Source organism: Chelonoidis abingdonii, chromosome 4 (genome assembly GCF_003597395.2).
Source record: "Chelonoidis abingdonii isolate Lonesome George chromosome 4, CheloAbing_2.0, whole genome shotgun sequence".
NCBI lineage: Eukaryota > Metazoa > Chordata > Testudines > Testudinidae > Chelonoidis > Chelonoidis abingdonii.
Genome location: NC_133772.1, coordinates 118,599,149 through 118,671,237, shown reverse-complemented (window position 1 = coordinate 118,671,237; position 72,089 = coordinate 118,599,149). Strand labels below are relative to the sequence as shown.

The following is a 72,089-nucleotide window of genomic DNA, read 5'->3' as shown; positions in this document are numbered from 1 at the left end:
AAGACCACTCCAACACTGTCATACCATAGTCTGACATCGCATACTGATACTCTGCCCTAAGACATTTTTAATGTGCCTATCTCAGCAATATATTACTCTAGGTGCAACCATTGTATCTAATGTTACAAGCTGTTACAAAAAAATAATGAATTGAACCACAGAGAGGTGCAAAACAGCACAACAAACTTCAGCAGTAGATCATTTATCTCACTGGCCTCAGGAGAATTGCAGGTGGTCTTATTTCCACAAGAGCACACTGCTCTTAAAGAGTATTTCTGTGTCATTAGCCTTATGCAAGCTTCCTCTCCTGTTAGATATTCAAGTGGATTATAGTTCTGTAAGCCTTCTGCCCCTCTGAGTTGGCAGCAACAAGGACCAGGTTCAGTATCCAGGGGTTCCATTTCAGTAACACAATGCATAACCGGCTCGAGCCCCCAACCAGTGACCTGGGACACTTACATACCACACCCTCCTGGGCGCCTCTAGGAGGCAATACTTCCCCTCTCGCAAGCACGGAGTCTGAGTGTAGCAAAATTTTTTCAATAAAGGAAGGAATCAATGAGGCATCCCACTGGAGAAACACCACAAACAGAGTTATAACACAAACCATAAACAAAAACTCACCCCCAAGTACATTTGGCAATGTCCTTTTCCCCTTAGGGTCTTGAGTCCAATCACTCCGAAGTCCAACAACCCAAAAGACTCTCGTCAATGCCACCCCAGAATTCAAGAGTCTATCTGTAGAGGTCCCTCCCCCCAGCCTGGGTGAAAGGGGCACCTTACGTGGTCCAGGGCCAACTGCCCTACCTCTCCGTGGGTTCTGCTTCCGCCTTTTCCACAAACTGCTCCGCCTTACCAACCGCTCCACTCTGCTCCTCCAGCCGTCCTCACAACGCTCACTCGCACCAGCGCCCCGTGAGCTGCTCCAGTTATCCTGCAAACTGCTCGGCTCCGCTCGCTCTGTGGGCCGCTCCACCGTCCCACCTACTCTGCTCTGCCAGCCGCTCCGCTCACCAGCTGTCCCATGGTCGCTCCAGCCATCCTCAAACTGCTCCATTCCGCCACTGCTCTGTTCCACAGTATAGCTTTAGGCTCCCCACTAGTTAGCCACAGCACTCAGTGCTCCCAGCTCAGTAATTCAGTCTTTTGTGATTTCAGCTCTTAGTGGTCCAGCACATAGTAGGGAGCCCCAGTGCTAGTGCCATTAGTCCGAAGTGAGTTCAGCTCAGCAACCTGCATCTAGTATCTTAAGGGAATAAACATCAATTCTGACATTCCACAGTGGAAGAGGAGGAGTGAGAATTGGTGCTTTCTGGCTCCACAAGGAGACTGCACCACCAGGCACAGATACCTGTCCCCAACCTCTCTCATTTCACTGGGTTTTGGAACCCATGTCCCTTGTCTAGCAAGTGTCATTTAATTTATATTGAGACATTTCTGTTATAAAGCAGTCTCGTAGTTCCTCATTCACATAATCAGGTGGCAACATTTTATTTATCCTGCTCCAATAATGAAGAAATTGAGGATCCCAGAAATGTCAAAATAACCATTCCCAGGCTCCTTGCCGGCTCCTTGCTGGGTGTGTCTATGCAAATATTTGAGATTTCACATTCCGGACATTCTTTTCACACTTCCCATAATTCACCACCAGACGTCAGGGTACAGCTCATCCTGACTCTGCTTACAGTTCCTTTCATCCCTCTTTCACAAAACAGAATTATTACCATATTGTCCAAACCAGGCAGAAAATCTTCCCATTCCCCATTCCTATTTGTGTTTTCTTTCATTTTCTTAAGATAAGTACCTGGCAATGGGTCCTGTTCTGTGCTTATCTCACTTTCTTTTATGCTGAGGGAGGGGAATAGATAGAAAACAAACGGTAGAGCAACCGGTAGTACTTAGTGCTTTTCTCTACCATAGAACACCTTATAAGAGACTGGGGCTACTACAAGACATTCTTAGCATTCCTCTTTAACTTTCCAGGAACACAGTGAATGGCAGAACATGTCTGATATTCTTTGGGTCTCTACAGAGAATCCAATTTGTATGACCACTGGCAGATTTGGGCAGAATCTACCCAATGCACTACCCTCATTGTTTAAAAAAATATATATCTGTGCAGTCCTGGAGAGCAGAAAAACAGACCTCTAGAATAGGGTTTAAAGAGGTCAGCTAAGACCAGAACAAAGGAGCAAACATTGTTTCAAAGGCTATGTCTATCGGAGATCAATTCATCAGGTCTAGTGCAGACAAGATAAATTGATCCCCGATCGCTCTGCCATCGACTCCTGTACTCCACTGTGGCGAGAGGCGGAAGTGGAGTCGACAGGGGAGCAGCGGCAGTTGACCCGTGCCCTGAGGACATGTGGTAATTCGACCTAAGATACATCGACTTCAGCTACGCTATTCTCATAGCTGAAGTTGCTTATCTTAGGCTGATCCCTCCCCCCTCAGTGTAGACTAGGCCAAATGGTGTGGGGGGGGGGGGATTTAGTCTGATTTGAATTTAAACAAAGAAAAGAGAGCACTGAGCTGAGCTTTTCCACCAACAGTTTACAACCACTGCATCTTTCCTGCTTTCTAGCAGCAACTAGGTTAAGTAATGAATATTCTCTTAGCTGTTCTATTCTATTCCTGTCAACAAGCTCTCCCCCACAGCATATTGCTAGATCAAAAGAGAAGTTTCCTCTGTTTCTCACTATCTCCTTTTATGTGGTCAGGACACCTGGTGGACAGTTGCTAATCAAACATATTCAGCTTTCAGTTGTTACTCTTTACATTTTCACTTGTCCTGCTTGCAAATATTGGGAATGTCCATTTAATCATCTGTCTGTAGCAGAATAGGGAAACAGAGCTTATATTGTGGGATTAGAGCCAGATCCACAAGGGTACATAGGTGATGCAATGCTGAGGATCTTGGTAACTAACTTTTAGATGCCTTTGAAAATTACAGGAATGCCACCATGATCCACAAAGCCTGAATTAGGTGCCTAGACTCCTTGTACAATGAATTGAGTGCTGTCTAAGCTAGCAAATGGGAGATGCAGATGACAGCGGTGTGTGCTAAGCCCCACCCCTCTTATGGAGATAGGGCCTAAGTATGGGTTGCAAGGAGGTGCCTACCTCTGCTTACTAATTTGTGAATGGTAACCCATTGCCTAGAGTCAGACAGCTTAGATGCCTATGGTATTTCTTGTTGGAATGAATTGGCACATGCATCACTCCACACAACAGCCAGAGGAGGGGGGAGAAAGAGAAAATGCCCACTGATAACTTTCAGCCCAGCAGTTAGAACACTTCCCTGGGATGTGGGAAACCCACACTGAAGCCCTCCTTCTCCAGAGAAGGAGAAGAGATTGGAACAGGGATCTATTAGGAGTGTGGTCTAATCACTGAGTACATGTGATGTGTGGGTCCCCTCAGTCTCTTCCTATTCAAATCCTCCCCCACCTCTGACCAGATTTTAAAAGGGACCCTTTGAGCATGTCCACTGGACTGGGTTCTGCACATGACTTAAGTGGCCAAATGCCTATTTTTCCCAGGCAGTGCACATATTCAGAAGCAGAAACATAGGCCCTGCCAGAACTTTTACCTTGAAAATTTAGGCGCCAAGTGAGTTTAGGCACCTACAGTTTTTGGCAGGAGTTTTGTACATCACTCTGGAACCTAAAACTGGGATTTAGGCACCTATACCTGAGATTCAGGTGCCTCAATCTGGGTTTTAGGTGTTTAAATACAGTTGTGGATCTGGAACTTACCAATTTATCTACCATACTTTCACTGTCTCATATTATCACTGAACTAATCATTCTCACTGTAACTGCGATGTCACAGGATTAATGTATTTCATTAATGAGGCTATTAGATGTTGGCACCGGTTACTTACAGAAACTCCACACACTGTTAAAGGGATATGACATACTTCTGATATCATTATTTTTGTTTCCCAACTGCAGAATAGGTGTGACAACTAGTCCTACAAATTTACCCAAATTTAGCGCTCAACTGTAAAAAGTATGTCCATGTTCATAAGATGTTATAATAAACAATAACAAAAATGTTGATGGGAAAAGATGTGAAGGGAAGACAGAATAATAGAATTAGTCTAAAAAGCAAGGCAAGTTGATATGATTCAAAGACTGTTGAAATTATGTTTGTTAATGACCCAAAACTGATATGTTGGATATTAGGCCTAATTGGTGGACCATATAATGAGGGGATGGGCTATTCCCACCCATCACTCCCTTTCTGCGTCATTCAAAGAGATTTTTGTGAGGAAAGTAAGGAACAAAACAGAACAGAAGGAAAGAACACAGAGCAGCTACTAGAACGACAGTCACCATCATGGCTGCCACCTCCACCAGCTCCTGGGACCCACGGCCTTTCATATTCTGATCCTGAGAGGTGTCCTAATCATACAGGGCTAAAGAAAGGGATCCAGATGACATTGCCACCCCTACCGGCTCCAGCTGAATCCCACACACCATCTGGGATGAAATGGGATCAGACTTTAACAACAGCAGCAGCAACAGCTCCAGCTCATCTCAACTAACTTCTTTACTTTTTCCCAAAAGCACAGTTATTGTCATCTTTGATACATCTAGGAAACTGTCAAACAACAGGGATTTTTTTCTTCTAAAAACCTCTCTACAGCTAAAGGAAAAGGGAACAAAAGATGTTAAAATAAAAGCCTTATTTAATACTTTACATTTCAAATACTTTAACTGTTTTCCCTTCTTTTCTGTATCTCTAATAAAAGGATTTTAATGGTATGTTTGCCATGGTGCTAAGTAGACTGATATATTTGTATTCCATGCCTCAAACCTTGTTTAACATTGTTTAATGTTGGATAGTGACTATATTAACTCATATATTCCATATAACTTAATACAACACCCCTACACTTTGTCACCCACCCACATCTTCCCCCAAACCTTCCTGCATCCTGATCACCTGGCTGCATTTGTATACAGGTCTAGCTTTAGCTGTGGCAAGAGCAGAGAAGTGCAACAGTGACCTTACTCTCCCCACTTTCCTCTGTGAGAACTTCTTGCTCCTGACCTGCTACTGCCAGAATGCTGTCCTGGGAACTTCCATGGCTGCTGTGGAAGCAATATGACTTCCTATCTGACCCCAGGAAACCCACCACTGTTCTCAGTCTGGACCAGAACTTGGCCTCGTTTTACCTGCTTTGGACCAGTGGAAACCTGGCATAAAGTTAGCTTAACTGGCTGGTACAGGAGTCCTCCAACAGAGGAATCCCTGTTTGGTGCATAGCCAATCTATCTGGATCTACAGCATGTTGCAGCTTTGGTGTATTTGGGTGGGAGACGTTACTGGGAGATAATGTAACATGTTATAGGCTATTAAGGCCTAGTGTGAATGAAGTATGCTTGACATAAGTGCATGCATTGCATGTTGGCAACTGAAGCAAAAACGTAAGGTTTCAAGCAGTCAAGGTTTCAAGCAGTCAAGGACTTTTGTATAAAACAAATCTGTTATGTCCCTGGAAAATATATGAAGAATCAGTATTTAAAAAAACAACAGCTGGACTGCTATAAAAAAGTATAAGAATTGAAGAAAATGAAATGCCTTGGATCATGGTGGCTTCCTGGAACTGAGTCACGGGTGAAAGGTCCAAACAAAAAAAACAACAAAAAAAACCTAATAACATCACAAAGTGAATTATAAATGGAGACTTCAAACATTTGCGATCTGAAATCGTTTATTAATCCAAAGCCCTGTTTGAATATGGTATGGTATTTGTGGAGTCACCGCACCTTGTAATTAAAATAAACCTCACCTGCCCATCTGGACTTCTAACTCTGAACTCTGGTGTAGTATGCTTGGGGAATAAATGTGGAGTAAGCAGGGTTTAATTTGTAAGCAATAAAAAGTTCTTAGAGTATCATATACCAACACCGTGTCTGGTATTTGCCTGCCACGCCATCCTGTAGGGAGGATCCTGCGGCAGTCTAACACTATGGCATGCAACTCCTTGGGGACTGTTGCAGGTGATTCAACTAAGGGCAAACTGAGTCTGCTTTAAGTTGCTCCTTGGGACTGAATTAGTGCCCAACTGCTCTGGGAGAAGATCCCCAGAATCTAACCCTCAGTGTAAATGTCTGCCTTGTATTGCATGAGATCAGAAAAGGCAGAGTGGAAATTGTTCTGATCTCACGCTGACCACTAATGAAATATCACCAGGAATAACTGCACTGAAGTCAATAGTTACACAGGTGCAAAACTGGTGTGACAAACTGAAGTAGCAGATTTCAGCCACACCATCGGGGGCTTGTTCACCTGCACATCTACCAATGTGATACACGCCATCATGTGCCAGCAATGCCCCTCTGCCATGGACATTGGTCAAACTGGACAGTCTCTACACAAAAGAATAAATGGACACAAATCTGACATCAGGAATCATAACATTCAAAAACCAGTAGGAGAACATGTCAGACTCTCTGGTCACTCAATAATAGACCTCAAAGTGGCAATTCTTCAACAAAAAAACTTGAAAAACAGATTCCAATGTGAAGCTGCAGAATTAGAATTAATTTGCAAACTAGATACCATCAGATTAGACCTGAATAAAGACTAGGAGTGGTTCGGTCATTACAAAACCTAAACTTAATTTCCTCAATACTAAGTTGTCCCTACTGTTACTCACATCTTCTTGTCAACTGTTTGTAATGGGCCACTCTCTAACCATTTCAAAAGTTATTTCTCCTAACTTGGTATCCTGCTGCTAATTAATTTATCTCATTAGTCTGACTTAACACTTGGTAAAGTACTCCACATCCTTTCATGTATTTATACCCGCTCCTGTATCTTTTATTTCATACATCTGATGCAGTGGGTTCTAGCTCATGAAAGCTTATGCACAAATAAATTTGTTAGTCTCTAAGGTGCCACAAGGACTCCTCATTTTTTTTTTAAAGTAGCAGAGAAAGAGTTGGATGGCCACATATCTTGGGGCTTGGAAAGGCCCCTGTCTCTCACCAGTTTTAATGGAGTTAAAACTGAGGGGAAGAAGAGACTTTGGTGTCCAACGAGCCCCTTTGACTACACTACCGATTTCCAATTCTCTGCTCCCTATTGGTCTTAGGTCTTGGGTAAGATGGTGAGATATAGAAAGTAGCTACTTCTACCTTTTCAGCTTCCATGGTAAGGGGAAGCCCTGCTGGTAGGCTTTCCTCAGAAACGGTTTCCATTTCTCCCCAACTAGCTCTTTATGGAAGCCATTGGGGCTGGGTGAAATCAGGAGTGGGCTCTGCAAAGCTGGGTGGTGGAAGGATGGCTTTGTGATTAAGGCACTAGACCAAGCCTTAGAAGCCCTGCATTCAATTCCCTGCTCTGATACTCCACAGAATTATTTGGTGGCCTTGGGTAAGTCACCTCAGTTCTCATTTGAGAAATGAGGATAATACTCTTCTCAGGCTGTTGTGAGGATAGCTGACAAACACTAATGAAATTATACTATGGTGATGAGGTCCATAGACATAGTTGGATTTGCAAGTTGCTGGAAAGTCTTATGTATATATCTGCAGCCAGGAGCCCCTGAAGAGTCCAATTCATTCTGCATCTCTCCTCACCACCCTTCAAATTTTAAAAGTATTTTCTGCCTGTTCAGTAACTAATTGGAGGGAATACAGAGGAGGGTGGAGAGAAAAGGAATAGAGGGGTAGCTAGATATGTCCTTACTTGGTGGCATGGAGAAAGTCTGTATAAAGTTTTCAAAGCCAGGAGGTTTCCAAACTTTGCAAAAAGAAGTAAATTACACTTCTGCATTGCAATTATACCAATTATATGTATGACAGGATTTTTTTTTTTTTTACCAGACAGTATTTTTATAATGCCCACCTAGCTATAGTTACATAGGTGTGAGTACTGCAAGCAGAGGGGTGTAGCATCAACACAGATGTGCAGTAATGAATTAGTCATGTTTGAAGCCACCTATGGATAAATGAAATTACCGACTGGCAGTGGTTGCCTGACTTGCATCCATCAAAATGTCAAATACGATATTGGTAGACAGCAGGTAGGCACTCTAGAAAGAATGAGGCACACATTAATCTCTGACACTACTCCATGCTGTTTCAGGTAATTGTGACATAGTATGACTTACAGGTCTATACATGTGACCAGAAAAAAGGAGCAATAGATGGAAAAGAGCGCCCTCTCTTTGTTTGTTTTTAGAGCTAATATTCTACTTGCTGCAAATGAACCATCCTGATTTTGTATTGTATGAGTTCAGGCTAATCCAGTACATTTTTATAAAAGACTTCTTACTATGAAATGTTACTAAATATCCCTTATGAAAAAGTCCTATAGAATTTAATTGACAACAGTAAGGTTTTATATAGAATTTTTAGTCAGCCTATGGAATTGAGAGGGAATTATATCCCTTCTATAAAATTATAAAGGCATGTTTGGAAATCTACTGAAACAATCTTATTCTGTAAATACATTCTATAGGATTTTTCAGTAATTTATACTGTACACTATTACATTTTAGAGTATTATATTGGTTTAATCCCTATCATATTATGAAGGATTTTTCCTATATGATTATTACTAATAGGAAATATTAATATTTCTGTGCAAGCAAATCTACCTCTCCCCCTACTCTGAAAAGAATATTCACACACCTTATACAGTCCAATTTAACCACTTTCTAGAGTTTCTCTTTTTTGGTAATTCAAATATCAACCATTAGACATGACATTTAGCTTCAGCTTTCTCCCCAAGTATAACAACAATAATACCAGTTGTTATATAGCTCTTTTCATCAGTAGATCTCCCAGTGCTTTTTTCACAAAGGAGATTAGTATTACTATTTCCAGTTTACAGCTAGGAAAATTAAAACACAGAGAGGTGAAGTGACTTGCCCAAGTAAACTCAACAGGCTAATAGCAGAAGTGAGAATAGAACCTAAGGGTTCTGAAGCCGAACACAGAACTCTATCCAGTAGACCACACTACCTCCTTGTTGGAATGGTTTTCCCCAAGGACTTGTTTGTTCTACATCCCTGTTCCATTTATCCTTTGAAATAATATAACATTCACAAGGTTCTTTCATCCCTAGTTTTAACATCTGAATTCTCAAACCAGCTGGGTTTAATTATTGGTGCTGAAGTTCTAGTTTCCAAGTTACCAATTTAGCATCAGTGAGTCAATGCTCATGGAAATCATCAAGAATCATTCTATCTACTTCAATGGGCACTGGAGCAGTGCCCCAAACCCTTATCCTCTTCGGTCCCATTCCTGAGAACACCCTCTTAGGTCCCATTCCTGAGAACATGAATAACTATGTGAGAAGGACAAAGGATTATTCACATATTTAAAAGTTATTCATTGGTTAAGGGTTTGCAGGAACAGGGACTTAAATGGTATTTTGGAGCATGAGGTTTACAGAGGTGAGAGAATAACATTCATACCTTTGCATCTGCATATCTTTATTTATGAGACAACATGGCTGAAGTTATATCTTTTATTGGATTGACTTCTGCTGGTGAGAGAGACAAGTTTGAAACGCATAAAGTTTTAAAGGAGTGCTGTAGAAATCATTGAAAAATCCTATAGAATGTATTTACAGAATAAAATCCTTTCAACAGGTTTTTGAACCATCCTATATAATTTTATAGCAGAGATATAATTCCTTCCTCAATTCTATAGGATGGCTAAAACATTATATATAAAGCTTTACTGTGACCAATTAAATTTTGTAGGACTTTTCCAGAAAGAATATTTAGTAACATATCATAGTATGAAGCCTATTTTAAAAAAAAAACAACAAAAAAACACTGGATGAGTCCAAAATAAATTCTAGTTCCATAGGAAATCGGAATGGTTCATTTGGCAGCAAGCTTGGAAGTCTGTCTCTCTGACCAACAGAAGTTGTTCCAATGAAAGATATTACCTCACCCACATTGTCTTTCTAATATCCTGGAACCAACACGGCTATAACACTACATATATCTTTATTTATGGCATGTCCGTCTTTTTTATCTTAGAAGGTCTTCAAATTTAGCTCCCTTTAAAGTGGATTGTAAAAGCTTTCCACTTCTGAAAGCTTTCTGCATGGCATATTGGTTTGATTTTATGCTTCTATGTTTTATTGTGTTTTATATAACAGAGCCAAGAACATGGCTGATGAATAGGCACCTAAGAAATAAAATTAATATTAGTTCAACCAAGCCTTTTATGATTAATTCTTGTTTAAAAATACATCCTCCATAAAAATAAATCTTTAGTAAATGTAGCTCAATAAAGGTATCATATACTAGACAAACTATTTTATAAATGTTATTCTACAACATTTTCTAAACACTGTTCATTCTGTGTCAGCAATTTTCAGGGACAAATAGCCATGGACATAAGTTAGGTCATTTAAAAGGTGAGCAAACAGTAAATTAAAAAAAAGTTATTTGCAAATATTTTTGTGAGTATAGTTTGCTGTAATTTGGAGTGGAGAATTATTTATTTTTTTAAATATTCATGAATAAGTTTGTGAATCCCAAAAGTTTCATGAATTTTAGCATTACTCATGCTTCATCTGAAAGTTTGTACCTGATGTTCATTAGTCACTATTGATTATTCTCCTTTGCTTAAGAAGTTTAGGCATCTATTCAGTGAGGAGAAGCAATACCATCAGACTTAGGTGATTTACTATATGCTGTGAATACCAAATAGCAAACAATGCATAGATGAAGCAAGCAGTTTACAAATAAGTCATTGTGAAAAGTATTCTTTCATACTACTGGGTGAATCCCTATGAATGTCAAAAAATGTAGGAAAAAAGTCAAAACCAGTCCACGAAAGATTCACTAACCAGAGGGCAGTCTAAATTCATAATGGATAGTATACATAATAAATAGTTCAAGAACTTCTAGTTATTTTTGACTCCAAGTACCTGATCTGTAGGTATAGTTAGATGCATAGACATCATAGTTCAAGGCAACCTGTGGCTCTCACTGGACACTTACAGAAGTTACTAAATTTACTGCTTCCAAACAGACAGAGCACATGTCAGCTTGTAAGGTTAGCTGAAGACTCACACTTCATTTCAACTAACAGCACTGAGATGGTATTATAATAAAATAAAATAAGTTTATTACCAAAGAACATAGGTTTAAGAGATTTCTAACAAGAGCGAAAGAGGTATAAAGGTTACACACAAAACAAGGGCAGCACATTTTCTATAACTAAAACTTAACTTCAGCAAGTGATAATCTTTGTCTAAGCAGGTTTCTCACCTATAGTCAGTTCCCAGAGACTTTAATCCCATCTTAGATTCAAGAGGTCTAGCCTTTTGTGGCCCTCAGGTGATGGATGCCAAATGGCTTTCTGTTCCTGCTTATGTGTCCCAACATCCGTTGTCTGTTTCAAGAGCCAGGAAGGTTTCCTGAGGGTGCAGACTCCATCCCCTGTCATGATCGTTAAGTGATCATGTACCCCTTTTCCAAGTTTGGTTGTTTGTTTACCTTTTATGTAAATATAAATCCACTGTTTTTGGTCTTGCATTGCTTTAATTTACACTGAAGACACAGTCAATCAGGCAAAACAACATTCCGTGTCTAGGAGAGGCTGGGCTTATACACTGCTTGTTAAACACATCTTAAGAACATTTTTCCAGAACATATCTATAATTCTTTTTATACCTCCCACACATACATCACACAATAGTATTAACGACCAGCATGTTGTCAGTTTGCATATGATATCTTACATGACACCTTTTAAATATAGATTGTGACAACAGTTTATTGGAGCAATGAGTGTATCAGTCCTGAAGTGAATTATAGAATTGTGTGCTCTCTGCAAGTGGGCATTGAGGACCTCCCTGGGTCACAATTACATGGGAGAAAGACCATCAAAATCCTAGCACCTCTTGATGGTTTATTTGGATAAGCTTTTATTACTCTTCCCATTGACTTTTCAAAGACACTGGACAGTGCTATCTCCTCCTTGCTCAGGGCTGATAAAGTACTCTAGAGCAGCCTTAAACTACCTATCACACATTAAAAACAAACTCATTATCTGGCATTCTTTTAATGAAATGAGCCTGTGAAAGTTACATTTTGTCTCCAGCAAGGTTATGCATCTAACGAGTCTCTGCTGCATTCACTTCTGTTGAGAATAAGTACTTTTCATAGATCAATATTTCTGCCCATTTGCCTTGTTGAACAGATACCAGAGCATGTGTAAAATCAACCCAGCAGATATGACTTTCCAGCCTACCAAACCATTACATGAGCTGAGAAACATCTAATTGGGCCAACCATCCATATAGCTCCAAGGCGTTCCATTAAATTCTGTACTTCAGCTTGCTCACCAGGGGTTTATGATACCCCAGGCTGCAGACTGGTAACGTGTGTTGTGGTTTTTCCAATTTATGTTGATACTGTGAAAGATGGGGATACTTCAGCTATTGGATTTTAATCCCCTTGTCCATTATGGTGTATTAATCTAGCTGAGAATGACCGAGTTATACCTTGCTCATTGAATTCTATTGGCAGCTCCCAGCCATCCTGCAGAGAGACCCCTAATGTACACTAAACCTTCGCTGCTGTTTGGCACCTTTGTGTCCTTGTCTGGCCTGCTTCCTTATGTAGATGTTGCTGTCAGCTTTCCTGATGGAGTCAGAGAGGCTATTTAATTTCCCTGTGTAAGGGAGAGAGAATTCTATTAGTGTTCGTAGCCTGTCAGTGAAGATTGTGTCACTATCTAGTGTGAACTACAAGTGTGCCAGATTGCTAAGCAGAACTTGAGGCAGTCAAGAGACTGCAGGTAGATGGGGTTATGTGTCTCTTATAGACCTCATTGCTTACAGAAAGCTTTCTTTGTTCGGGAAAATAAAAAACCCAAAACCTGATACTACTTCAGGGAAATCCTCAGACTTGTTGGAAAAGTTTATGGTGAGATATAGCACAAATACAGACCTACTGTTTTAAAATTCCCCCGGTCCAGTAGGGAGATTTTCTATTCTATTGAGTTACTGTATAAATCAGACTCTCTTCTTCCATATGCGGAATTTCACACTTCAGAACAATACCTAATTGTGGGATATATTCTGATAGCCTTACTCCATTAGTGGTTCCCCATTCATTTCAAAGGGAGTACTCCCAAAATAAAGTATTATTCAGTGGAATTAAGATATGCAGAATCTTTTCATATGTAAGGCAGGAATTAGTCTCTGTTGTATTAGTTTCAGTGGAATAAATGGGCCCAGAGAGTTAAATATGTTAACATGACCCTGCCACAGTATAGCATTAATAGTTTAAAACAAGGTTTAGGGTTCCAAGTACAGAGACCTCGGTCTGCTTAGTTCCATGGCAAACACAGCATTAAAAATTATTTTAATCTTTTATTAAAGATACAGAAAAAGAAGGGAAAATAGCAGCGCCAGGGTATATTCTGGGGTCCCAGGAGATGTTAGGGGTCGCAGCCATAAGGATGAAGCTTGCTTCTTTCAGTTCACTCATCTCTCATTCAGTGACTGTTGTCAAAAAACTTAACACCCTTCCCCTGCCCTCCTCCCAAGTCTTTTCTTTTAAGAACCCCAAAAGTGATGGGTGGAATAGACTATCCCCTCATCAGTTTGTCTATCAGTTTGGCCTAATTTTTAACATACCAATTTTGGTGAATTAATTTCTGGTCCCACACTTTTCTTGTTTACCAGGCATAATTTTAATACTATCTTTAAGTTATATTAGTAGGCCATTCAATTTTTATTTTATTTTCTCCCGCTTTTGCACCTTTTTCCATTGACATTTATTGTTATAGGTTATTGTGATATTTCATGGACTTCCAGTCACTTCTTACAGTTAAGCTTAAAATTTATGCTGAATTATCACAACATATATGATAGATGCAACAACTGTATTTCTATATTGATCCAGATTTTCAAACTCTATGTGTTTATGGAGTGGAATGCTGATGCCTAAGGCAAAAAGGGCTTTCATAAACTGCACATGCACTAACTGTACCTAAAACACCTACATTTGCATATGCAAACTGATATTTGGGCATGTAAAATAGATAGCTGCCCCTGCCAGTGGACCCTTAGACATTGTTTAAACTAGGATTTGAAGGTACTAGCTAATACATGTTAACTAAAGTGTTAATAGCCTAGTGTACACAAGATAATATGTCTTTGATATGTGCTAAAGTAGAGTTAAAGCTTGGGGTCTTTTACGACATTACACCAGACAGTTAACTCATTAGCTAACACCTTCCAAATCCTAATCTAGACATGGTTTTACGCAAACAATTACCCATTTTACACATACACCCACACAAAGTTTTGCAGCCAGACTAGATGCAAGCATATTTCTACATTATGGATGGCATTGGACTAATGCAACTGAGCAACTGCATGATATATTTTACTGAAAAAACAAGACTATGGCACAATGTGCACTTCTTTTGATACTTCATTCCGGAGTAAATTCTCATGATGGAAACACTCTGGCTAAATCTATTTTCAGAAACTATTCAACAGAACATTTTTGTTCAACAAAAGAAGCTCCTTTATGATGGTCCAAATTTGCCTAACAGCAGGTGTTTCAATTTAGTGTCAATACATAACTTAATGCACACAAGATTCCTTTTCAGTGTTTTTCTTTACTCACATTTCTCATTTGGCTATTCATTTTCTTATTGTTCAGACAAGTTGTTCATCTTCTCCCACATCCAAGTCATAGGTTTACCAAGGTTAATTGCTTCAGTCTTTTCCATGGCTTCAGAAATGTTCAGTTCAGTCACAAAAATATGTATTTTCCAACAAAAACAAGACTAGCTTCTCCAGCCTCTCTTTGAATCTAAACCTTCATTATCTCCTTGCTCCTATTACTCAAAGGGGGATTACATTCTTATGTTATAGTAATCTCTACTTAAAACACTGTATGGAGTTTGACAATCAGTATGCTATAGAGTAAGGGCATGTCTACACTAGAAACATTACAGTGGCACAGCTACAGATTTAGTGCTACAGTGTACACATTTACCACAGCAATGGAAGGGGGGTTTCCATTACTGTAATAAATCCACTTCTCTGAGAGACAGTAACTAGGTTGACGGAAGAATTCTTCCATTGACCTAGCAGTGTCTATAAGGGGGCTTAGATTGGCTTAATTACATCACAGAGGGCATGAAATTTTTCACTGCTCTGAACAATGTAGTTAAGCCGACCTACCTTTCTAGTGCAGACCAGCCCAAAGTGAGGTGAAGTCTAACCATTGTTATGCTTGTTAATCACCTAGTCCTTGTAATTTTGTGGAGTATTGTTCTAGCAATATGTCACCAAAACACTGCTACCTCAGACAAATCTCCTTGTTTTTCAATCATTTCAGCATTCAGTTCAAAATTGCTCATATTTTTGAAGAGTTATCCCAGACAACCTCATGGACCTTAACTTTTTCTACTCCTTTTCCAGCTTCTTCTGCTCACCTAGTGTTAGCATCCTGTCTCTTCCCACAGTTTCACCACTATTACTATGACAACCTTCTGCTTTGCCACCTGAAGCAGTTGTTCTGTTTCTCTCCATTTCACTGATTCTCTCATTATTTAAGATGACATACTAACATGTATTAAGTTTACATATACAATGTTACCATCCATATAATGTTTTCAATCATATAATGATAATGATTGTGTTGGTGTAAGAAAAACAAAATCAAGAAACCAAGAACCAAAGTTAAGCGTCCATGAGAGAGCCTAGTGTGTGGTCCTCCTCCATTAAAGTCTGCTGCAATATTCAGAACAAAAATAGCTTCTGCACAGCACTCTGTACACAGGAAAGGGTCTTAGAAATTTAAAGAGACAGCACATAGAAAGCCAAAGACATCGCAACAACAACAACAAGGAGTCTGGTGGCACCTTAAAGACTAAAATATTTATTTGGGCATAAGGTTTTGTGGGTAAAAAACCCACTTCTTCAGATGCATCCAAAGAAACCTGTTAGTCTTTAAGGTGGCACCAGATTCCTTGTTGTTTTTGTGCATACAGACTAACACGACTGCCCCCGATACAAGATATCAGTTATATTCACCAAAATATACACAGTAAAAACAATGGTCCTTTTATAGGAGTGTAATACAGTGGTCTAGATGCATTTAGGTGTTCCTAAATTAATTAATTATAGTGGCAAATTTGGCGTCCTCTATGCTAAAGAAGAAAAGAAACAGGATATGTGTTTTGATAGATTTCACCTCGCTTATATGGGATGCTGAGAAATTAAAAAGGAATGGATAGAAATAAGAATCCCAGTATACTGAATATATTATAAAGAGCAGCACTGATACTATTTTTTCTGTCAGACAAATTACAGTCTACTCCTGCAGACCACTTAGTCCCTTTTTTTTTGTTAATGGGGAGGGTAAAAGTGGGGGTGACTTTTAGCCTTCAATCTTTCTGAATAATTTCCTTTTTACTCTTCGGTGCTCAACATCAGTGCAGTACAATTATGAAAATGTAACCATCACAAGGACACACAGCACAAGGGCTGTCACAATGAGTTAAACCTGAGTGCCCGATTCCCGAGCAACCACAGAGACAGAGAAAGAGAGAGAGAGAGAGATTTCATCAGGAATTCATCTGTGTCAATTTAGTGTGCGGGGGGGGGGGCAAGGATCAGAGGGATGGGAGATGTGGATCCATCAAGTTCAGACACGACCCTGGCCAACCTTCCACTTTCATTCAGGAGATAGAATCAAATCATAAATGGGCCTGTCAAGCTCATAATCTAATAGCCTCACCTAACAGCGAACCCAGAACATACTTCAATTGGTCTCTATAGTTTGTTAAAACTAATCCTAAGAGTTCTTCCCCCACCTGTCCCCCCCAGTGCAAATGGTATAATTTACTTGTTCGAAAAGGCTATCAATCAAAGGAGGAGTAAGTCCTCTGGAGAATGGAACAGTTAATAATTTTGTTTTCAGACCATTAGCAAATTTGAGGTGAGGCACACTGCAAGACTGCTGTAGCATCAGACTATATTCATTCCTACTCCTTCATTGGTACATTTACCTGCTTATCCTTCCTTCCTTTTAGCAACAGGAGAGACCACCTTCCTAACTGCTAGAGCCTTTTAAAAGATGGGAGAGGGATTATGGGCTGCTGTCTAGTCAAAGGGACTGGGGTTGTTACATTTAATTGTTACTCATTTTTATAGTACACAGGAATACGCTAGGCCCTTCACAGTACAAATAGAAATACACTGTCCCTGCACAAAAAGCTTAAGGCTAGATCCACAAATGGGACATAGCACCTAATTATAGAAATACTAAGTCTGCAGCAAGCTGAAGTGTAAATCGACCCTGCGCTAGCCTGCAGCACACAAAGTATCTGTGTGGATGGTGCTACCGTGCATTAAAAGTTCAGCAGTGTGCTCTGATTTACCCTGCTTTGAAACAGGAGTAGAGTAAAGCACATTAGGCAACTTCTAATGCATGCCAGCAGGTTCCACTTGGGAAGTTAGTGCGCAGTAAGCTACTCTAGGGTAGATTTACATCCTAGCTTGCTGCAAAATAAGTGTAGATAAGCCCTTAGCTCAGTGTTGCAATGCCCAATTTTGGGGCAGCCTGCCGCTTAGTGGAATCCATAGCCCTGAATTAGGTGCCCAGGCTTCTTATACAAAGCATGTGGAGAGTTAGGTACCTAAGAATGGGATTCACAAAAGCCAGCAAGTTCAATGGGGAGCTGCCTAAGCCAACAGAAAATGCCAAGGAGAGGGACCTAAGCCCTGCCCCTCAAAGGGACAAAGACGCCTCACTCCATTCCAGAGGGAAGTGCCTATCTCCACTCAGGATTCACAGCTGTGAACCCTCTCATGAAGTTAGGCACCTATGCTCTCTTTCTAGCAGAAATCTGAGATGGAAGAGTCCCTTCCCAGGTTCAACTCCCCATCCTACCTGACAGAAGCATGAACTCGAACTCAAGTTTCCTATATGAGAGCCCCTGTGCTAGAGAATGGATTTATTTTCTCAATCACTCCAGTTGAAAGTGTTCCACTTTGCTTGAAATATTAAAATATCTTGGTCCAGAAACAGAGTCAGAATGACTTTATAGACCACTGGTTGAGGAACTACCCTGGGATGTAGAAGAATTATGTTTAAGTCCCTTTTTTAATGAGTATTTAATATTACACCAGAGTAATTTCACTGATTTTGGAGGAGGCCAAAAGTGACTAGAAGGCTAACAAAAGAGCATGGTCTGTTGGCAGCACTTTCATCACTCTGCCTTTTCTTTTGTTTGCAAACTGTCTTCATATAGTTCATAATTTCCCTAAATGTATCCATTATTCAAATTTATGGGACAAACATTTTCTGCAAATTAATTCCTAAAAATCAATATCTGATCACAGAAATTAAAAAAGGGGCCTAAGCTAATGTAATCAATGATTCACTGCAAATAGTTTGCCAAGTCCTGGTTATTTCAGCAGAGACCATATTTACACTGGCAATCTATAGGTTAAAGGATCCATATTCCCTTATGAATTCTTTGAGCTATCCAGCGCCCAAAACAAAAATAAATCTTTTATAAACATGCCATTAAAAAAAGTAGTCATATGGTAAGCATCTTAGTAAAGCAAACTGAAATTTTATGTACTGTCTACTATTACAATTACGCTTACAATATTTATCTTGACCTATACTGTAAAGAAACTTTATTTTACCTATAACAATTAAAATTCAGCCATAACTTTTGGATAAATGGTTACTAACTTCCTTAGTTTAATAATTCTCAGAATATCCCACTGTTACTTGAAGATATTTAAGAGGTGACAAAATGTCACATCAAAGCTTCTCAAAATAACAAGTAATCATGTTTAAGAAAGCCACAATTCCCCATAAATTAACAGGGTTGGGTTTATTGAATTTTGCATTACCTTCTGAAACTAAAGTCTGCATCTGTTCCAAGACTGCAAAAGCAAATGGCACAAGTAAGGGTGAAAATGGAAGGCAATAAAAGGTGGAAGGGGGGAGGGGAGAGGCGAGGGAAAGAAAAAACACATTTCTCAACAAGTAAGCACATTATTATAAGAAAATAATGAGCTGTCAATGAATAGAAATCAACTGATCCAATAATTCTGCTGAGATTCCAACCTACTGACCTGGTATTTGGTTATTTTGTAAAGAATGTGCCATTATGGTGGTTCATGAAAATGCCTGGTAACTCACCATCACTGTTATAAGTATTTATTTGGTTTGGTTGTAATATGTTTGTCTTCCTCTATTAAACCCCTATCAAGACAGGCAGATGGAAAGGAACAGAAAAAATCTTCAGTTATTTTCCAGCCAGTTACCACTGTTCAGAGAGATGCACAAACAGCTAGGGTACATTGGCTAGAGAAGTTGGGTGTGAAATATGCTTTCATAGAAAAATGAGATGCTTACAAGTATGTATGAATTATCATTACATGTTGAGTACTAGTTTGGTGCATTTGTTGCAGCAGACACAGTGATAATTAAATAGAGAACAAACCAAACCTTTAGTCTCTGCATTTCCTGACTGCCAAATGTAACTTCTACCAGATATGGTGTGCTAACACTACCCATTTTTGTGAATTGTTACTTTCATGTTATTCTTCTAGAACCTCTCTTTCAGGACAGATCAGTCCAACAGACATACACTGTTGATGAATAGACGAGCCCCGTAGGGGTCTCCCAAATAAGACAAACACAGACAGTTGTTACTTCGCCATTTTACTTGGCTCACTGGACTTATATTCTTCTGAAGTTGAAACACAGTACACACACACAACCAGAACTAACTGCATTTGTAGGTGACCTCTCCTGGATTTGGAAAGCCACAGGTTTTAAAGAAAAGAAACTCATGCAGGAGTCTTCTCAGAATGGCTGCCAGTTCAAGACTCCTCACTGTCCCAGAATGTACTGCTTTCTTACCAGTAGAGGCAGCTATAGGAAAACCACGTGTTTTAAAGAAACAGCATGAATACATCTACACTTGAGTTTTTAGATGTGTTTTAACATGTGCTAATTACCCACATAAATAGCTTGATTATAAATGCTAGTGGGCTCCACACAAATACTTGTTTTTAGTCATGTTTAACTCTATGCTGCACTGCCACTAGGGACAGCATCCTCTCTACATCAGACTTTACAATCATGCTAGCTAACATGCTAAATAACGTGTTAAAACAACTAAAAACTGATACTGTATTTGACAACCTGTGATCATTGCAAGTTTTAAAATGAAGAAGTGAACAATAATGCTTCCCAGAGATACCATGGTGATGGACACAATATAAATCCCAAGTAGAAAAAGATAAAGCATAAACCTCCATTTACACACTCAATCAGTCACAGGGGAAGAAGTCAACATCTGTAGCAACAACAGTCAAATCAGCCAGGTCAGCGCAATGCATTTTGTAAATGTAAATCAGCTGTAATCTGATGACCTCTACGATCAATTAACTGACTACTTGGAAAAAAGAAGTTCATGCATTTTATACTGAGTAAGATAGTTAGTGATTTATAGGGATTTAAAGGTGATTTGTCCTTAAATTGTGTAATGTATCATTCAGTAACATATATGCAATTTTGTACAAAATTTTCTTTTCACACACATAAAACAAGCTAAGAATTTAATCTTCCAGTGTGCTTATTACTATGAAAGAAAATGAAAATCTGACTGGTTTACACAGCCTTGCACGCTGAGGATGAAATACAGCTGTGGTGTAAGCTGGTGCAGATGGACTGAAATAAACGGAGCTCTGCCAGGCTGAATTTTGCCTTCAGAAAGCCACAGTTAACATTGCTGTGAGAATCACATGAAGCCTTAAACTGTGATTCAGAACACATTCTACATCCTTTTTTAATAAAACAACATTTTGGGTTTTTAATTTATGGAACAGGGGAACAGAGAAGTGATGAGGTCATCTTTTATGCTATATTTAAGTCCAAATAAATGTCAGTTTAAGTGGTTCATAGTTGCACAGTTGTGGAGGACCAGACACAAGGCATGTGCCCTTTATGTCTGGAACACTTTGATGCTATCCTCACTATATTTTAACTGTTAATATTTGTTTAAACTTTTTTTTTTGTGCCAGAAGGGGGCAAAAATACCATTAGGGCATAGAAGTCCCACAAAAAACACAGCCAGTCTTGGCATGGTCTACAAAAAAATCTCTCCTGACCCCCAAAAGGGCAGTTCCTAAGCCAAAAAGTAATAATACATTTAACATACTTAATGCAGAATACTGTAGTCATCCCATTTTTTGTTTAAATAATGTACACTGCTCAATTCCACTGCCTCTTTCGGAAATCCATTACACTTTGCCACTCTGTGAAATAGTGCCTGCTTAAATTCTTATGTGTATGCCTTCTAAACTTAAGCTTTTATCTTCTAGTTCTACTCTATCCAACAAGCTCAAATAAATCATCCAGTTAAACTTTCATAATAATCCTTAGCTAATTTAAATATTTCAATCATGCCATCTCTTAATCACGTAGGGCTTTGCACCTGGCTAAATTATATAGTTAACGGTCAAAAACCAAATATCAGCTAGCACAAAAGTTGTCATCACTGGAAAGCTATATTTCGTGAGAGATGCCAAACCCTCACTGATGATCTCAGAGTTCTGATATATAGCTTACTCCAACAGAGAATAGCTCAAAACCCAGACCTTTTATTTTCAGTGGGTTAGACAGTGACTTGGACTATATGCTCTCACAAGGGAGTGAGGAGGAGTAACAACTCCTCTCACACGGCTGCATAGGCTATATGCACCATAGCATCAGACCATGCCTGCTTATCCTCCATCCAGTGTTGCTGGGTGAGGACAGGAGCGGCTCCAGACCCCAGTACGCCAAGTGAGTGCTTGGGGCGGCATGCCAAGGGGGCGCTCTGCTGGTCGCCAGGAGGGCAGCAGGCGGTTCCGATGGACCTCCCGCAGGCGTGCCTGCTGAGGGTCCGCTGGCGTGCCTGCGGGAGGTCCACCCAAGCCGCAGGACCAGCAGACCCTCCGCAGGCACACCCTCCCGGCGAGCTCCCCCCCTCCCCCCGGCGGCATGTCGCCGTGCTTGGGGGGGCGAAATGTCTAGAGCCGCCCCTGGGTGAGGAGTGAGCAAGAACAGGCAGGGAATACATGGAAACTGATCTACACTACCCCTTTCACTCCCCAGAACAGTGCTGCCAGTTTGTGGGTTATTATAATTTTCTGCTAGTATTGGAGCAAGGCAGAAGTAGGGAAGGTACATTTCTGACACACAATTAATTATTATTATTGTGGTGATGCCTAGGAGGCTGATTCATAGTCCAGGAGCTCATTGTGCAAGGTTCTGTACAAACACAGAGCAAATGAATAGTCCCACACCCCCAAATTGCTTAGCACTACTATTCCTGGAGTTATTTAGCTTATGCACCACCTCTTACTCAGGGCTGTCCCTGAAGTTGTCGTGTAATTAATTTTCCATTTTTCTAAAAGAAATGTTGAGTTTTGTGCAGATATAGATTACCAGATTCCTAGGCCAGATGGGACCATTGTGATCATCTATACTCTGGCCTCCTGTATAACACAAGCCATAGAATTTCCCCAAAACAATTCCTAGAGCTTATCTTTTAGAAATAACTTCCGTATGTATATCCATATGTATATATACCTGCAGTTGCATATACAGACTGAATAAATGTGTGTGCAAATGAGTGATTGGATACGTAACTTCCCATTTATATATTCAATGAATTGTTTCCCAAATGTGTATATGTTCATAGTTATTGTACACACAAAGCAGATGCATATACAATTGTTTTTGCATATGGAAATAGCCTTCTTCCATTTAAAAAAAAGAATATATTTTATAACATTGCACCTTTAAATGTAATGTTCATTCAGCTGTTTTAATGGAACAGCTGTCAATTATTTTGTGTATGGTTCTCAGAATGCATGTGTCCCCAAGATCATTAACTGAGCCTTATGAAATTTATTGATTCTAGAAAATGACAATAAAGTGTTGCACAGAGAGAGATTTTCAGTGAATTCATTTTTTAAAAATGGTCTGTAGTCAAACTATTAGTCACATCTGTTGTCTTCATCATGCATACATATACCAGGTTACTTTAATTTCCCTTGTATATTAACCTATAACACTGCTCTCTCGAATAATGGCAAGACACAGAGAAAACCCTGGTGAAATTAATACATCATCTGTGCCTCCTGGGAATTAAACTCTTCACTTTTGCACTTCTTAGAACTGTTTCCCATGTTGCTCCTCATGCATGAAACACCTTCCACAAATTAGGCTGTAAAAGCCACTACCTTCTCCTCCTTCAAATCTCACTTTTACTGAATTTATTATGGGAAATTGCCAACAGATAGTGGCTAGACTCGTGGCTAGTGGTCACTAGGGACTTCTGATATTTATTTGGCCCATATAAACACAATTTCTTATTACTTTTCCCCCACCCTCCCTTTGCTGTTTCTTCTCCTTGCTTGCTGCACTCATTGTTGCATCTTGTCTTGACTGGATCATAAGCTCTCCAGGTTGGTGCTCTCTTACTCTGTTTATACAGTGCCTAGCACTATAGGACTGTAATTCTGAGTCACTTTTAATCATTTTTTTAAAAGACAAATCAAAGAGAGAAGAGATTGGAGTGTTTGGGGTTAAATTAAAATAAGTCTAATGGCCCTGGGCCCAACCCAGCAAAGTATTTGAAACATGTTTAACTTTAGGACTGTGGGTAACTCTACTGATGGCAATAGCAGGGCTAATGTGCTTACAATTAAGCATCTACTTGAGTGCTTTGCTGGATCAGGGCCATTATGCATTTATATTCCCTAACCAAACTGCTCTATTGATAAAAGACAATTAAATATATGTATGTATGATGAGTTTGGGTTTGCAGGAGTTTGTGGGAATGTGATTTCCACTTCTGCTTTGCCTTCAATCTCTCCCCTTGAGCTTCTTTGCCACTGGTGGGTCACAAAACTCAAAACAAAAGTAGGCTAAAGCCACTGAGTTTCCCCTGATTTCAGGTTGAAGCAATACGAAACAGCCAAGTGTAATGGTTCAAGTTCGCTCAGGGCAGCCTCTCAAAAAGCCTGTTCTCTGATTTGCTGAAAAGTTTATGAAGTTCAGTTTAATGCAGGGTCAATAATGGTAGTCAAAACTCCAGGTTTTTGGCTGTATTATTAAAATTTAGCCTAACTCAAGATACATAGAAAGAAACTGGCACAGTTTTAGGGTTGACCTATCACTGAATAACTTTACCTTAGTATTTGCAGAATTTTCTATCCCCTATAATAAGTACAGAGACATTTAGATAATAATGAAAATATGCAAATACATTTATTTACTAAATGAAAAATTGGCAATTATTTTAAGGATGATCATTGCGTATATATTGCCTCACTTTACCAAAGAATCAAATATTTAGCTTGTGACTCAATTAATAACTTAATTTTCAGATTCTAATATTATACTTAATCCTATTACACTTTTAATTAGAAGGGTATAACATTAACAGATAACTTGAAATATAATTATTTAAGGTTTAACCATGTTCTATCTAGACTTTCACAGTACTTGGGCAAAGTCTCCAAATCACATAGCCAATTTACCATAAGGGCTGTCAGTTTAATATGATCTTTTTTCAGATGATGGGGTGTTGGTGTTAGCTTTTTAATCCTAAACAAAATATTGAAGAAAATAATGACGGCCAAACTCAGCCATGGCATATATTTCATGCCACAAACTAATTTTGCCTATTAGCTGTTTCATCGGTAACTAAATCAAGCCTAATAGCTTGGTCACTATTCTCAGAAATTAGTAACAGTTTAGACATTCCCATTTTCTTTCCTGTTCAAAAATATACCTTTCTCTTTTAATTCCTTAATGATCATTAGCTTGTAACACTTCTAATATTCTTTTTATGCATGAAATGTTTCATTCGTACAATTTTCCCTTCTTTTTTGGAAGGGAGATTTACTCCAACTTTTGTATCCATATATTATTTATTCCCCATTTGTTTTAATTTGACACTAGAAATAATTTGTCTTTGGTTGTGCTTTTCTTAATCTTTAATGTTGTAAAGTGCGTGTTGCTCTTTTAACCTCAGAAATGGTTGATATCCATATTGTGCATGGACTTAGTAGGCAAGCAGTCTGATTTCCTTCCAGTTTTCGATTCAGTGCTTTCAACTCACAGGCCTTGCCATATCATTTTGTTTATATATTCTTCTTGGCTATTTGTCTTTATTGTAATAAAGAATAGCTCTCTTACAGGTTTTACTTTTCAGCAACAAGTGCTTTTCTATTTCTTTGGTGGTAAGTTGCACTCCATTATCTGCTACAAGTTCTTTAGTCAGCATGGCTTTAATATTATTTTGCAAAAGCTATTATCACAATGCAGGTACTGACAGAAGATGAGTACATCACTTCAGTCCATTTACAGTAATAATCCACCTAAAACAAATGCATACTCTGACTTACTGGTAGATGATCAAATGTCCTCATTAAGCCAAATGCTATAGTATCCTTTCCCATGAACATATAAGTTTCTTTACATAACATACAAGGGTAAGCAATATCAAGTTCCATTCCAGACTTGCTTGTCCGTAGGTGGCAGCTTGAATTTTTGTCTTAAAAAACACTTTATGAGACCCATTACAATATCTTCTTCTTGTGCATGTTGAAAAGAAGCTTCCAAGGATGAAACGCTGCCTAAGTATCCATATTCATATACAGGAAGTTCATTCTAGCCATTATGGAATTGATCCGTTAGTGGTCAGTAGGATGCTACATAGTGCATTACTTGGGTACAAGCCACTTTAAGATTTCCTTTCAAGCTGAGTTAGACATGCAATCCCATTTTTAGGTGTTCTATGTGTGTGCAGTTATCAGTCATCACCAAATCTAGTCTTAGAGTAGCAATTCTTATGGCCTGTCAGTTTTGTAATGCCAGTCATGGAAAACAGTCTAAGTGATGCATTGACATGAACTTACCATAAAGTTTTAACTACTACCATTAGCTCCAAGAGTTTTTTTTTCTCATAGGTCAAAACTTAGCACAATAGGCATAATTCAGCATGTGCGGCATTTGTACTGCTCCCATGTTATTCCAGAAATGGAATAATATGGGAGCCTCCTGGAGGAGCACTGAGCAGTTGTTTGTGTAACACAGAATTGCAACAGAAAAGGATACTTGCAGGTCAAGACTAAGAGCTTTGAAGGAACTAGAACTAAAATAAGAGAAAGTGTGGATGGCAGAACTGAACAGGAATAAGGGGTATTGCCACTCTGGACTAAGGTGTCATGGTATAGATGTGTGAGGAGGGCAGCTTTAGCACAGAAGAACTCTCACTTTCCCAGGCATGAAAATTCATCATCCCACGAAGGAAAAAAAACATCCCTTTGCAAATGGTTATATATTCTCAGATATTCTTTTTATCCAGATGTGTACTTAAAGACTTTGATGTCCTGCTTCTGATCATTTCCACATTCTTTCAGATGATTTCTGCTTTTCAGAAGGATAGAAGCCAAAGACAGACATCATTTTTTATGATCTTGTTCTTTCCTTTATACTCATGTTACCCACACTGCCTCTCAGCAGTTCATCCTAATGTATTCAACAATCTTTTCTTAACAAACAACTTATATCAGTCTCCCCTGCCCCTCAAAGGCTTAGGATGATTTTTGTGTTTGTTTTGTTTTATGTAAAATTCATTGTGGACCTTTTTTTTCCTCCTTTTTTATTTGGAAATGTCTCAATGTGGATGAAACACAGATGGTAAAATAATGTCAAATCCAAACCATCCAGAAAAAGGAAGTAAGAAAATTGTTTCTTCTCACATTCTCTTATAAAAAATGGTCCTTTTACTCCATCCAATTATTTTCTTATTATAAAGCAAATGGCTTTTGTTCAAGAAAGTTCGTCTGTTTGTTTTATGTCTCTAAACCAGGGAAAGCCTATTTGAGATGGAACATCAGGATTCTAGAAGCAGCCCAGTAGCTACAGGACAATGAATGACTGAAATCCAGACAACCTTTTTTCAAATGCTGAATTATAGAAATGCAAATGACAGATTAGACTTTCAAATCAGATGAGAAGATGACAAACACAATCACTCACAGTACTCTGAGGTGTGCCAAAATTACCTCTTATTTCCTGTTTGAATGCCATGGCATTATTTGCACACTGAACATTTCAAAGGTTGCATTTCTGAAGCAAGTTATGAGTTAGAAATGGAAAAGGCCTTTAGGTCATCCAGTACATCCTCCTGCCAATGGAGGATTGTTCTCTACAGCATATATACCCTTATGATACTTTTAGACATTTATCTTGCCACCTTGTAATGTTATTTAATCATACCATAAACCAGGGATCAGCAACCTTTGGCACGTGGCCCGCCAGGGTAAGCACCCTGGTGGGCCGGGCCGATTTGTTTCCCTGCTGTGTCCGCAGGTTCGGCGAACCGCGGCCAGTGGGAGCTGCGATCAGCTGAATCTGTGGACGCAGCAAGTAAACAAACCAGGCCGGCCCGCCAGCATGCTTACCCTGGTGGGCCACGTGCCAAAGGTTGCCGATCCCTTCCATAAACTATCCTCAAAAATCAATCCCTCTAGACCCTTAATTATTTGTGTTGCTGTTTTCTGAATAACCTCTAATTTATCAACAGCTTTTTGATATTTAAATATCCAAAATTCAACATAATATTCTCAGGGCAGTTTCACCAAAGCCAAAACACAGTTCAAAATCATATTGTCACCAAATCATGAAGGCTTATCAACCTTTCCCATTAGTAGTGCTTACATCTTAAAAGAGAAACAAAAGTTGTAGATGACCTCTGTTCCCATTCAGGATTGTGTGGCCCGTTTGCTTTCACAGTTGTGAATGCATAGCATCCCCATGACAACTACAGCAATTGCTTGCGGTGGAATTAATAATAGGAAAAATGTTTCATATTTTAGATGCCTTATAATGAAATCTATCAGCTAGATACAAAAAGAAGGAGCCAGCACCACATGATCAGTCAGGTTTTGGTGGACCAAAGAGGGCACTATGGATCACAATTTGGAAAACATTGCCATATTGCATGGCTAGTTCATAACTATTTCGTTACTTAGTATTATTCAAGTTCTCTTTTGACATTACAGCTTTCCAACTTTCTTCTTTCCCAGTGAGTAGTTGCATAGTAGAGATATCTGGATGATTATGCCTTTCACAGGAGAATCACAAAGTGTTTTTTATGTTATTTTAAGTGTATTCGCTCCACAAACTGATCCCTGTTGAAAAGCATATTAATTTTGGAGACCAAAGTGCACATTTTATAGGTATTAGGCACCTAAAGATAAAGACAGGTTCCTAGTGAGAAGTTCAAAAGCTCCTAGGGGGCTGGAGTCCCTGGACATTAATGGGAGTCAAGTGCATAGGTGCTTTTGAAAATCCCAGTAGAGGCCTATCTGCAACCTTAGATGCCTAAATAAATACCTTTAAAAATGTGGCCCTAAGTGCTTTGAACTCTTACACATTTGTAACTGGCAGATTTTCTAAAGGCTTTTTGCTGAAAATGCATTGTAGGAATTAATTATGCTGCCTGTGTCTCAGTTAATCAGTCATTCTTGTTCACTGCAAAATGAAATGCATTTAAATAAAATTAAAAAGTGTTTAAGATCCCAGATCATTAACTGGATATATGATTGTAGAATAATAACTTAGAAATAATTACATTGAAAACAAAATAATTGAAAACCATTTCCTCCCTCACTTGCCTGCCTAGGCTAAGTTCTTAACAGGTAAAAGGCGTTTTAGTTGACATTTAAACCTATACTATATCTTGAGGTTGAAGTTGTGCTATACTTTTTCTCTATATTGAACAAAAGTAGGTCATGTCACTGGAACCAGTACATGTATATAGGAAAGACAAGTGGGTTCAAATGATGGAAGGCTTCCAAAACTCCTCAAGGGGCACTTGCTAGATGTAATATAATGATTAATGAGCTTAGATCAGGGGAGGGGATATGCATAAGACTCACATTCATTCTCTTCTGTACGTAACTCTCCATTTCCACCATTGCTGAGCCACATGTGTCACTCTTTGGAAGGCGACTCCATCATTTTAGATTTGTTTTAAGCAGATATGGGCTTGAACCAACATTGTATGTCCAAACACCTCAAATTTTGGGAAAGCTTAGATCAGGCATCTAGAACTGCATTTAAAATTCATAGCACTGACCTATCTCTGAGATATGCCCAAACCTGAACCAAAATCCTAACACCCCAAATTTTGGAGCATTTGGATACTGATCTATCCCACAATTTATTCAAGAACATGAACATGTGTTTAAGTCTTGTTTAGTCAACGTGACCTAACTACATACTTAAAGTTAAGCACATGCTTAAGGGCTCTGCTAGATAAGGATGTGTCCAAGGGTTTTTGAATCAGGGCATTGAACTGAACTTTGCAGTTCAGCCTTCCTCTAATATAGGGCAATATTACAGTAACTGCCTCTTGCTGTGAAGGACTTTCTCAACAAGATGTTAAAATATCACTCATAATATTTTGAAACCACAATTAATCAAGATGGGATAACCTTGAAACCCTTTTCGTGGTTTTTCTTCTTGTCAGCAAGAATAGTTCTAATAAGCATTTACATTTCCATGTGCTGTCAGCCAGTTTGCATTCCTTTAGGGCATAAAAGGACAGACTAATCTGGTGCTTCTTGCTGGCTTCTAGTCTACATTTTAAAAAAAAGATGCTACATAGACAAGGAATCAGATACTGCCAACAGCAACAAGAACAAGTTCCATGGATAAAGGGGTCTAGTGGCAGAACTAGCAGCTTGGCAGCGGTGAGGGTGCTGGGACAGTCAGAGAGTGCAGTATTTGAGCAGTGGCCATATGCTGAATCAGAAAAAGCTGAAGAGGTGCTCACTGGAAGGGATTAGGAGCTGAGCAGAAAAGGTGCTAATCAGACACAGGGCTGAATAGCAGATATGACCTAGAGAGGGAAGTACAAAGAGAACCTGCCTCACCCAAGTAGGTAGCAGTAAAGACATTGTGTCCCCTATCTCTGCCAAACCATTTAAGACAGAGACCTACATATCACATCCAACTCCCTGGATGAAATAGATTGACTTTGGACTGGAGAGTCCTCCTAGTAAAGGCTGGATCTTTGAGTTACATAGTCTTTGTGGTGTTACATTATTTGCATATATTTCCTCTCAACTATTAGGAAGATTTGAGCCAGCTGAAGTTCCCTGAGTGGTCCAATCTGATGTGTTGGGTTACTAAGCAAAAAAGGGTTTTACTGGAAGTGCCCAGATCCAGTTTCAGCAAAGCTTCCCAGTGGGCAGAACAGTATAGGCTGTATTGTCTACCAAGGTCAGTTATTAGGTGAAAGCATGGTTGTGTTGAATGGTGGCACATGACTCAGCATTAAAAGCCACAGAGAAGCAGCTGCAGAGAACTGACTCCATCATGAAAGAGAGGGCAGGATCTGCTTCTGTGCTAATGAGTCATCAGGAGGCACAAGTGCTGACAGCCGGAGAGAAGGGGCTGCAGATCCGACTAGTGAGAAAGATGGTTGAGCAATCCAAAGACCTTAAAATGAGGGTGCAAGGGAATTCTGCCTGCTCCATATGCTTAGAAGGAAGAAGCCTCTGAGCATGTGGGGGCAATCTCATAGGTTTGGCTGTGTATGTGGCTGGAAATAGTTTGCCACTATCTTCTTAATGACCAGGACTAGGAAGGGAAGATTTGAGACTGGATTCCTCACTGTTGAAGGAAAATTTGAATCATGGAAGTAAATACATGGCTACGTAGGTGGCATCAGCAAGAGGATCTGGTTTCTTCTACAACAAGCTGATATTGCAGGAAAGAGGATTACTGTGTTGGGATGGGATCCATCTATCAAATACTGTGTTAGGGTTACTAATTTTGGTTGGATGTATTCCTGGAGGTTTCATCACATGATATAATCTTTAAGTAAAGGTTGATCTTTAATTCTTGAAGACTCCAGGACAACCTTGGAGAGTTGGCAACTCTAACTGGGAAAAGCATATTTGGACATTGTCTGGCTAACCTGATAAAGAGATTTAAACTAGGTTCTGTGTGGGATGGTGACAAAAATCTGGCCAATGCACATCTAGGTGCAAGTAACGAAGACAAAGGGGAATGGGTTAATTTCTGGAGAAGGGATTAGAACTCATAACTGCATTAAAAAGGCAAGAAGAAAAGCAAGAGGTCAGTCTGCAAAATATCATCAATGGCTATATACAAATGAAAGGTGTATGGGGGACAAGCAAGATGAACAGGAACTCATGGTATATGAAGAAAATTATGATCTAATAGGCATTACAGAGACTTAGTGGGACAACTCTCGTGATTGGAGTACCTGAGGGATATAGCTGCGGGATATAGCTTATTCTAAAAGGATAGGTATGGGAAAAAAGGAGAAGGTGTTGTGCTGTACGTCAAGAATGTGTACACTTGCTCCGAGGTCCAAGAGGAAGTAAGTAACAGACCTACTGAGAGTCTCTGGGTGAGGATAAAAAGGGAAAAGAACAGTAGTGATGTTATGGTGAGGGTCTATTATAGACCATAAAATGAGGAAGAAGAAGTGGCTGAATCATTCTATAAGCAGGTAAAAAGATTAGTCCTCACACATGAGCTAATATTAATGGGGGATTTTAACTTCCCTGATATCTGTTGGAAGATTATTACAGCAAAATATGATATGCCCTGAAAATTCTTAGCCTGTGTAGAGGACAGCTTGCTCAATCAGAAAGTTGGGGAAACAGCTAGGGGGTTGGATATGATTTTGACCAACAGGGATGAATTAGTTGCAAACATGAAGGTGGTTGGGAACTTGGGAGGAAGTGTTTGTGATCTGATAGAATTCAAGATCCTGTGGAAAGAAGGACACAAGAACAGCAAAACAATGACACCGGACTTCAGAAAGGCAGATTTTAACCAATAAAGAGACATAATAGGCACGGTCCTATGGAAAGACTAATTAGGAAGAAAAGGAGCCGAAGGGGGCTGGTAGTTCCTAAAAGATGTAATACTAGAGGCTCAACATCAAGCTATTCTAATGCAGAGGAAAGATAAGAAGAGCCACAGGGGGATTCCGTGGCTGCACAAGGAGCTTTTTAGTTAACTAAAAGGGAAACATACAGGAAATAAAAGGAGGGCCATGTCAACAGGTATACATGGGAATAGCACAAGTGTGTAGGGACAAAATCAGGAAAGAATGAGAGACAAAGAATGAGTTACAGCTGGCAAGGAATGTTAGAAACAACAAGAAGTGTTTCTTCAAATATGTCAGACAAAAAAGAAAGATCAAGGACGGTGAGGGTCCACTGCTCAATGGAGAAGGGAAGCTAGTAACAGAATATGATAAGAAGGCAGAGCTGCTCAATGTTTACTTTGCTTCAGTCTTCTTGCAAAAAATAAAGTGACTGGATGACTAGCAAAGTTACCATAGACTTCCATAAAGGGGAAGGGATGCAGACTGGGATAAATAAAGAACATATCAAAGATCTTCTGACCAGTTTGAATGAATTCAAATCAGAGGGGCCTGATACTATTCACCCCAGGGTACTGAAGGAATTAGCTGAAGAAATCTCAGAGCCACTGGCAATAATACTTACAAGCTCATGGATGACAGGAGAGGTCCAGGAAGACTAGAAAAAGGCTAACATGATGCCCATCTTTAACAGGGGGAAAAAGGAGGAGCCAAGAGACTATAGACCAGTCAGTCTGACTTTGATACCTAGGAAGTTACTAGAGCAACGTATCAGACATTTAATTTGTGATTACTTGGAGGATGAAGGGGTGATCACTAGCACCCGGCATGGATTTGCAAAGAACAAAATCATGCCAAATCAGCATGACTCCTTCTTTGGCAGGGTAACTGGTTTGATGGATAGAGTGAATGTGGTGGACACAGTATACCTGGACTTCAGTAAGGCTTTTGACACTGTCCCACATGACATTCTGATAAGTAAGCTGGAGAAATGTGGGCTCAGTGGAACTACCACTGAATGGATACACAATTGGTTAAACAACCACAAATAAGGAGTAGCTATTAATGGAATGATGTCAGATTAGAAGGAGCTCTCAAGTGGGGTTCCACAGGGATCTGTTTTGGGCCGGTGTTGTAACATCTTTATTAATGACCTGAATGTAGGAATAGAGAGTATACTGATCAGACTTGCAGATGACACAAAGCTGGGTGAGGAGTTGTCAACACATTGGAGGATAGAGGTAAAATTCAGAGGAACCTTGATAAATTGGAGTACTGGACTATAGTCAATAAACTGAAATTCTACAAAGACAAATGTAAGGTGCTACACTTAGGGAAGAAAAACCAAATGCACACATACAAAATGGGGGATAACTGGGTTGACAGCAACATTGCTGAGAAAGATCTGGGAGTTGTGGAAGATAACAACCTCAATATGAGTCAGTAATGTGATCCTGTTGCAAAAAAAAAAAATAAAAATAAAAATGCAATTTTAGGTTGTGTTAAGAGAGGCATAGCATGCAAGTCATGGTAAAGGGTAATACCTCTCTACTCAGCGCTAGTTAGGCCTCAGCTGGAATACTGTGTCCAATTTTGGTCACCAATGTATAGAAAGGATGTAGAGAAACTGGAAAGGATCCAGAGGTGAGCTACAAAGATGATCAAAGGGATGGAATGCAAGCCACATGAGCAAAGGCTGAAGGAACTGGATATATTTAGTTTGGTAGTTTGGAAAAGAGGAGATTAAAGGAGGACGTGATAACAATCTTCAAACACTTGAAAGGCTTCCATATAAAAGATAGAGAAAAGTTGTTCTCTCTTATCACAAAGGGCAGAACAAGAGGCAATGGATTCAAACTACAGCATAGGAGTTTAAGATTAAATCTCAGGAAAAAACTTCCTAACTGTAAGAACAGTAGGACAGTGGAATAGACTGCCATGGGTGGTTGTGGAAGCTCCTTCACTGAAGGTTTTCAAAAGGAGGCTGGATAGCCATCTGTCTTGGATGGTTTAGACACAGCAAATCTTGTATCTTGGCAAGGGGTAGGCTAGGTGAACCTTGCAGTCCCTTCTAACCCTATGATTCTAGGATGATCAGGGCTCATCACTATTTTTTGAGAATTGCTCAGAAAATACCAGGACTCAAGGTTGCTGGTAGATTGGCAAGACAAGGTGGGTGAGGTAATACCTTTTATTGGACCAGCTTCCGCTGGTTAAAGAGACAACAGACTAGCTTTCAAGATACATAGAGCTCTTTTTCAGGTCTGGGAAAGGTATGCAGAGTGTCACAGTTAAACACAAGGTAGAACAGATTGTTTAGCATAAGTAGATAACATATACTGTATGAGATGCGACCATTCAAAGTGCAGTGGCCTGTTAACATCTCTGCAGCCATAAGACAAAAAAGGGAGGTTAATAGGTTACAGATTGTTGTAATGAGCCATAAATCTTTATTAAGACCCTGATTTTAAGTGTCCAGCAATGTTACAAATTTAAGCTCCCAGGCTCATCTTTTGATATGGTGTTTTTGTCTTTTATAATTTTTCTGTGTGAGTTCATTCAAAAGCATGTCTGGCTTCACCCACATAGTTGTTAATGGGATATATTGGCAAGCATTTTCTTAAGAATTTCCCAAGGCAGAAGCAGAGATGATTTCAAATCCAGCTATCATAGCTCAGTTGTACTGTTTGTTAGCGGATTCTCTGTTTCAAAGAAATGTCAGCATCTGCTTTTGCCTATGGTGCTAGTTAGGGCTGACCTGATTTCCCCCCTCCCCTCCTCCAGTCTGAAAGATTTTTCTTATGAGAGATTTTTGTTTGAAGAAAATTCAAGATTGGGAAGACACACACACAGCTTATTTCTTCAAGAAAAGGCAGGTTTTGATGATACCTACTGATTAATCTTTGACCTAATTAGTTCCACTTCCCTGCCTTTCAACCAAAGCTACCTTTACTGGATGTTCATTTTGGAGCCATTGCAAAATCTAGTAGGTTTAGTTCACGTTTTTTTTAAGCTTCCTGTGGTTTGAGTTTTACATTGAAGTCGTTGATTTGAGTGAAGCCACTAACTCCATTAGTCACTCCAAAGAAATTGGGAAGTTTTGCCTGAGTTTGTATTGAAAATGAACAAAACCCACTGTGACATTCTGAACCTCAAAGTACCCCCATATTCATCAGTGTTCTATAATTTCAACAATTTTTATACAAAATATGTCACATAAGATGTCAAAGTTATGGTTTGCTGAATATGATTATCCTATTTGTATTTGTCTCATTTTTGTATCTAAACTTATGAATATTGACTATGTACCAGTATTTCAAATCTGTTTGCTCCTGGGTAACCCCCACAATGTTTTTTACATCCATTCTAGCCAGCACATTGTAGATGAACCATTCAAGATAATGGCCCATTAAGAAATAAAATAGACCTTAGAAGTAGCTTATCCTCACCTGATGGACTTTCCTGTGGATGTTTCAGCTGGTATATGGGTAATGGCTGCTATGACTCATTGAAGCATGCAAAGGCATGTGACTAGATCACGTGATACTGGACTCCATTTTGTGCCTGTAGTTTTCCACAAATTTTGCTGGGGGCTTCATTTGGGACAACAAAGTTCTTTCAACATGGAAGAAGCTATAAAAGGGGGAAGTAACATCATCACTGGTCCTCACTCCCCTCAAAACACAACATCTGGAAAAACCTCAGACATAAATACTGGGGGCAGGTCTCAGGTGGGAAAGAAGGAAGACCTGCCTGTGTATGGAAGACTGGTAGACTGTACCATCAGTGAGACACTGCTTAATTCAAATCCTGTCTAGTTTATAGAACTTAGGTTGCATTTTGTTTTATTTCTTAGGTAATCTACTTTGATCTGTATGCTCACTACATATAATCACTTCAAATCTATCTTTCTGCAGTTAATAAATCTGTTTTATATTTTACCTAAAAAAAGTGTGGTTTGAGTGAAGTGCATAAAAAATCTTATCTCAACAACAAAAAACCTGTGCATGTTCTCTTCAAATTGAGGGAGGAGCAGACAGGTGTGACAGGGTCAGGCCAGATGGCTACAAGAGAGTGGTCAAAGGTAGATGCATTAGCTCCAGATTAAGCAGGTCCCTTTTCCCTGGGTAAGATAACGGACTATTCCAGAACACTCAGGAACTTTCTAGAACTAACTAAGGCAGGCAGGCTAATTAGGACATCTGTAGCCAGTTGGGAAGTTACTAGAATTAATTAAGGCTAATCAGAACACCTAGTATAAAAAGGCTCTCACTCCAGTTAGTGAGGTGTGTGTAAGGAGCTGGGAATGAGAGTATATACTGCTAGAGGGCTGAGGAGTACAAGTGTTAGCAGACATCAGGAGGAAGGTCCTGTGGTGAGGACTAAAAAGGTGTTGGGAGGAGGCCATGGGGAAGTAACTAGGAAATTGTAGCTGTTGTGTAGCTGTTCCAGAAGGCACTCTAGACAGCTGCAGTCCACAAGGCCCTAGGCTGGAACCCGGGGTAGAGGGCGGGCCTGGGTTCCCCCCAAAACCTCCCAATTCCTGATCCAACACAGGAAGATCTCTGAGGCTAGCAAAATCTGCCAATAAGTGCAGGACCCACCAAGATAGAGGAGGAACTTTATCACACAGGGTAATAAACTTACACTGGTCAGGCTTTTGACTGGGGCAGGATGGTACAGTTCTGGGATCCTAGGCTGGGGAGATTGGCGGGACTGGCTGGAGCCATTCTATCGTTGGTGCATGAGTGGCTAATGAAAGCATTAATGTAACTGCATCTGGGTGTGCCCCTATCTGTGAATGTTTGTGTTAAGGCAAAATCTGGAGGGGTCTGCAGCCTGTCATAGCATCACTGTGTGAGAGAGGGCCCAGGATGGTGAGACAGGGGGCTCAGTGGTATCCCAGTTCCAGGTTGCACCCCCAGGAAGCCCATCACACCCACAAGATACTGCTTGGCTTGTACTATAAATCAATAGTGTGTCCCCTTCTCACTTGAGCTCAGCCTTAGACTTTCTGAAATTCAGCCAGGTTAACCTGAAAATCAGCATAGTTTAGTTGAAAAGTTCATACATCAAAGGCCTTTTTATTGGCCTAGGTTTCTGGTATGGAGATGACATTTGAGGAAGCATGCTAGAAAGGGAATAGTTTTGAAGGAGAATATGCTTATATGACTTTTCTAGCTGTGGTGTTCAAAGATCACACATTGATTAAGGTGTTTGAATAATACCTGCTTTATTCTGTTACCAGTTCCAAATGACTGTGCATAATATGAGCTTCTGTAGCACTCATCCAGACTCATAGCTCAGTCCTTAAAGGCACAGTTCTCACTAGTGATTATTTATGTGCTAGCTACTGAAGGACAATCTGTTGCAAGTGTACAGCATGATGTGTTTGACATTTCTGCAGATTCTCCCTGAATTTTGTGATGTGTTACCAGTTTAAGGATAATTCTGGATTTTCTCCTTACTGTCTTGTCTTGGAGTGTATTACTATACAATAAATTCAATACATGAGAGTAGAAAATAATCTCAGATAAATTATAGGAAAAAAAGACTACTTTGTTCTAGAGTTTCAGAGTAGCAGCCGTGTTAGTCTGTATCCACAAAAAGAACAGGAGCACTTGTGGCACATTTATTTCAGCATGAACTTTCGTGAGCCAGAGCTCACTTCTTCGGATGCATAGAATGGAACACACGTTTTCAATATTTGAGTGCTCACTGACCTGTGCACAAACCTCCCAAAATCATAAACATAGGTAACTGTGCATACACTAAGCATCTATGTGTGCAGTTAACTGGTTTGCAGGGCCAATAGCTTCACATGCAAACTTGCAGATTATACAACCAGTCTGAATATCTGATCCACAAGATTTGAATCTGTTATTAACAGAACATACTTTCTTGAAATCAAATCATAACGTGTTTTAAATGATAATTTTATGTGGTGTTTAAAATGCCATTTCAATCCAATAATTTGTTATTTTGATTGGTGTACTGACACTGTTGGAGTGAGTGCCACATATTTCAGAAGATCCTTGGTTGTTCTCTGATCTGAGATGTTTTACTTGACGATGTGGGGAGCAGGGGGAGAGACTGGTGACTAGGGAGACTCTAATGTCTTGATTCTAGCTGTGTAAAAGAGTTAGATTTAAACAAGACAGCCTTCTTTTAAAAACTGCCAAAAAATTCAGCACCAAACCCTGAAATCCCTTGCACCGCAGTTCTGACAAGTTTCTTGTGGCTTCTTAGTTTCCAGAAATGTGAGTATTTTCAAAAGATGACTGCATTTGTTCCACCTATTAGCAGTGATATTGCCTCATAGAGTAACAAGGATAATTAACTCAGTGGGAAAAGTAAAGCCGAAAGAAAAAGTGCCTGTGTATTTGCCTGTGTCTTATTCTCTGAGGATGGAGTTCAGTTACACATACATCAATATGTCCATCTGCGTACAGTAGAATAATCAGAAAGACTTAGCCAAGAAAAATAATGTTCCAAGCAGGAAGGAAACATGAAATTCCAGAAGAAATACTTTCCCTCTATCTCTCTGTCCTTCTTGGCACTGACCACACTTATTTATAGCCCTTTGGGCCATACTATTCCTGTATTAGGACCATATGAAAGCCTTGTACTCTGTGTTGTTTCATATCAGTATTTGATGTGGCTAATATGATGTAAAAGCCTCTGTAATGATTTAGCACTTTGAGAGAGATTATCGAGACAAATTATGGAAAACAGATAGCCTGACAGACAGGAAGCAAATATGAATTTACTCCCCTTTTATGCCTCTCCCCCAACTTCCCACAAATGTCCTTTTAGAAAAGCTGCTGTAACTTTTCCTGCATTTGAAGGAGGTCATTTTAAACTCCGGTTACATGTTAAATAAGGCAAACATCCCCTGTGAGGAACAATGGTCTTTCTTGGTGGAATCTCTTATTGCATAGAAGCCAGGTGGGGCTCCATATCTTACTTCGTACTGACCCAACACTATGTCTAAATCAGGGAACTGGTTACACAGTTACAGGTTATAGCTGAGACTGGACATAATTACATCCCCATAACTCAGCTAAAGCCTGAGACTATCCCTGGCTTTAACATGATTATGAAGACATTATGAGATCCCAGCAGTACAATGAACCGGAAAATGAGGCCCCCAGTCTGGGAATCTTGCACCACTCAGGTGGCACAAAGTGGTTAGATTCTGGCCATAAATGGCCAGCACAGGATTAACTTTCTGGAATGGAACTTTCCCCTGGTGCAGACAGCTCTTGCACCAGTCACTAAACCTGTCCGTCGTACAGGGGGCATGCTGAAGGAGGGAGAGAGTATGTGGGGGGCTGGTGGTGGTTGTGTCAGAGGTGGGGCACCAAAGATGCCATGGTAGAGAACTGCTATGATGATCCTCCACTGACAAAAATTAGAACTGGCATGTGACTAACTTTTAAAAAGATGGTGCTAGCATAGGTTTGGGCAGCCATAACCAGCTCCCAGACAACACTCCTGCCTTGTGCTGAATAAAGCTTGGATGCAGGAAAAAACTGAGCTCTAACTGGGTCTTTTGACCCAATTATAGTTGTAGTGTACACCTTTTCCATCTAGGGTCCAAAGTCCCTTTGCTGCTTCAGTTTTTTCTGTCTGTCATATTTATGTGGCCAAACCATAAAACCCCTATACAGAATTACCATATGAAATGAGTTGGCATCAACAATGTTGAAATGAACAGTTTTTCACAAGAAAGGGCAGAGAATACATACTGACTAAGATTTTAAGATTTACTAAAAGTGAATTGTATTAATAGTAACCAAAATATATGGCCTGCATTTGTGAGTATCATTTTAAGGTAAGTAGGCAGAAAGCTGCAATCTCCATCTTCAACTACTTTGCTCTGTGTAGTGCTCAGACATTCTGCAACGCAGATACTGAAGTGTTGGAGATAACTGACATTTTGTCATTTTGCTTCACAAACTTACCGTTTAAAAAAAAAAAGCAAGCAAGAAATCAAGCAGCACTGAATCCTTTTGAAAGCAAATTTTTCTGCCCTAGAAAAAGGATGAGTAGAATCAGCTGTCAAGAAGAGGCTTTAGAATGTTTCCTGGAATTTTTAAAATATGTTCAATGTTCATTTCTAAACATTGTAGATGACAACTTCCTAACTGAAAAAGTTAGGAAAACTTAACAGATAAAGAGGGACTGATCAAAGAACTAAAACATTAATGATAGCGTAGATATAAATGATCATGACTTGATCACATTTATAATGTGCAAATAGAAAAAAATCCAGACCAGTAATATTTATATTTGGTGCTTTAATAGGCCTGTTTCACAAAGCTGAAACAATTATGAGCCAAATCATCTGGGAGGAAGAATTTAATCAGAAAAACGTCAACAATAATTGGGAATCATTTAAGAACACCTTACTAGATGCCTAAAAAGTCAGAATCAAGGACGAAGGCCATACTGGTTTTAAAAAAACATTTTTTAAAGGAGAAATGAAATTAAGGTAGCTATAAAAAATTATAACAAAAACAAGAAAAGGAAAGTTGATGGTAATATAAATCAAAAGTTAAGAATTGTAGACAATTGATAAGCAAAGCAAAGGGACATAAGGAGAAATCTATGGCCTGCAGAATTAAGGACAATATGGAGCAGGGTTTTTTGTTGTTGTTGTTTTTTTAAACAATTATTAGGATTAGTATTATTCATTACTAGATGAAAATGGTAGCACAAACAATAATAATGCAGAAAAAGGAAAGAAAAAAACCCAGATGATATAGTCTTTTCATATGGTGACAATACTCTCTGTATTCTGTACTCTTTTTTTGTTCCCCTAGAGTATTTGGAGGATGTTATACACAAACTACTAAAGTCAGACATTTTAAAATCAGCAGGTCAAGATCATTTTCATTCAAGAATTTTAAAAGAGCTGGCTGAGGACTTCACAGGACGATTGGCATTGATTGTCAATAAGTCTTGGAGCACTGGGAGAGCTCCAGACTACTAGAAGAAAGTTAATGTGTCCATTTTTTAAAAGGGAAATGGATGATCCAGGTAATTACAGCCCTGAAAGCCTTGATCCCGAGCAAGATAATGACATATCTGATACAGGATTTGATTAATAAAGAATAAAAGGAGGGTAATATAAGTAATAAAATAAACAGGGTTTATGGAAAATAGATCCTGTGAAACTAACTTCATTTGTTTAATGAGATTACAAGTTTGGTTGATTAAAATAATAATGTTGATGTAATACACTTAGACTTCTGTAAAGTGTTTGACTTGGTACTACACATTTTGATTAAAAAATTAGAATATAAATTAACATGAAACACACTAAATGGATTAAAAAATGGTTAATTGATAGGTCACAAAATGTAATTGCAAATGGTGAATTATCATCATGCAGGTGTGTTTCCAGTGAGATCTCAAAGGGATTGTTTCTTGGCCTTATTCTATTTTACATTTTCATCAATGATGTGGAAGAAAACAAAATCATCACTGACAAGTTTGAAGATGACACAAAAACTTGTGATAAATCTTGGCAAGGACAGGTCACAAATATAGAGTGCTCTGGATCTCTTCTTAAAATGGCACCAGCAAATAATAAGTGTGCATTTTTTTAATGCAGCTAACTTTAAAATATGCATTTAGGAACAAAGAATATAGGCCACACACACAGGATTAGGGACTCTATCCTGGGAAGCAGTGACTCTGAAAAATATTTGTGGGTAATGGTGGATAATCAGCTGAACATGAGCTCCCAATGTAACACTGTGGCCAAAAGTATTAATGCAATCCTTGGAATATCCAGTAGGAATACATAGTTTATTTTATCTCTGTAGTTGGCACTGGTGCAACCATTCCTGGAAAACTGTTCAGTTTTGGTGCCCACAATCGAAAAAGGATGTTGACAAATTGGAGAGGGTTTGAAGAAGAGCCAAATGAATCATTAAAGGATCAGAAAACATGCCTTATAATGATAGACTCAAAAAACTCAATCTATTTAGTGTAACTTGATTATAATCCATAAATATCTACATGGAAAACAAATATTTAATAATGACTTCTTCAGTCTAGCAGACAAAGATATTACATGATTCAATGACTGGCAGTTGAAATTGGAGAAATTCAGACTGGAAATATAGCATACATTTGACAGTGAGCATAATTAACCATTGGAACAATTTATCAAGAATCATGGTGGACTCTCCATCATTGACAATTTTTAAATCAAGATTGGATATTTTTCTAAAAGATATGCTCTAGGAATAATTTTAGGGAAAGTTTTATTGCCCGTGTTATATAGGAAGTCAGACCAGATAATCACAATGGTTTCTTCTGTCTTGGTAATCTATGAAGTCTGGTAAGTAGTCAGGCTGAAGATGTGTTAGATAGTCTGACAGCTACAGAGCCAGGGAAAACCAGAGGATCCTGTGTCCTGCAACTGCTTATTCCTTAGAGAAGAGACAGGACTCAGTTGTACTGTACTGCAGTATTGCTACCTTCTGACTGACATGTGGAGTGTACTTGAAGGGTTGTGGAGGGAGTAGCATTTCCAGTCTTTCTCACCAGGCAGGTTGGTTGCCACAGTGACCCTTGATGAAGATGTACTAAATGAGAGGAATGTTGGGGCATCCTGGAGGACACTCTCCAACTCAGAAAATGTATTTGGTTGGTGTCCTCGTCTAAGGCTACCTTTGGAGTTCATGATATATTTATATATGTATCTCAGACTGACTTATAGATAGGGAATGTGGGTTTACTGAATATAAGATCAGTGAGAAACTGCATGCCTTCATGAATGGTGATCTCTAGATTGCATAGCTTATTATATGAACTGGGTTCCATGTGAAAAAAATCTTGCATGTTTATATTCTGCCAGAGAGAGGAAGGGGTCCTGTCTCTCCGCCCCACCCCCTCCACACACACACAGACCTTTCCATTTTGGCATTTTTCCTAAAGGAGCATAACCCTCCCCCCTACCCCTCCCCACCACAAAAAGCATCCAGGAACTCACAAGCACTTGACACCACTTGAATCACAGTGTTACTTTTCCTGATCTAACTTCCAATACAATTATTGGCAAGTTAAACATTTAAAGGCAAACTCACTTACAGGAGAATGCCAATGAGTCAGCTGAAATAAATTATCTGAACTTAACCAGGAAAAAAATTCCAGGCATATTTTGTAACACAGCCATAAAATGACCAGTAGGGAATTAACCAAGAATTTGTACAATTCACCATTTAATAATGTAGCTAGGTAATTTCTCAACTACTTAAATAAACATCTTAATTTTGCGGGGGATGTCAACTGGCACCATCCTCATAAGTTATATTGGGCACATCTTTGGATCCAAGTCAGCTCATGTTTTCTGCCCTGTGTAGTGCCTCGTCCTGCCATGTTTCCCTTCTCCATAACTCCACCCCTGGCATATTCCCTTGCATTAGCCTTATCTCCAAAAATAGTGAATAAGAGCCTTTGAAGATATTAGACAACTGTAATTACCAACAAACATCTGAACAGTGAAGCCTCACTAGTGCTTATGTAACCCAAACATGCTTGGTGTGGCACTCTGGCCCCTCTAGTACTGGCTAGAGCAGGGTTTCTCAAACAGGGCTCACCGCTTCTGTAGGGAAAGCCCCTGGCAGGCCGGGCTGGTGTGTTTACCTGCCCCGTCTGCAGGTTCAGCTGATCGCAGCTCCACTGGCCGCGGATCACTGCTCCAGGCCAATGGGAGACGCTGGAAATGGCGTAGGCCAAGGGACTCATCATAGCAACTGGGGGCTGAGCTTCATCAGCCCCCTCCCTTTCCTGTGTAAAGAAAAGATTCTGTACTGCCTGGACTATCATAGCAGTGGGATACTGTGCTTCTCTCCCCTGCACCGCTTAATGTCCTGCCTGGACTGTCATAGCCCCGGGAGGCTGCCTCCCCCTCATTTTATCTCACTAACAAGTCACTGTTTCTTATTCCTGCATTCTTTATAACTTCATGACACAAATGTGGGGGACACTGCCAAGGTAGCCCAGGAGGGGTAGGGGAGAAGGGAAGCAACGGGTGGGGTTGTTGACAGGGTTACCCCGTGAATGGCATGTAGCTATCATTTCTGCATGAAGGGAGAAAAGGATGGAAGGATAGAAGGAATTCTGACCGCACGTGTCCTCTGATACACTGTTTCAGTAACACTTGCTCCTATATTCTACGCAGGACTGACTCTATGTTTTAGAAACTATAAAGGAAGATGACTCTGGAAGTCATTCCATTTGCCTTTGCGCCCCTGGCCGACCTGCCAGCCAGGGGCACTTATGAAGCAGCAGACAGTCAGACCGACACAGATAACCATCATCTTACTTGCCAATTTAAATGGCAGCAGATGGTTCAGACAAAATGATAACGCGTCTCTCTATATGCAAATAGCAAACGAAGACTGCTGTGTACGCTGCGTAAAGCCTCTGTTAGCGATCCCAGTACACTATTACGATGACAGTAAAAAAAAAAAGCTGAACAAGCTCCATGATTGCCGTGCTATGGCGTCTGCCAAGGCAATCCAGGGAAAAAAGGCATGAAATGATTGTCTGCCGTTGTTTTCCCGGAGGAAGGAATGAGTGACGACATTTACCCAGAACCACCCGCGACAATGATTTTGCCCCATCAGGCACCGGGATCTCAACCCAGAATTCCAAGGGGCGGGGGAGACTGCGGGAACTATGGGATAGCTACAGAATAGCTACCCACAATGCAACACTCTGGAAATCGATGCTAGCCTCGAATCATGGACGCACACCGCCGAATTAATGTGCTTAGTGTGGCCGCGTGCACTCGACTTTACACAATCTGTTTTACAAAACCGGTTTATGTAAAATCGAAATAATCCTGTAGTGTAGACGTACCCTTAGTCTCTTACTAAGATTACCTTTTCCTCTGTTGGTACGGTGCCAAGCACCAAAGAGCCATGATTCCAATTAGGTCCTCTGGGAGCTAACTCTAATACAAATAACGAATGGATGATAAGTACATGATTTAGAAAGAACCTCAAAAGCATAGCGGAGTCAGAAGGGAAGTGGATTTAGTCCTGGTTACTACACTTTTTACATTGAATTTTAGGGCTGTCTGCTCACAAAAGAGGTATCACTTTAACCACAAAGGATGAAATAATCAGAAGTAAAGCCAAACAGTCAAGGCTGCTACAGAACTCACTATTTCTTAAAGTGCTTGCCAGAAAATCCTTTCTGTATATGGATTCTCTTTGTTCCTCTGTGTTACATACTATTGTTCAGTGCCAGTAGAGTACAAGAATCAACTTCTGAGTTTTGGGATGATGAGGAAGGGGATAGGCCTTTTACTTGTAAATACACTTTTTTGGAGGTGAGCGGATAGAAGTGGCATTTGCAGCTTAAAATAGGAAGGAAACTCCTTGGGAAGCACAGCAGAGGGACTAGGACAGTAACAATGACACCAGCAGGAGGTCCAATAAGCAGCAGGAGGCTTACTATGCACCAGAGCTCATACTGATAACTAGCTGTTTAATGAGGCACTTGAGGATCACAATGGCAACTTTCTATAAGATGTAGAGTTTTGTATTTCTTAATTCTATGCCATGTAGCTCTAAGGTGAGGAAGAGTTCTCAATGCATGTATTGAGGAGGATGGGTAGCAGAAATGGAATCACAGAAAAATAAAGTTATCTTGATTGCAAGCAGTATGTCAATTTTGATAGCTGTGAGTTAGGTGCCTTGGGGTTTCACAATTTTCTCAATCAGTAAAGGAGTGTGTTTGTGTGTAAGCATCAGTAAAATAACCAGTGGCATTATATTAGAGGCAAGGCAGGACTTCTCCTACATTCACCAGATCTCTGACCTTTGTTGTATAACAGTCTCTATTGACCAGCAAAATTGTAGACTCTGCAGCAGAATGACAGAAATTGACACTTGTCGCCTTCACCTGCACTTCTTTCTGGGAAATGACAGCAATAGTCTTTAATATAAACCTCTCCACCTCACGATGAACAAACAAAAGGGGGCATGTTTCAAAGTTCCTGAAGTACAAATCATTAAATATTATTTTCAGGCATGCAGCTAGTGAAGGAAAAATGGAGCAGGAACAGGTTTACTGAGTTGAGAAATGAGGAAGGGGTACAGCAGGCAGTAACAGAAAATGAGAGAGCAAGGAAGACAAGAGCAGCTAGTCCTACAAGAAGAGGGGAAGTGTCAGTGAGGATAGCCAGAGCTCAAGCCCCAGGAGTACAGAGGATGACCCACAGAAGATTGCAAGGCAGAAAAAAAAAGAAAAGATAACTTTCAGCCAGAAAGAATGAAAAGAGGAAGGCTGAAGAATCACACCAACACCAGGAAGAGGCAGGTCTACATGACTGGGAACTCCCTTCTAAGAAGAACAGACAAACCTGGTACCAGAGCTGACCCTAAGAACAGAAGGGTGTGCTGTCTGCCAGGAATTAAAATATGGGATGTGGGCCTGAGGCTGAAGAGGATCCTAATGGAAGCAGGAAAGAATCCACTGACTGTCCTTCACATGGGAGCAAATGATAGTGCTAGATTCTCTCTGGAATGCATCAAGGGTGACTAAGCATCTTCCCCAGCCTGTTGTAAAGAAATGAAAGCTCAGGTGATCTTCTGTGGGATTCTACCTGTTCCTAGAGGAGGCGAATGAAGGTGAGACAAGATGATGATGATCAACAGATGGCTCAGGCAGCGGTGCTATAAGCAGGGCTTTGGGACACTTGATTACTGGGAGGCATTCATGGACAGTGTGCTGTTCTCATGGGATGGACTCCACCTGAGCAGAGAAGAAAATAGTCTTCTGGGATGGAGATTGGCACAACTGATCAAAAGAGCTTTAAACTAGGGAGTTAGTGGGGGGAGGGAACTTGGGAGACACTCATGCCCTCTCCACACCTGATTGTAATTTTGAGCAGGAGGAAAATCAAGTAAGAGAGGATACAACAAAGGAGAAAGGAACAGAGAGTAGCAAAATAGACATCAGGAGGAAACATAATGCCAGTAGCAATGACACTAACAGTCAGGTAGGTTATAATAGCAATAGAATGACTATACCTAATCAGATGAGGAATCTGGGTGAAGCCAAGCAGAAGCAACTAAGATGTCTGTGCACCAATGCAAGAAGCTCCATTAACAAAATGGAAGTGAAACCAGATATTATTGGGATAACAGAAATATGGTGGAAGAGTAGTCATGATAGGACTAAAGATATTGAAGGGCATGTGCTGTTCAGAAAAGACAGAAATAAAGGTAAATGTGGTGGAGTAGCATTGTATAGTAATAACAAAGTAGAATGTTCAGAAATTAGAAGTGATGGAGTGGATAAAACAATGTTTGGATCAAAATCACTTTTGGGAGAAAGCGAATAGAGGTTCCACTGGGACAGTGTTTGGGCTGTTCTACAGACACTCAGGATACAATTTGAATATGGATAGAGAAATCTAGTATTTTTAATGAAATAAATACTACTGGTAACTGTGATTATGGGAGACTTTAACTTCCCAGATATAGATTAGAGGACAAGTGATACTAATAATGGTAGGGCCGAGATATCCCTGGATCTGATAACTGATATATTTCTTCACCAAAATAGTCACCAAACCAATAAGAGGTGATGCCATTTTAGACTTAGTATTGGTGGAGAATGAGGACCTCATAGAATAACTGGTTGTAGAGAACTACCTTGGTTTTAGTGACCATGAGCTAATTCAGTTTAAACTAAATGGAAGGATAAACAAATACAGATCTGCAATTAGGGTCTTTGATTTCAAGAAGGCAAACTTAAAAACATTAAGGGAATAAGTTAGGGAAATGGGCTGGACTGAAGAATTCAAGGATCTGAATGTGGAGGAGGCTTGAAATTACTTAAAGTCAAAGCTTCAGAGGCTATATTAAGCCTAGATCCCACGCTAGGGGAAACTTTCATAGGCAAGAGTTGCAGACCAAACTGGATGAAGAGGGATCTCAAAAATGGTTATTTAGAGAAAGCAGAAAAAGTTTACAATGAATAGAATATGGGATGGATCAGCAAGGAAAGCTACCTACTGGAGGTCAGAAGGTGTAAGGGAAATATCAGAGCTGCCATAAGACAAGCAAAGATGAACCATGCAAAAGAAATTAAAAACTAATAGTAAAAAGTTCTATAGCTAGATAAATAAAAAGAAAACAAGGAAAAAAGTGGGGCCACTAAGAACTGAAGATGGAGTGGAGATTAGAGATAATCCAGGTATGTTCAAATGCTTAATTAATACTTTGCCTCAGTTTTTAGTAAGGATGATGAGGAGTTAGTGTTGTGGCAGGGTAGCTAATGGAAAAGATATGGAAGTAGAAATTACCACATCTGAGGTGGAAGAGACTCAAAACTGCTTAATAGGATCAAATCAGGAGGACCAAATAATCTCCATCTAAGAATCTCTCTCCAGAAAGTTTTTGGACAGAGTTGGAGGAACCAACTAGGGGCCATGCTCCTCTTGACCTGCTGCTTACAAACAGGGAAGAACTAGTAGGGGAAGTAGAAGTGGGTGGCAACCTAGGCAGCAGTGACCATGAGATGATTGAGTTCAGGATCCTGAAAAAAGAAAGAAAGGAGAGTAGCAAAATACAGACCCTAGACTTCAGAAAAGCAGACTTAGATTCCTGTAGGGAACTGATGGGCAGGATCCCCTGGGAGGCTAATATGAGGGGGTAAGGAGTCCAGGAGAGATGGCTGTATTTTAAAGAAGCCTTATTGAGGGTGCAGGAACAAACCATCCCGAAGTGCAGAAAGAATATCAAAGATGGCAGGCGACCAGCTTGGCTTAACAGAGAAATCTTCAGTGCACTTAAACTCAAAAAGGAAGCTTACAAGAAGTGGAAATCTGGATAGATGACCAGGGAGAAGTATAAAGATATTGCTAGAGCATGCAGGGCTGTAATCAGGAAGGCCAAGGCACAATTGGAGTTGCAGCTAGCATTGGATGTGAAGGGTAACAAGAAGGGTTTCTACAGGTATGTCAGCAACAAGAAACAGGTCAGGGAAAGTGTGGGACCCTTACTGAATGGGGGAGGCAACATAGTGACAGATGATGTGTAAAAAGCTGAAGTACTCAATGCTTTTTTTGCCTCTGTCTTCACAGATAAGGGCAGCTCCCAGACTACTGCACTGGACAACACAGCACGGGGAGCAGGTGAGCAGCCCTCAGTGGTGAAAGAACAGGTTAAGGACTATTTAGAAAAGCTGGATGAGCACAAGTCCATGGGTCCAGATCTAATGCATCCAAGGGTGCTGAGGGAGTTGGCTGATGTGATTGTAGAACCACTGGACATTATCTTTGAAAATTTGTGGTGATCGGGGGAGGGCCCAGATGATTGGAAAAAGGCAAATATAGTGCCCATATTTAAAAAAGGGGAAAAGAGACCTCAGGGAATTATAGACCAGTCAGCCTCACTTCAGTCCCTGGCAAAATCATGGAGCAATGCTTCAAGGAATCCATTTTGAAGCACTTGGAGGAGAGGAAGGTGATCAAGAACAGTCAACATGGATTCACCAAGGGCAAGTCATGCCTGACCAACCTGATTGCTTTTTATGATGAGATAACTGGCTCTGTGGATATGGGGAAAGTAGTAGATGTGATTTTTCTTGACGTTAGCAAATCTTTTGATATGGTCTCCCACAGTATTCTTGCCAGCAAGTTAAAGAAGTATGGATTGGATGAAGGGACTATAAGGTGGATAGAAAGCTGGCTAGATTGTCGGGCTCAACGGGCAGTGATTAACAGCTAGATGTCCAGTTGGCAGCAGGTATCAACATTTTTATTCATGATCTGGATAATGGGATTAATTATACCCTCAGCAAGTTTGCAGATGACACTAAGCTGGAGGGAGAGGTAGATACAATGGAGGGTAGGGATCGGGTCCAAAGTGACCTACACAAATTAGAGGGTTGGGCCAAAAGAAATCTGATGAGGTTCAACAAGGACAAGTGCAGAGTTCTGCACTTAGGAAGGAAGAATGCCATGCACCACGATACGCTGGGGACCAACTGGCTAAGCAGCAGTTCTGGAGAAAAAGACCTAGAGGTTACAGTGGACGAGAAGCTGGATATGAGTCAGCAGTGTGCCCTTGTTGCCAAGAAGGTCAATGGCATATTGGGCTGTATTAGTAGGATCATTGCCAGCAGATTGAAGAAAGTGATTATTCCCCTCTATTTAGCATTGGTGAGACCATACCTGGAGTACTGCATCCAGTTTTGGTCCCCCCACTACAGAAAGGATGTGGACAAATTGGAGAGTCCAGAGGAGGGCAACTAAAATGATCAGGGGGCTGGGCAACATGACTTGTGAGGAGAGGCTGAGGGAACTGGGGTTATTTAGTCTGCAGAAGAGAAGAGTGAGGGGGAATTTGATATCAACCTTCAACTAACCTGAAGGGCGGTTCCAAAGAGGATGGAGCTAGGCTGTTCTTAGTGGTGGCAGATGACAGAACAAGGAGCAATGGTCTCAAGTTGCAATGGGGGAGGTCTAGGTTGGATATTAGGAAACACTGTTTCACTAGGAGGGTGGTGAAGCACTGGAATGGGTTACCTAGGGAGGTGGTAAACTCTCCATCCTTACAGGTTTTTAAGGCTCAGCTTGACAAAGCTTTGGTTGGGATGATTTAGTTGGTGTTGGTCCTGCTTTGAGCAGGGGATTGGACTAGATGACCTCCTGAGGTCTCTTCCAACCCTAATATTCTATGATTCTATGAATATTAGAAAAGGAACTGGCACAAGAAAATGAAAGCCCACTAGCAGGGATTTTTAATAAATCTGTAAACTTGGGGGTTGTACCCTATAACTGGAGAATTGATAATGTATTACCTATTTTTAAGAAAATGGGGGGAAAGGGATCCAGGAATCTACAGGCCTGTTAATTTGACCTTGATTCTATGCAAGGTTTTGGAACAAATGTTAAAAGAGAAAGTAGTTAAGGACATAGAGGTGAATGGTAATTGAGATAAAATACAACATGGTTTTACAAAAGGCAGATTTTGCCAGACCAACATGGTCTGACAATCTCCCTGGATTTCAGTAAGGCATTTGATACATTTCTATACTGGAGATTAATCTCCATTTTCTCTAATTTAACTAATAATGTGAGAATAGAAAGGAGTATAAGGAATAGGTTAAAGGGAAGGCTACAACTGGTCATACTGAAAGGTGAATTTTCAGGCTGGAAGGAGATTACTAGTAGAGTTCCTCAGGGATCAATCCTAGGACCAATCTTATTTAACATTTTCTTTAATGACTTTTAACAAAAATGAGAGCGTGCTTATAAAATTGTTGGATGACACAAAGTTGGGAGGTATTCCCAATACAGAGGTGGAACAGAATATGACACAAGAAGATCTGGATGACTTTGAAAACTGGAGTAATTGAAATGGGATGAAATTTAATAGTGAAAGTGCAAGGCTATACATTTAGGGATTAACAACATGAATTTTTACTATGAACTGGGGATGTTGGAAGCGACAGAGGAGAAAGGATGAGCATGAGCTGCCCATGTGATGTGGCTGTGAAAAAGAGGCTAATGCAGTCTGAGGATACATCAGGCAAGGTATTTCCAGTAGAGACAGGGAAGTGTTAGTATCATTATACAAGGTACTGGTGAGACCTCATCTGGAATACGGTATTCATTTCTGGTATCCCATGTTTAAGAAAGATTAATTCAAACTGGAACTGGCACAGAGAAGGGCTACTAGGATGATCAGAGGAATGGAAAACCTACCATTTGAGAGAAGACTCATAGAGCTTGACTTATTTAGCCTAACCAAACAAAGACAGAGGAGATATGATTGCTCTCTATAAATACATTAGAAGGATACACAAGGGAGGGAGAGGAGTTAAAGTTAAGTGCCAGTGATGGTGCAAGAACAAATGAATATAAACTGGACATCAACAAGTTTAGGCTTAAAATTAGATGAAGGTGTAATCAGAGGTGTGAAGTTCTGGAACAGTCTTCAAAGGGGTGCAGTGGGGTCAAATAACCTTCCTGGCTTCAAGACTGAGCTTGATAAGATTATGGAGGAGATAGTATGATGGAACTGCTTACAGTGATATGTGACTCATCTGCAACTGCTAGTGCAAATATCCCAATGGCCAGAGATGAGACACTAGAAGGAGAGAGCTCTGTGTTACTACAGAGAGATTTTCCCAGGTGTCTGGCTGCCTTGCTGACATGCTCAGGGTCCAACTTATCACCATACTTGTGATTGGGAAGGAACTTTCCCCCAGGTCGGATTGGCAGAGGCCCTGGAGGTTTTCTGCCTTCCTCTGCAGTATGGGACCTGGGTCACTTGCATGTTTAAACTAGAATAAATGGTGGATTCTCTGTAAGTTTGCATCTTTAAATCCTGATTTGATTTCTTCAGTAACTCAGCCAGAGGTTATGAGTCAATTATAGGAGTGGATGGGTGAGAGTCTGTGGCCTGAGATGTGCAGGAGATCAGACCAGATCATCATGATCCCTTGTGGCCTGAAATTCTGAGTCTACTTTCCTGGAGCTCAATTCTCCCATCATAATGTATTGATTTTTAAAGGGAGTTGCCCATATCCTGCAGTGCATCAACTTTGCTTTAGGAGATGTTGCCCTGGATTTACTTTCTCTCTTACTGCTTCTCAGAGAAAGAAAAATAGCATCACAGGAAGAGAATATGTTCCATCTATAACAACAATGTAAGTCTGACTATAATAAACTGATGTGTTCTGTTTTTGGTTTGCTGCTCTTCTACTGAGAGAGAACAAGGCCCAATGAAATTAAGATTCTTAGGAGCAGTTCTGGAGTTGGTATAAGTCACTAGACTTCCACTCAAGTCAATGAAGCTATGTTGATTTATACCTGCTGAGGATCTAACCCCTTATATTTAGCTAATTAGTTATGGATTACATTGTTAAATTATAGCAAGGGTCCCAGGCAAATATTCACTATAATCATTAACATTTTTAATCTTCCATCTCTCTTCGCTGCTTCCTGACTGTCTGTCTCTCATTTTAGTTTTTCCTTAACATTTTTTAGGTGTATTCATTATTAGCTTTTTCTTTCCCCACCACTACATGGTCTCCGCTGGAGTGAACATCTGCCTGAGTCAGCAATTCTGAACATGTATGGAAAAACGGAATGGTTTCCCTAGGAATAGGAACTACTGTAAACCTCAGAGGACAAATGCTCACACATACACACATTTCCCATCAATTTAGTGGTTGGCACAAACTGTAGTTTCCCATATGGAATCGGAAAGCTCTTTCTGCAGTGAATTACTCAGACAAAATAAAACAGGGAGAGTAACTTTCTCTATTGGGCTCATAAATATGTAGACAATTTCACCATTATTATTTTGAGCTCTCTCAGCATCTCACTATTTTCCCAAAAGAGCTCATCTGAGTTTGAGTCTATAAATTGAAACAGATTGTGCCTAGACCATTGTTTTGCTTCAAAGCACTTTCTACTAGGTGCTCAGTTTATGATCACCAAGCCAGTGCCACCTGCACTTTATTATAAACCTGAAGGAGTGGGGATTGAATGAAAGGATGATGCTAAACTGCTATGGTGATAGGTGAGAGAGATGTGCCTTACCCCTATGAGATCACCTCACAGATTTCTTTAACCAACAAAGGACTGTTCCACTGTAGGGTGCGGCGCCGTGGAGGAGGGGAGCGTCCTGCTGGGAGCAGGCTGCGTGCTCCGTCTGCCCCAGCCGGTGCCAGGTCGGCAGCAAGCCCGGCAGCCCATGTACTTCTCTCCCCGCCGACAGCCGACTTTCAATTCACCTACAGGCGGGAGCGGCGCAGAGCCCTCCTGGCAGGGGGGAGGGGCCGAGTGGCAAGCACCCCAGCTGAAGGAAGCCCTGGTCTCCTCCCTTCTCTCCCTCCCCTCCCCCCGCGCTAGCTGGGGCACTCACTCCACTGCATGTCTGCAGCGCAGGGAGCCCCGCTAGCCAGAGTGCAGCCGCCACCCATCCAGAGACTCACCAGTGCGGCCAGGTGAGGCAGCCCGGAGCCGCCAAGTAAGTGGCACCGAAAGTTTGCACCCTGGGGTTTTTGTTTTTGTTTTTGTTTTTGTTTTTGTTTTTGCTTGGGGCAGAAAAAGAGCCAGAGCCGACCCTGGGCAAGGGTCAAAAGTTGTCAAGGCTCAAACTTTGCATAATTTTTTCTCTGAAATAGTAAAAGAGTTGGGGTGAGAGAAAAGCATTGTTTGAGTAACTTTGCATCAGTGTGGCATTATTTGCGAGTACCTTCTAGCTCAGGCAATCCAGCCCACACAGTAACGTATGTAGATACATACCTCCACTACCTTGAATCCTGTATTGTTAGAAGTACTGAATTTCAGGACTCCTGTCTGCCGGCATAGTGAACAAAGCATCTCCACACCACTTGTGTCAGGGCCGCCCAGAGGGGCGGAGGGCCAGTGGGGCAATTTGTCCCGGGCTCCACAGGGGCCCTGCGAGCCCTGGCCCAGTGGCGTCAGGGTATTCGGCGGTGGGCGCTTCAGCGCTGCCGAAGATGCGGAAAGACTGAAGCCCCCCGTCCCCCCCCGCCGAAATGCCCCGCGAATCCTGGCCCGGCGGCGGTCCAGGTGTTCGGCGGCATTTTGGTGGCGGGGGGCCCTTCAGTCACTCTGGGTCTTCGGCGGCATTTTGGCGGCAAGGGGTTCTTCAGTGCTGCCGAAGACATGGCGTGACTGAAGGGCCCCCCCCAGCACCAAAATGCTGCCGAAGACCCAGACCGCTGCTGTGTGAGTACAAGCACCGCAGCTCCCCCACTTTGCCTCAGGCCCCCTGAATCTTCTGGGCAGCCCTGCTTGTGCCAGGTATTAGAAGCACTTGATCCACATAGATGGCCACTCAGTGGAGGCAGAATACTCTACATTTAGGCTTGTGTAACCAAGAATATTCTTGACTTGGATTTTCCAGACAAATGTTAGTTTAACACAGACTTTTAGTGCTGTTTATGTAACACTATTGTGATCTAACTGAAATGTCAATTCCTAGTGTTCTTTCAACATTAATGCAAGATAAATTATCCACCTACTCCAAGGTAAAATGATTGGTGGAATATTCATAAAAATAGTAGGGCTAGGTGAACATTTGTAGGAAGTCCTTCCCTTTCCCAAAATAAAACCAAGAATTCCTACCCCTTGATTTCATTCCCAGCTGAAACTTTTTGGAGGCACTGTAAAACTTCGGTTAATGTTGCCTCCACTTGTTGCTCAGCTTTGCACACCTCTGCACTTTGGTTTCCAGCTAAGACCACAATATTGAAATATCTCCAGAAAGCTTCTTCTCAAGCTAATTCTGCCTGCCGCTGGCCCCGTCTACATAAATCCTGGAAATCTTGTAAAATAGTTTGTATTTCTGAGATTTACACCCCACTTTGGTAGACATATAAGGTTCAAACCTTTCTGATAATCTTGGGTAAGCATCCAAACTTGTGCCCCTCTCCTTTACATTGCTCCAGACAGGTGGAGCCACATGGAGCATTTTCAAGGATCAGGGACTTGGTTGCTTTTCTGAATTGCACCTCCAAACTTAATATTTGCCCATAACTGTTCAATATATAGTTAACATTCATGGAAAAATCCTCCTCAAACTAATAAAATACCTAGTATGTAAATCAACAAAAAGCACTAACTTGGCTCAATATATGTTTTAGAATGTATAATATATGCACTTTGTTACATGTATTATTTATCAGAGCTCTTAAAGTATCTTTGAAGGACTGTTATAGTCACTTATCTAATGAGTGATTACATATTTTGTTATGTGCCTTAATTTATGAAAAAACATACATTAATTTATTTGCCCAGAGGGAAAAATAATCACAGTATCTACTATAAATCTGACACTTGAGAAATGATTCTCTCAGTAGGATTCAAGCAGGGATGGGGTTCAGAAGATAAGGTTACACTAGAAAGAGTTCTCTCTGGTTATTTTATGTTGAGCCTTCAGAATATTGTACACCAGAGATTGGTTGCTTCAAAGGGCATGGAAATTCCTTACTTCCATAAACCATATTATACTTAAACAGTGCAACAGAATTTTGGAAATAGTTTTGTAAAATATTTTGTAAAAATAAGAAAACAGAGACAGGCCACATGATCTGAACCCTCAGACTCACTGGCCAAAAAAGACAAATGGTTACACAATACTGTCTTTTGATTTTTCTTTGGCTACCCTTGAATCCAGACTTCAGTCCTACACTGTTATAGGCATCATGGACTCATGATTTTAATTAAAAAAATATCCATGGCTTTTCATCTTTTGGCATGTTTGCATTCAGGAATGGATGTGAGAGGAAGGTGATATAAAATATTACTTAGAACAGGGGGCCGGGAGTCAGAAGTTCTATCTCAGACTCCTGTCATACTAAGGAGCATAATATCCCCAAGAGCTGATAAATATGATGCAGGCTGCTCAACAGCAGAAATTATGCTTTGATTGCAGATCAAAATTTGTGGGATGTCAGTATCACACCTAAAAGAGACTTATTTTGAATAATTAATTTGTACCCCCCAACATCAGAAATAAATAATTAAAAATATCTCCTTGCCTTAATGTCCTAAAAATACTACTTTGGGGAGGAAAAAAATAAAAACAAAAATCTACTTTTCATAGCTTACAAAGATCAGCTTGCATAGTTTTGGGCTAAATTATGATTTTGTCACAAGCCCCAGGAGCCAGACTGAAACTCGTTAGTCTCCTGGTTTCCTGTTGCTCCAAAGGCAGTAGCTACCCTGCATTAGGTCTGTGCATAGTTGAAGTGGAGCCAAGGCTCTACTATTCTCCCTACCTCCCACTTACTCTTATAGGCATGAGCAGGGAAAGGGGAAAGTTATACGATGTACGGATGCCATGAAGGCAACTTTTCTTCATACATAGCTCCCCAAAACATCAATAGCCAGTTTATGGGGACAAGGGAATACCAGGTGCCTCCTTATTGTCCTCCATGGCCACAAAAGCCAGGCCACAGTTTGGCCTTGTATAAGCTGTGAAAATGTGACAGAGACCCATTGCTGTCAGCTAGTAAAGGGTTCACTGCTCTGTGTCTACAAATCCTATCAGGCCTGACAAATTCAATATACTGTTTTCATTGTATTTGTCCAAATGATGTCTTGTAAAGTATTGAATAAAAGTTTGTGTCATACAGATCTTCTTAAATCGCTGTGAGAAGTATTCACCACTACCATGGAAAGAGGTATGTATATACTCTGGGAATATTTTCCAATAAGTTTGTATTAAGGCAGAGCTGGCAAACAGATTTCTTCCAGACAAGAGATAAGATGTGTCTCTCTGTGTCAAATGTAAAATTAACCCTCATAAGCCAAATCTGCCCATGGAATAAAAAGTGGCTGGGAAGTCATCGAAGACTAACCTATAGGGGGTTGTCCTGATTCTGGGGTGCAAAGACTGAACTTTGGAGAAGTAATTGGAAGACAAGACAGACATTTTGTTATCCATTTATTGAAGAAATCCCTTATATGGTGGGAAATATTAATGAAAACTTGGAAGCTGGTTATAATTGAAAACCTGCAACACTGGCAAATATTGAATCTTTGAGAGGAACTCTACTCTATCAAATAGAAAAAGTTAAACATTGATAACTTTAGACCTAGGATTGCATTTTATGTTTTGTTTTATTTGTAACCTGTTGTTCCTATTGTTTCTGCTCTGCTGCTCACTTGCTTTTAACATATTAACTTTATTAATAAACCTATTTGTTTTCACTATAAGTGGATTCCAGTGCTGTGGTGTTAATAAAAGACTTTATCTTGAGTTGTGCCAGTCAAACTATGTGTACAGTCTCTTTGAAGACAATGCACCTAGTTATTTCTGTGAGGGTTCAGTGGCAGGGGCTTGATACTACAGAGGGGGATACTGGCAAAGAGGTTGGAGGTTGGTGTGTGATTGTCATTAGCCTGCACAAGAGAAGGAGATGTCTGTGGAAGCTTGGAAGTCAGTACTTGTGGTGCCAGATGCTGTGGGTTTCAGGGAGCTGAATCACAGCAGGCATAGACAAGACTCCTTTCATGCTAAGGGCAGGTAGCGGAAGGTACCTCACAATCCTGAATTTACCTAGGGAGCATCATGGTAGCATAGCTGGAAGGATTTACACATTCTTTGTTGGTTAGGTAAGTATCATACTCCAAGCACTCATCAAATGGATTCTGAGAGATTCACAAACAAGAAGGTTGGGACTAGACAAAGGTTAGTTTTCATTTTCTGTTTGCTTATATAAGATGAGTAAAGCAGTGGAAAAGGCAAGTTGAGCGAAGAAACATACTAAGCTGACCAAGAAACAGTGAGAAGAGCTATTTGCACAGCAAGATCTCTTAGCAGCTGGTCAGAAGAAACTGGAGCTAGTGGCCATGCTGCGCTCACATGCTGAGGCAGGATGGGGCATCTGCTCCCAACTGGGGAGAGGAAGGGTCTCTCTCTCCTACAGGGTATGCAGAAAACCAAGCAGATGATTCCCTGGACAATCCAGCAGAGGCAGCAGCAATAGCAAGAGATCCACAGCCATAGAGACTGAAGTGGAACAGGCTGCTCATGAAGGAGAGATGGATGGAGCTGGAGGCAAGTGGCTGAGTGAGGAGGCAGACAAAACTGACTGACCAAGATAAACACAAATAGCTCAAACAGGAAAAAAGGGTCAAGTGACACCCATGGGATCCAGGAGGCAGGACATAAAGGTGTGCCTGATCAGGGACCAGCAGACAGACAGGTTTGGGTATGATGGAGTCCATCACTCTGCCTGTAGCCTGAGTCATTATGGACACTAAAGAGTATTCTGGGATTCTGACTGTGGGAATGTGGAAAGTTATTTTTCTTGATGTATTATTTTCTGTAATGTCACTGGGTTAAACCCCAGAGCTCAGGTACAAGCCCATCATGGCCAGACTCCATGAGTGAGGGATGAACTCGCCTGTTCACTCTCACCAAAATGAGTTAGTCAGTGCTGAGTATACATGTGGCACAGCTAGAAGCTGCTGTGGCTTGGAATCTGCCAGGACCAGTGAGAGCCTGGTACAGCTAGGAAATTCTGTGGGCCAAAATACCACTGGCAGCAGGGAAACTAGGCATGGCCATAAGATGAGATGTGGCAGAGCTCCACTGGAACATGTGAGGTAGGGTGACCATAGGGACAGTTGTAATATTTGGGCCTTTTTCTTCTATAGGTGCCTATTATACCCCACCCCCTGTCCTGATTTTTCACACTTGCTGTCTGGTCAACCTAATGTGAGGCAAGAGGTCTGGTTTCAGGCATTCAGGATGACAAACCAGAGGGAAACAGTCTGAGTGCCTGGTAATTAAGAACTTGGGGAGGACATGGGAGAGAGGCTCCAGCAACAGGACTGCAGTGCTAAAAATAGTAGTGTAGATGTGGGAGGCACCACTTGAGAGTGTGTGAGTGTGGGTGTGTAAAGAGCTGTGTAAGTTGTATACCCTGGGGGTTCAGGTGAGTAGAGTACTCTACTAACTTAAGCCATGTCTCACCATCTACCTTGCTACTTATACTTTTGCTCGCTGGGCATGCAGTCTCTGTACACTACACGCCACCATAAGTGTAGATGTAGCCTAACAGCAGAGATAATTGTATTTCCTGTTACCAGAGACAGCTCAGTTTTTGCCCCTTCTGGAGACCAAGCAAAATAGAAAAGGGTGAGTTATGCAGAGAAGCAGCAGCCAGCCCCATCCCCCTCCACACCAGCCTGTAGAGTAGGACTAGCACACTAGGGGATGCAATCTACAACATACCAAGGGATGTGTTAGGGTGAACATCCTCCCCATCCCAGGTGCACCTAAAGCTAGGGATTGCCTGTGCCTTCTAAAGTAGAATCTCTCCCAATGCTCCATTAAGGCAAATCAGCTGTGCACCCCCTTTGTGCAGGATTCTGTTCCAATACCACAACTGAGTCTTCAGTTAATGCTTATATACCCCAAGGGGTGGTGAACGGTATTATGTCTTATCTATAGCTATAATATTTTTCTCACAGACTGGTCTATGTTCCCATAATACCTTAGCAATAGGCAGACCTTAAAGAGTATAAATTTCACATGCTGCTTTTTATCTGGACTGTCAAATTTTGAGTCTACAATGTTTGAGTTGTAGATCTCATGAGAAAAGGTTTACTTTGTAGGAGGTACAACACATCCTGTTCCTGCTCTGGAACAGCCATTTTGTCTGTTTTACAGCACTTTTGCCTTGAGGTGTGCATAAACTAATACATCAAATAATTGCGGGGACTGGGAGAAGGGAAGAGAAACCAAACTTTTCAGTTTTCGAAAGAGAATCAGTTAGGTTCAGATCTAGAAATGTAACTAAGCTTGAGAAGTTTTTTGTTTTCTCCAGAATGCCTTTGTTAATCCCTAATATGAATAACAACATTGAATGGGCATTAAGAAAAAACATTCAGCAAAACCATGCAAACAATTTGAATAATTTTTGTAAAGACACCAGCGTCTATGTTTCTCTCAGCTCAGAGAATGCTTTCAAACAACAGACTTGAGTACTGGAGGAATGCTGGGCCACAAGATGCTGTTTTATTTTTTTAAGTTTTTTGCAAGTTGTGACCAAAGAGACTGTAAAGCTGTTTTGCAGTTACGTGCTCACAGATCTCTTTAGTCACTCCCTACTGATTACATGAAAGTGATTTTCTAAAAAAACTCTTAATGTAATTCACAAATCACTTATTGACTTTTCTTCCCTAGACCTCCTAAACCGACCCCTGCTGCACTGATTGCAGCAGCGTTGATCTCCCCATAGCTAAGACCAGCCCCTTGAGTGAGCATTTCTAAATGTGCCTCTCCTTTTGTTACACATGGACATTACCTGGGTTTTGATGCCAATTGTCAACCTCTGCTGAGTGATTTATCAGCATTATTGTAATTCCTGGAATTTTTTATAGGGCAGACACTGCTGAAAGCCATTGAACCAAACTAAGCCCTGCAGCACCCCTACTTACAGTACCTGCCAGCAGGTATAGCTTCTGTGATAGGAAACAAAATGAGGTTGTAAAGGGCCTACTGCAAATGATTCCATTTGAAGAGCAAGTTGAGGGAGGCTAGGCTACATTGGTATGGGCATATCCAGCCGGGACTGGAGAGCTATATTGGTGGGATGGCTCTCACCCTGATTATTAACAGAAGGAGACCAATGATTCAGTACATGGACCAGACCTCAGGGAGACCAATTTGCACAGCAGCCTGGCATATGATCATGAGTTTTGAAAGAAGGCAATAAAAGTTGCCAGCCCTTAAAAAGAAAGTGGCAAGAAGACGAGCAGGTATAATTTTACTGTAATTTGTGGAATTTAGCTTTATGGCACCCACAGGGGCTTGCTGGTTAATTCCAACATACCATATTGAAAAAGTAATGAAATCTTCACATACCACAGCAAAAAAACGTACTCCATAAAATCTGAGAATTTAAATGGTTTCTTTAAAAGAAAGATCACTTACAGCCAGGGCCGCCCGGGGGTGGGGGCAATTTGCCCCAGGCCCTGCAGGGGCCCCCATGATACTTTTTTCAGGGCCCCTGGGGCGGGGTCCTTCACATGCTCTGGGGGCCCCGGAAAACTCTCACAAGGTCCGGGCCCCCGAAGCTTCTTCCACTCCATGTCTTCGGCAGCGGGAGTGTCCTTCCGCTCCAGGACCCAACGCCGAAGTGACCCGAAGACCCATGGCAGGGGGTCCTTCCACCCCGGGACCCGCTGCCAAAGTTCTGGGTCTTCAGCGGCAATTTGGCAGTGGGGGGGCCCCTCACCGCCGAAGTCCCCAGGCCCCCTAAATCCTCTGGGTGGCCCTGCTTACAGCTCTTTCCCTCTGTCAGTTAGCTGAGTGCAGCACACCGAGTGGCCAGTTTTAAACAAAAGATACAAAATAAAACAAATTGGTATTTAGTCAATGTGAGAGACGTGGCAATTTCCTGTGGTATCACTGGAAAACCTTATTGAATCAAGTTTAAGTATCATTGTATTAAATGCAAAGGTTATGCATTATTGTGGGCCTGAATGATCAAAGGACTATACCATGTGGCAGACTTGGAGCAATGTATATGAAGTAGATTTCTTTGGAGATATCTAGGGGGGAGGTGAATGCAAATTCTTTCCACTTCCCAGTTACGCAAAAACTCACCCTTTTGAAGCTACGTCCTGAAGTGGGTGAGCGTCTGAGTGCACACACATAAGGTACATATGTGGGCCTATTTAGACAGTCTGGTTTGCTGGGAGTAACAGTGTAGGCCAGGAACTAGAAAACCCCACATCAAGAGGGAAGAGATGTAGGTCTCCTCTCAAGACATCTGGGAACTGGAAACCTAAAAAGAGGTGCCCTTGCTAAACCATAGAAGGGGAATACAGGTACAGTGGCCCTGAATTGTGAACATCATCTTAAAAAGATATTCAGTGAATTTGGGGGGCCTGCTTTTTAACTGATGCAAAACAGGGTGGGATGCAGAAACAAAGAAAAATGGCCACACAACCGTAGCAAGCATCATCATTTCTCAAAGACGACATATGCCTTATTTACAAAAGAAAGTACTACGGACACACCAGGATGGTTGAAGCAGCACAGAAATTTTCATGCCTCTCCCCTACTGTGTTTTGTTTCCACTTCTGGATTGTGACAGGAAGCACCAGCAAGATGGTGAGATAGAAATTTCATGACAGAGCCTTTCAGAGTGTGAAGACCAAAGACAGAAACTTATTCTAACCATGCTTGAACTCAGAACCTTCTAGCATTATTTCACTGGGATCTTGTGTCTTAGTACCAGAACCATATACAGTATTTTCCTTAATATATAAAAAATAGGACCACTCCTCCCCAAAAATAATAATTCAAACCTTGTTCAATCCAATACTGGACATCACAGCTCTGAGAAGAGAGTGCTTCTCATTTCTTCTGCTCTAATACTTTGAGTGTAACACGGCTGTAAACCAGCAGGCATCCATAAACACTAATAGAAAGAGTTTAAAGCAATATAAAAAGGACAAGGCTCCAACTGCAGGATTTGTAAGCTTTAAAAAAATATTGCTAATGGGGAGAAGAAACCTGTTGTGTTCTCCACACAATTTTATTGGTGTCACAGAAGTTAAGAGTCTCCTGGCCACTCCACTGGGTAAATCCTCTTATGTTTGTGCCAAAACATGCAGTGCCACAGAAGTGACAGACAATAACTTACAATGAGTAATCTAGACAGGATCATCACTTATCAGAAATCATTTCCATTGTTTGGACTCTGCATCTGCAGCACATTTTCCCTCTTTTCCATTTAAATGGCAGAATTCACTTTGTGAATTTTCATGATGTGCATACCAGGAGCTATTTAGGCTACTCGGATATTTCTTAAGGACTCCCACCCTCCTCCTCCCACTCCCACTCCCACCTCCAACCGTTAGTCACTTCAGAATACGAACCCTGGGCCTCAGAAGGTAAAGTCATGTTATCTAACTTCCAATGAACCTGTGATCTTGCAGCTGTCTGGCAAATAGGCTGCAGCTAACCTCACAATCATCATGTCAGGGGAGCTCAGGCTGTATTCTCATTCTTCCCACCTTAAATCTTCCAAGATTTCTGATAAAAAAACAGTCAGCTGAGCTGCATTCTTTTAGGGAAAATATGTTCTCATTCTAAGAACAGTGGGGGTTGTTCTGCTGTCAGTGCACATTTTTGATGTTGGGGTGGAGGGGGAGGTTCAGGAACTCAATTCTGAGCATTCCATGCAATTATTATATGCCTTTAAAATAAAAAGATTTCAGTGCTTTTTTAACAAAAATATTGTCAGCAAATCATCTCCTTTCTACAACCCTGTAATAACAAATTAGTGGACGACTCATACCTCCAGGAAAAGAAAAGTGATACAACTTTCTCACTAGCAGTGCTTTGCATTTGGAACTCTTGTCCTTAGCAGTAAACAGATGCTGATTTTAAAAACATGTTGGGAAGGACAAGTTGGTTATTGGTTATGCTTGTAGTTAATTTTTTCCCATTAGTTAACTCAATAGTGAAATGCTCCATCTCTGGGGTGGATCACAGCAGCTGTTTAAAATGCACAGCCACACTCCCCAACAGTTTTAGCACAGGAAACGAAGAGGAATATAGTATCAAACTGCAACTACAAGAATTTTAGGAAGACAAGAATGTACTTATTCAAAGTGAAACTTGAGTGCAGCACCCCTACTGTTGTAAAAACTATTATGGAATATGTGATTATTAGGAAAGGTCATGACCCAAGTTTTACATCTCATTCAAAAAGTGTCATGTCAGGCAGCACAGTGCCTCCCAAACCTGTACTTTCCTTCAGCTCTCTGAGGCTTTCCTTTGGAGCCTCCCCTCCAAGTATTGAGAGGTGACAGCCATGCTGTTGAGATTTGACAAGTGGTACCATGTACCTGGATTAGCAGTAGCTAATGTTTTGTTTTGAAAAGTCGAAACATTCTATTTCTAGTCTTCAATTAGAAATGGTATTTTGATTGGACATTTGACATATTAAAAAGGGGGGGTTCAAAGTGGCCCTTCAAAACAAATTTTAAAAAAAAGTTTTGAATTAACTCAAAATTAAAAACCTGAAAAAAATTCATTTTGCATCAACCTGAAAATGTTCAGGTCAACTAAAGTTACCGTCCGTCCCCGCCTCCCCAAGTTTTCATTTTTAAGGTTTTAAGTTTGCTCCGAACTGGATTTTTGGCTCATTCCTCCGGCCCAAACCAAAAAATCCACTATTCACTCAGTCCTAATGACCAGAACGCTGAGAATTTGCAAGGGATTTGGAAGATTACCATAAGTGTTGAGGTGCTTTTTGGAAGGTTGAATAAAACTTGGATGACATGTGGGATAAATGCTGGTGTTAACAATGGGAAGAGCATGGAAAGAGGAGCATTGGAAAGAAGGAGAATGAAAACACTAGGATGAGAGAGGAGAGTAGCCAGAGTGTTATCTGTACTTGGAAGCAAAGAATCAAGTCAGAGGAGTTGGGTAAAGGATGAAATGGGCTCAGAAAAGGGAAATGTTTTTGACTGTACCGGAATGAGAGGAAAGACAGATATGAAGAAAGATGTGGGGAGGGACAGATGAATTAAGAAAGTGTCACAGAGCTTCATAAACATCCAAAAGGGGAAGAAACGGTTCTAAGCTTTTGAAACTGAAGATAAGCCACTGAAACAATTCTACAGGCCCCATAACTCTTTTTGAAGAGTGACAAGCAAGTACTACATATTTTCATGGCAGCTATAATGTTGTACCATAATCATAATAAAGGAAATATAAAGTATTTGAAATGACAACTCCCCAATTAAATAACTAAGACCCAGAGCAGTCAAGACTTAGGCAGAGAAAAACATCTTATTCAAAAATAAATGATCGGGCTGTTAAGTAAAATTCCTCACCGTGTCCATTTTTAACACCTGAAAGATTATTCTATAATTTTGTGCTGATGCTGACTAGATAGGGTGTAACTTGTTAACATTAGTCAAGCTTCACTGTAAAGTAAGTGTCTGAGGTTTCCCACCCCCCACAAGAATACACAGTAAATATATTGATTTACACAAAGGGAACCAGGCATGGTGCTTACGCTGGTTCAGTGTAAAAAAGATAACCTCCTTTGAACAGAAAGAGCTGTGAGACATTTTAATTTGCAAAAACAATTATTTGGAAGGTAATGTTGCTTCAGCTAATTGCTATTTACAAAGCTTCACAGATACTATATATTGTACCAACACCATAGTTATTTAGAGTGTATTAAGCTTGTCTCATTATATCATTTTCTTTGTTAAATGAAGATTTAGCTATCAGTTAAGAAATATATGATATTTCTACATAGTATCTATCTTAAGGAGATGCTTACCGCTACCATATTATTTACTAGTAACATTAAAGATAAGCTGGTTGGTTGATTTATTTGTTCTTATGGCATATCTGACTATATTAAACTTATGTGTTACTTAATAATCATTGAAGAACCTCTGCTGATGTCTGCAGATTTATATGCTATTGATAAGTATTTGCTAAATATTTGGACAAACAATTTTCAACTTGTGAGCTGTTCACTTTGAGTACTGTTATTCATTGTTTATGATATGTGTGTGCCTGTGCATGTATGTTTATAGATCAGCCAAGTTATAATTTCTGCTCCTTGGTGGGATGATTGAAACTTTTTAAACAGGAGTAAAACAAAAATAAGATACATCACCTGTAATTTTTATTTCTCATTATAAAAAGTCTTCCACCACTCTGGACAGAAATTTACTAAGATTGTGACTGAAAATTTCAAGGCAAAAAGAGCAAACAACTCCCTAGCAGGTGAAATTTTTGCATGCAAAAAGGTGTTCATTTAATCAAGCATTATGTGAAAAATGCTTGTATTTAATTAGCTTACAGCAATGAATTTTCAAAAGGGATTTTTAAATGCTCTAGTTTCCATGAAATGAAACTGGAAAATGCAATTGCATTCTAGACCAGATCACTCACAATAAGTGATATAAAGAGTTTGTATCGTTAATTTAGTTGAGCTGAATTTAAGTGCAAACTCAACATTTTTCACTTATGATTTCTTATCTGTGATGAGTGAACCTCAAAGTGCACAGAGGTTTGGTTCTGTAAGCACTACAAAGTGCAAATACTTATTTAATCTTATTTGGGTCACTTTTGTGGAACTACTCAAAAAACCTAAACCCTTTCTGCTTCCTGTTAGACAAGAAATAGCATTAAGGAAGCTTTTTTCATGGGCCTGAGCCAAAGTTTAATGACGTCAACAGAAAGACTTCAGTGGGCTTTGGATCAGGACTCTTACCAGTTTGTCACCTTCAGAAAGTAGTGGGGTCTAGTAGAAAAGGTACTGATTTACCACTCTGGAGACCTGAGTTGAATTCCTAGCTCTGGCCTGCCGGGTACCTTGCGCAAGTTACTTCCTTCCCTGTGCCTCAGTTTCCCCATTTATAAAATGGGAATAACTATACTGACCTTCTTTGTAAAAGTGCTTGAAGATCAATAGAATAAAAGCCATGAAAAGAAATTGGTTATGCTATTATATTAATTATTATTATATTTAACTTCAGATCCTGACAAGACCAAAGAAATGCATGGGTAGTGCAACTTAAAAATAATTAGTGAAAAGAGGGAAGTTGGTGAACAATTTTAATATGAAAAAACCTCCAGATTCTGTTAAACTTAGGGTCAAATTTCAGGCCATTTTAACTCCAGCTGAACTTGTGTGCCCAGCTCTAATTACAGTTAATACTGCCACTGTATATATTTCCTATTCCTTTTGCTTTTGCTCTGTCAGTAGCACATCACACTTGAATAATTCATACTTTATGTATACTCCACATAAAACACTTTGGTACTGTACTGCTGAAAAGTGCCATCTAAATGAATAAATAATCATTTTAAAACATAATGATTTAAAGATGTAATGGAAATGTAATTGTTGTGAAGAGAAATGGTCGCATTTACTATTTTTAGTCTTGTAAACTTGTGGTATTTAAACTTAATATATAACCCTTCTAAGCTGGATTGAATTTTAAATTCACACTGCACTGCTCTTGGAAAAGAATTTGCAAAGCTCTCAGTTACTGAAATAATCAAGACCATATCTGGTCTTCAGTTGCCAACATGATTCAGAAATTTCCTGTGTAGAATACGTGAAAGAATAACAAGCAAACACTAATTATAAATCTCTTTGAACACATCCCCAGCTGTCCTTTTAATATGATGGATTCAGATCTCTGCTGGTATAACACATCACAGGGCCCCTCATAGCAGAATCTATTCCTGCATTGCAGTGATGTAAGATCACTACAGCTGGGGACACACACAATGTAAACCCAGGGTTTGAACTCACACACTCTAACACTGTTTTGTCAACACAGACCTTTATATCCAGGGCTCAGGCCACAGCAGAGCAAATAGCAGCAGGGATGGCCCTAGACCAAACAGTGCCCCCCTACCATTGGTTAAGCTTTGGAATACCTTATTTTTAAATGCATTTGTAGCCCATTGCACAAATTTGATGCACAATTTCTCTCTCTCAAATAAAATAGATTTGCATGCTAGGATCTGTAAACTTGTATTTATTCATGCCCTATAAGCAAATAAAAAATTGTTTCCTCTAAGCTTATAGAAACTTTAATACTGGTCCATTCAATGTTGGTGCACAGTTCAATTTCTTGATGTCCATTTCAAATTAAATAGTATTACAGTAGATGACAGCCGTAGAATGGTAAACGCGACCTTTTGAAGTAAAGGACTAGGGTTTTCACCTTTGCCTCACAAACTGAAGCACAGAGTCAAACAGTTCTAAAGACTGGCCAATGGCCTTTTCAAGCCTTAAAATAGCAAGTACCGTCAGTCTCTCATCGATAGGAGATGTGTTTCCATGAACCCAAGCTTCCAAAAGCTGCGCTCACCACTCATGATAGCGACCAGCTGCATGAGCAGAATCCTCAAAACTATCCACATACTTGGAAAAGTGTCCTTCAGCTCTGCACCATGAATGGATTGGAAAACTTGGAGTGGCGAGTCCTTCTTGTGTTGCAAAATGTGATGGATGTTGTCCAGTTTGACAGAGGTCTTCATCATTGATGTCCATTTAGCCTTTTCAGTACTCTGAAGAGAGATACTGCACCTAAAGATACTGCATCTGATACAACCAGGTTGAGGGAGCCACAAGCACAAAGAAAGCTCTTTGTTTCAGCACAACGTTCCTTACCTGGACACCACGATTTCCTACCTTCATATTTCTGATATCATAGTCTTGGCCACAGCAGTCCTGAAGCTTTATTTTATTCTCATTCAAAATGTTCATAAACACTTCTGTTAGGCCTTTTCCAGTAGAGTCATCCATGGACTGGAAACAGAGAAAGTTTTCCTTTACTTGGATACAGCCATACTCGTAGTCAAAAAATCTTACTGTAATTGACATCTTTTCACTGTGACTAATGTCAGGAGGGCAGTCCATTATTACAGCATAGTACCTAATGTTCTATTTTCTATTTTGTTGCTAACAGAAACAGCATTCTGAGCCTGGAGCACCCTAAAGTCCAGTACCCTAGGCAGTCACCTGAGTTGCTTGCCCCTAAATCTGGCCCTAAGTGCCAGCTCAGGCTCACCACCTAAGTACATACAAGGATGTCCAATGAACTTGTACTCAAAGTGGCCAACCCTCACCACTGCTTGCACTGCTGAGGCTTCACTGCTGTTTTTAGGCACGTGCTCAATCAGAACTAGTGCAGGTATTTCTACATGAGCTGGAAATCGTATCATCCAGCTCCAGTGCAGATAGACCCTAAGATTGTACAAATTTCACAACAATTTCTGTTTGCTTGTCAGGAAAAACTTTGAGAATCCTCCTTACTGATAAAAACAATGGGGATCCTTGTGGCACCTTAGAGACTAAGGAAGGTAATTTGTGCTTTCATGGGTTAGAGCCCACGTCATCAGATGCATGAAGTAAAAAGTACAGGAGCAGGTATAAATACATGAAAGGATGGGGGTTGCTTTACCAAGTGTGAGGTCAGTCTAACGAGAGAAATCAATTAACAGCAGGATACCAAAGGAGGAAAAATAACTTTTGAAGTGGTAAGAAAGTGGCCCATTAGAGACAGTTGATAAGAAGGTGTGAGTAACAGTAGGGAGAAATTAGTATTGGGGAAAGATAATTGATTTATCTCATTAGACAGACCTCACACTTAGTAAAGCAACCCCCATCCTTTCATGTATTTATATCTGCTCCTGTATTTTTCACTTCATGCATCTGATGAAGTGGGTGCTAGCCCATGAAAGCTTATACCCAAATTAAATTTTAGTCTCTAACAGACTACCACACAGGGCTGGCCTTACAATGAGGTGAACTGAGGCCGCCGCCTCAAGTGACAGACTGTCGGCGAGAAGGGGGTGCCACTAGGACCCAGTGTAGAAAATTGTGTCTGCTGCTGGTGCATATGTATTCTCTCTGCTCTAGATGCACAGAGATGGTGGAGTGCTGTGCTGGAGGAAGGAGGGCAGGCAAGAGAAAAGATGAGAGGGAACAATAGAAAGCAGGAGCTGCAGGGAGAGAGAGAGGAGGAGCAGCCTCGTATGAATCCTGTGGAGCTTGGACTAATTAACACCAGCTTCTCAGGGAGCTTCCTGCTGCTTCCCTGAACCTTTGAGGAGAACAGGCAGTCAACTGAAGTAGGAGCCAGTTAGGCCCTTAAGATTCTAGTATCTTCCCTAACTCAGGCCTGCTTATTTGTCCCTCCAACTGGGGGGCTACTATAGCTGGCACAGAACAGCAATCATGAGTGAAAGAAGAAAACGCCCCTCTGGGGCAGCATTCAGAAAAAGGAAGAAAGCAAAGGAAGCTTTTCTATCTAAGCAGGAAGGAGCTCTGAGTACATAGATACAAATGTTCATGGTGAGCCTTCTAATCCCAGTGAAGATGTGAGTGGTGACGAGATGCCAGATCTTCCAGTTAGCCAAAGTGCAGGTGACCTGGCAGCTACTGCAGCATTCATATCTCCATCTCAAATGGATGTAACTATGCACATTCCTGAAGAAAAGTGTAGATCAGAGAAGAGTGTGGTGGAGGCGCAAGAGACAGCTGCTGCTGAGTTTAGTTCTTTAAGACTAGATAATCCAGGACTGTGGACCCATTTGAGCAGTAGCCTGGGGGACTTCCTTATACTGCAAAGGCCACAGAAAGTGAAAAACTTCATGTTCCCCAAAGACAATGAAAATAGAAGTTTCCATCCAACACATTACTGGCATGAAATCCCCAACGGTGAGAAAGTGGAGAGTCCATGGCTTATGTACTCAAAATACCCAGAATGCTGCATACTGTTTTTGTTGCAAACTCTTCCAGGCTAATGTTCCAGCCACATTGGGTTCTGTAAGAATAAAGGACTGGAAAAACCATGAGAAGGCAGAAAATCACCAGAGTATTCCATAGGTGGAAAAAGCCTGAGATGAGACTAAGGTTAAAGGCCACCATAGATCAGCATCACGAGAAGATTGCATCAGAGTTTCTTTGCTGGCAAAATGTTCTGAAAAGGCTCGTTGCCATTGTGAGAATGCTTGCTACCCAAAACCTAGCACTGTGTGGCACTTCAGATCAGCTGTACATGCCAAACAATGGAAACTTCCTTAAAATTGTGGAACTGATGGCTGAGTTTGATGCTGTACTCCAGGAGCATCTAAGAAGAGTCACCACACAAGAAATGTACACACACCACTACCTTGGAAAAACCATTCAAAATGAGATCATACAGTTACTGGCAACAAAAGTCAAACAGAAGATTGTGGCAGATCTGAAGTCAGCAAGGTATTACTCTTGTTATCCTGGACTGCACACTTGACATCAGCCGGCCCTCCATACAATTTTGGAAACCTGATGTGGCCCTCAGGCCAAAAAGTTTGCCTGCTCTTGACCTAGAGTGTACACAAATTAAATAGGGAGAAGTGTATAAATCTTTCAAAAGGATTCATTTCAAATTCAGAGTGAGGGAGTGAGTTGGTTCTAGTTTGATCTGAATTAGTTTATCCAGACCCTGGCTAAAGTTCGAGCAATGCAGAATCACATTGCCCTAAAATGTTTCCTGACTTGGCTCCTGAAGAGTACAGCAGCTGTACCACTTATTAAGAAGGGGCACTTTGTATTCACACACCTCTGTGGCTGGCCAGTTCCACAGCTTTCTTGGAGGAGACAGAGCAAACTGACTGTAATTATGACTTGCCCTCAAATGAGGAGTGAAGGTTTTCTGTCATCTTTTTTTCTATTAAGCCAGATCTTGGTAGAAACTTTTCATGAAACCCTCTAACTGTGTATTAACAACTACTAAAGTCTCCAAGGATGAAAAGTTTAAGAACAAAAAGGTTTAGCATTTGCACAATTTCAGCAATGGTCAATAGACTTGATTTCTGCATTTGACATTTTTAATGGAGTCTGAGTCCTGGAAAATAACTTTTGAGTCAATTTAATCTCAATTGGTGGTAGATTTTTATCATGTTCCTATTAATATTATTCTGTAATTTGTCATCTAAATGATAATTTATATCTTTGCTTCATGCCTCTTTAGTTTTAAATAATCATTTAGTCTTTGAG

The 72,089-nt window shown here is 40.5% G+C and overlaps 1 pseudogene; it reads left to right on the top strand.

The window, feature by feature from the left end:
* The first annotated feature begins 30,382 nt into the window (after positions 1-30,382).
* LOC142046815 (uncharacterized) lies at positions 30,383-47,668 on the top strand (annotated as a pseudogene).
* The last annotated feature ends 24,421 nt before the right edge of the window (positions 47,669-72,089 follow it).